This window comes from Miscanthus floridulus, chromosome 6 (assembly GCF_019320115.1).
Source record: "Miscanthus floridulus cultivar M001 chromosome 6, ASM1932011v1, whole genome shotgun sequence".
NCBI classification, from domain to species: Eukaryota; Viridiplantae; Streptophyta; class Magnoliopsida; order Poales; family Poaceae; genus Miscanthus; species Miscanthus floridulus.
The window spans coordinates 3,480,869-3,552,957 of record NC_089585.1 but is presented as its reverse complement, the minus strand read 5'-3'; the positions used below and the strand labels follow the sequence as shown (position 1 = coordinate 3,552,957).

Below are 72,089 nucleotides of genomic sequence, written 5' to 3'. Positions count from 1 at the left end.
CCACTATTCGAGATCAAGTTATTGCTGCTCAGAAGGAAAACAAGGGTATAGCCCATATCAAGGAAAGAGTTAAGAATGGAAAAGCGGAATGCTTTAGCATTGATGATGAAGATGTGTTGTGGTTCAAGGATCGCCTGGTGGTACCAAAAGTTCCTGAGTTACGGTAGTCAATTCTAGATGAGGCACATGCTACTAGGTTATCTATCCATCTAGGAAGCAACAAGATGTACCATGACTTGAAGCAAAGATTCTGGTGGACTAAAATGAAAATAGAGATTGCTAGATATATAGCAAAGTGTGATACTTGTCAAAAGGTGAAAGCTATATATTTGAGGTCTGCTGGTGAATTACAACCATTACCTATTCCATCTTGGAAGTGGGAGGATATAAGTATGGACTTTATTGTTGGTCTACCCAAGACATTAAAGGGATTTGACTCAGTATGGGTTATTGTAGATTGACTCACTAAGTCAGCACATTTTCTTTCAGTCAAGACAATATATCCTACGATCCAATATGCCAAGATGTATTTAGCAAGAATCATGAGTCTCCATGGAATACCCAAAACTATTGTGTCAGATAGGGGTACACAGTTTGTCTCTAACTTTTGGAAACAATTGCATTCTTCATTGGGTACCAAACTACTGTATAGTACGGCTTATCATCCACAGACTGATGGACAAACTGAAAGAGTCAATCAGGTGCTTGAAGATATGTTAAGGTGTTGTGTCCTTAACTATTCCACTAAGTGGGATGAATGCTTACCTTTGGCCGAGTTCTCATACAACAATAGTTATCAGGAAAGCATTAGAATGGCTCCATTTGAAGCACTCTATGGTCATAGATGCAGAACATCGTTGAGTTGGTCTGAGCCTGGAGAAAGAAGATTCTTTAGAGTTGACCTTGTGAAAGAAACAGAAGACAAGGTTAGGCAAATACAGAATAATTTGAAGATAGCTCAGTCCCACCAAAAGAGTTATGCGGATAGAATATGGAGACCATTGGTATTTAACAAAGGGGATTTTGTATATCTGAAAGTATCACCAATGAAGGGAGTTACCCGTTTTGGTGTTAAAGGAAAATTGGCACCCCGATACATTGGACCGATCAAATTTTGGAGAGGTATGGAAAAGTGGCATATTGCTTGAAGTTACCTGAACATCTCGCAGCTATGCATGATGTGTTCCATATTTCTCAATTGAAGAAGTGTCTCCAAGTGCCAGAACAGAATGTTGAAGTTGAAGGAGTAGAACTAGAACCGGATTTAACTTATTCCGAATATCCTATCCGAGTGTTAGATCAGAAAGATCATGTTACTCGAAGACGGACAATCAAGTTCTACAAAATACAATGGAATCAACATTCAGAAGAGGAAGCTACTTGGAAATCAGAAGATTACTTGTTAGAAAAGTTTCTAGAATTTCTAGCGTCAATATAGAATAGAGTAATGTTAGTTGAGCTCGGTAGTACAAGTTGTGTTTTGTAAAAGGAACCTCAGCTGTTTTATGGACATATTTTGTATGTGTTCTCGCGACACATTTCCTTTTCCATTACTTACCCTATGGCTTTGAATCTCGGGGCGAGATTTCTTTTAGGGGGAAGGATTGTAACACCTCGGGTGTTTAAAATATTAAAATCTGACATGTCATCATATGCATTGCAAAGCATTTGGCATTTGGTGAAAACTTTGAGATGCATACACTAATATAAGTTTATATTTATGTGGTATGTGTTGCATTGTATTGTTTGACTCAAGTTCAAAGTTTGTTGGATTTTGAATTTTTCGAGAAAACCCCGCTTTTCAGCATTTAAATCCTACCCTGAAAATCTATTTTAGAATCTAAGCATATTTTGGGGTTGAGCCCAAAAGCAAAAGTGTAGAGCTTGGCAAGTTATACAAAGTTTGTTTTTGGAGTTTTTCAAGTTGTTTAGAAAAATTTGGAGTAATTCAAAAAGGCGTAATTAGTTAAATATCCCCTATTTGAATTTAAAAGATCATTTCAAAATCTAGACAGAATTAGGGGTTAGTTATAAAAGCAAAGTTGTAGAACTCTTATTTTTGAACAACTTTTGTTTTTGGAGATTTTTGAGTTGTTATGAAAATTTGAGAGTAATTTGTGAAATTTGGCGAATGGAAAATCTGTAATTTCTGTGAACAGTGTCCACCGCCGAAGCTACATTGTCGGCGTTTCCTTCTTCGGCGTTCCAGGCGCGGTCGTGGCCGTTTTGGTGTCGCACTAGTGCGGTGAAGGCCACAGCGCAGCTTCCTCGAGCTTCTTGGCCGCCTTTATAGCCTGAGCCGCCGTCGTCTTTGCCTTTTCTTCTTGCTCTGTTTTTCCCGTCGCCTTGCTCATCTCCGGCGAGCCCGCGCCATCGTTGTTGTGCTCCACCGTTGCTGATAAGCTAGTTCCAACTCTGCCATATCCTTATGCATCTAGCCGACCCACTAATTTGGCTAGTCTTGGTCGGGAACTCATGTTGCATCGTCTTCTTCCTCGTGGCCAGCAACTCCTCCGCCGAGCACGATTCACCGCGGCCAGAGCTCCATGGTGCATCTCCGTCCTTGGTTTTGGTTGATTTTGTTTCGTCTCAATGCTGTGGTGCTTAATCCTGTGTTGCTTGCTCATTTTGATCACTGCAGTCACCGGTTCTTCCTCACCGACGATCTTTGCTCCGCCGTGATCACCGTGATCGTCGTCACGCCTCTCCGTTGCTTCTCCGACCTCGCTCCTTGCTTCAACGCTTTCGGGGTGAGCCACTGGTGCTTCCTGGATCCCTTGTTTAAGCTCTACCGATCGCACACCACCGGCATAGCGCTGCCATGTCACCGCGTCCGCCATGGACGACGTCGAGCTAGTATAGGGCCATGATCAGTGCTGATAGGGACGTCAATCGATGCGCCTAGTCTTGGTGATCATTTTGGTACGTTGGCCGTGCCGTTGGACTCACCGTCGACGAGTTTACGTCGGTCAGCGCCGTTGCCGTCGTGGTCAAACACGCGAGGTTAGGGATGACAGGTGGGACCCGTTGTCAGTAACTCAGCGTTCAAATGGATTTTTCTATTTTCAGATTTAAATAAATAGTGTTTGTTTTTGTTATTTTTGTGTAGATTTATTTGGAGCTCCAAAAATTATGAAAATTTTTGTGTGACTTCTCTGTGATGTATAGTATTTAAAAAAATATGAAGTAATGTTTTTCAGTACTTTTGAATGTGATAAAAATTGCTCAATTTATTAATAAATGGATTTCCATGATTTTTCTAGGCTTATTTATTTGTCCAAAAATTATGAAATTTGTTTTGCCACTTACTTATCATGTAATGAACATATATTAAAATTTTGAGTTCAATTAGAATAAGTTGATTTATTTCATAATTTTGAATTAAATAATTAATTCATAAAAGCAAATAGTAACCTTTAATGATTTTGGTTTTGTTTGAAATTTTGGATTGAGTGATGACCTTGGGTCATTAGTTAATGATGATCCTTGGCAATTGATGTATGTGTTACGAAAAAGATTTAGTTGTTTAACTTGCAACTGTACCGTGAAGGAAAGTTGTATTAAAATTGTTAATTTTTGCATCCATTATCGAGCATCATTTTTCGTATTCCGCATCATGTTAAACATGGCATTGTTATTATGTATAGTGAATGAAGGTGAACACGTGGTAGTTAATCAAGTTGTTGAGGAGTTTAATCCGTCTGTTGAGGTCGGATCGAATACTTGTGAAACGTCGCAGGAACCAGACTTTTCCGTCAATGAAGGCAAGCCCCGGATGTATACAACCCTACCTTGTGTTTTATAAATTAATTTTGCTTTTGCTTTCCGTTACTACATTAAGTGATTAGGAGTTAAGTAAGAGCCTAATTGGTGCATCACCACCCTTGTTATTCCATATTTACCATATTACCAGTTTTAAACTCATATATGCCTAGTTTTGCTTAGCTATGCATAGAACGATGAAAGTCGGGTGACTACCTGCCACCTGCAAGTTTTAAATGGAACATTGGTTAATTATGTTAGCATGTGATATGGGAATGTGGAGTAATAAATCTAGACCGGGCGGACTCGGTGAGTGTGAGCCACCAGACATGGAGGTCTTGTGAGCGGGGTCTTTCCGCCTATGTCGATTAAGGCACGTCTGTTGTTGAATTGCATGAGGTGAGAATTTGTAGTACTAACCACATACTCCGGTAAGCCTTTGCTCGGCTATTCTATTATGAGAATGTCTACTCGCGCATTGGGAGTGGAGAGATGGCGGGAATAGCATGTACCCACGTGGCCATGGGCTAGAATGGTGGAGTACTGTATTCTCGGGTGGCGCGGACCTGTTCTTGTTTTAGAGGATCCAAGGGTAGGTTGGTATATGTAGGTCGGGGACCTGCATATGTCGTGTGGTCTGGAATCCCCGGCTGGGTTTTTAATCGGTTTGAATCATCGTTGCTCCTCGGTTATGGAGACTCAACTCACTGTTCATCATCGTAGTATTAATAACTGGAACTTGAATAAGGCTTGCGAAGGTGTTGGATATGAAGTTTCATGATCTCAGCACGGATCATGTCAGCTTTGTATATAATTCTTATGAAGTTTTCTATATAAAGAATTTTGTTAAAAGAGCTTTTATGCAAAAGAACTTTGATCATTATTAAAGCTATACCTTGAATCCCTGAGCCTGCATTCCTAAGTTATCAGTTAATATTTCGGTTAAGTCTTGTTGAGTACTTTTGTACTCAGGATTCGTTGACCCTTGTTGCAGGTGAGCCTCATGAGCAGATCTATTTTGGATCGTGCTGCATGACTATTGTTCGTTCTGACGATGAGAAGTAAATGTGTGATCCTTGGGCAGGATGTTTTATTTGTGTGTTATGTATATGTTAATTATGCCACTCCACTACTACTATAGTTTGTAATAATTATTGAACTTAGTTTGTAAGGTTTGAAACAACTAGTTTGTAAACTATGTTACCATAAGACTTCCGCTATTTTTACTCTGGTGTTGATATTTGAATAAATATTGTAATACTGCAATGACTCTGTAATGTGATCCCGCTCGGAAATTGTGGATGATTCGGGGTTCCCCGAGGACACCCGATAGACTTCTTAAGTTACCTGGAACATATGCATAGTTGTCAAGGGTCGTCGGACAGTGATAAGTGCATGTGGGTCCTATAATTTAGGAGGTTCTGCCATAGCTCATACCCCCACAACTTCAGGGCTAGTGCCGACGCGTGACCCATAATGGGGTGATGCCCCTCTAGCTGCTCCAGTGGGCGTGTCACAAGCCGGTGGTCATGGTGGCTCATGGGCCAATCAAGAACTGGCCAGGATGACTCCCCCTTTGGTCGATGTGAGAGGGCGTGGGTCACAACCCATGAGCAATCCTTGTCCGGTGGGCTCATTGCCCATGGGTCGGCACTTTAGGGCCCTGCCCCTTTCATCTAGGTATGTACCCATGTTTCTTTTGATCTCATAGTTTGAGTTTTTTGAGCGCGACTGACCTATACTTTTTTAATAGCGGCCAGATACTAACGGGATTGAGCATCGTCCCACCTCCCATGCAGGAGGAGTGGAGCCTAGCCTGCAATGAGTTGTGACGAGCAGCGGAGAAAGTAGGCTGGCAGCGGTGCGACCTTCCCCTCTAGGGGTTGTGCCCTCTTGGCTAGTCATGGGCTCAACGACAGCGGTTGCGGTGGTGATGGTAGCGATCCTAGTGGTGACGGCAGAGGCTGGGTCAGAGGTGATCCTCGTGATCCCTCCCGCACCGCCCGTGGCGGAAGAGAGGAGGAAGACCGAGCTCCCTGCCTCGTCCGATGGAGGGATGCACTGTTCGCCCTCTTGGTTGGAGCTAGAAGCGTCAAGAGGTGATGTGGCCAGGCCATAGGCAAAACATCCATCGGCGGGCCATGAGGTCGAGGTAGCGGAGCTGGCGGTGATCCGGTCGTCGCATGATGCTACGGTGGTTGGATCTTCCAACGGGTTGGAGTGACCCATGACCTGGTGTGGCCCTGCCTTGGCAACCTGAGGAAGGCTCAGTTCATCCTGTGCGATGGGGAGGAGGTGGCGCTCTGGCACTTCCTAGAGGAGAGCGACCTGTTGATGGAGTCCGATCTTGCCCAAATCAAGGTGAAGCTCTTAGGGGCCTTGGAGTGGGTTAAGCTCGCTCATCAGGCGGTCTTAGTTGACCTGCTACGCATCATTGAGGTAAGCCTTCTGTGCTTTTAGTGTTTGTCCTCAACTCCTTGGTTTGCTGCTGGTTGTGTTAGCATGCTTTCTTTCTTACTTTATAGGAGTTAGAGGCGAAGTCGCTTCGCAAGTCCTATTTCCTTCGGGAGGAGCACGGTTAGATGGAGCGGGAAGCCATGATGTCACGGTGGGTCAATGAGCTCGAGCACCAGCTAGAGTCCACCCGCTGTGAGTCCAAAGACTAGGTGGCCAAGGCGATGGGAGCATGGGTGGCGGAACTGCTCGTGGCAGAACGAGCGGCCGCTACTGAGCAGGGACTCGCAGCGGCAGCGGAACGAGCGACCACTACTGAGCGAGGACTCATGGCAATGAAGGTCTACCTGACAGAGACTGAGGCGGCACTCCAAAAGTCCCTAGGGGCCCTAGAGTCGGAGCGGAAGGACCGATCGAAGGTCGATCAGGAAGTGCTCGTGCACTAGGGGCAAGTGCTTGGGGAGGAGGAGTTGAACGCTCGATTGCTCGAGAAGGTCACCCGGTAGGAGGACGGACTCTCCATCCTCGAGAACATCCACCTCGGTATGTACCAGTTATGCCTTTGGTTGATGTCTTGGTTTTTTCTTTCCCTTGCTTCTAAACTTGTCGTGCTTTTTCCAGAACTGGGCAGAAGAATCGATTCTCTAGAGTGGGACCTAGAGACAGCCAAGGTGGTGATCGATTGGAGTGCGGAGGTGCTGGCCAAGTCCCTTGAAGAGTGATGTGCTCTCGAGGGGGAGCTTGACCAGATCCACAACATCACCTAGGTCATTATCTCGGAGGTGTCTGGGTCAGCACCGAGCACCAGCACGCCCGCCATCCAGCTGGCGGAGGTCCCGAATGAGGTTCGGGCGCTCATCTCCGATGAGATGTTCTATGGGATGTCGGGGGTGCTTACCTCAGTGGTGACACACCACCCAGACCTAGACTTTGCTGCCATCTACAGCGGGCACGTGGATGGCTGGAGCGAGGACGTCATCCATGCACTCAGGGAGAGCTTGATGCCATGCGAACAGATGGTGGACGAGCAAGTCTCCGCATAGTGGGTGATGGAGGCTCACCGTTTGAGCAGGGCTGAAGGCATGTGTCAAGAAGATGTCACCTTGCCCATGGATGGAGTGGTGGCCAGGTTGGAAGCGAGCGTCATCCCGCCTCTGATCGAACCAAACATTGCCTCGTCGGAGTGCGAGCAGCCCTTATCTTCGTTGGTCGTGCCGTCAGCCGATGTCGTCGGGCGACCACAGTAGAATTTAGAGTAGAAGTAGGTAGCAAATGTAAAAGTTAAGTTCATGGGATAGCCCCCATGTGAATAGTTTAAATTCATGAATACATCAATTTCGTTTTGTGATGGAATCACTTCATAAGGGGAAGCTTGTCCCATCTGTTCTTTGTTTTTACCCTAGCATAGCTCTATTTTTTATCCTTTCTTTTTTGCACCTACCCATTTGACCCGTAGGCTGCAACTTTAAGAACCTAGGCGTGTCCCGCGAGGCTCAGCTGCTCGTAACCATAGGTCATGGCAAGGTGTGATCAGTAGGGAGTTTTAAGGCAAAGTTACATAGGGTAATTAAAGGAATGGACTACCCTTTCGCTCAGGTTAAAAGTATTTACTATATGATAGTAAAAAAGAGAGGTGGTATCACACCCTCGTGGAGCCCCCGAGTGACATGGCCGAGAGTGTTCGGGCCGAGGTGCTTGTAGGAGCAAACGTTGAATGAAATAAAGCGGTAAGACTGAATTTTTAGGGAAAGAAACGACGTAACTATTCGATGTTCTAAGTGTTGGTGAGAATGTTGCCGTTGTCATCCTTCAGTCGGTAGGCACCTAATCGGATCACCTTATAGGGTCCTTCCCAAGGCGGAGAGAGTTTGTGTTTCTCCTTGGTTGATTGGGTTCTTCGGAGCATGAGGTCTCCAACCTCGAAGATCCTCCCTCTAATTTTTCTTTCGTGGTACCTGCGGAGAGTTTGCTGGTAGCGAGTGGAGCAAATGATGGCCGTCTCATGAGCCTCCTCGAGCAAGTCGACCGTGGCTTGCTAACCCTCCATGGCTTGGTCGCGGTCGAAGGCCTTCACTCTTGGGGCACCGTGGTCGAGGTCGGAGGGTAGCACTGTTTCAGCTCCATAAGCCAGGAAGAAGGGTGTGAACCCTATAGATTGGTTCGGGGTCATTCTCAGGCTCTAGAGGATTGCTGGGACCTCTACAACCCATCGCCCAGCGTACTTATTGAGTCAGCTGAAGATGCGTGGCTTGAGTCCTTGGAGGACCATGTCATTGGCATGCTTGACCTGATCGTTAGTACGTGGATGTCTGACCGAGGCCCAGTCGATCCTAATGCTGTATCCATCATAGAAGTCCAGGAACTTCTTCTCAGTGAAGTTGGTTCTGTGGTCAGTGATGATACAGTTAGGAACACTGAACTGGTTGATGATGTCAAGGAAGACCTTGACCGCCTCTTCTGAATGAATGTTGGTGATGGGCTTCGCCTCTATCTACTTGGTGAATTTGTCTACTGCTATGAGTAGGTGAGTGAAGCTGCCTAGACCCTAGGAAGTCCACCACCTCGAAGGTAAGGACCTCTGAGCGGAAGTTGGCTTGGTCGCCAAATGTGACGGGCAGGTCGATCTGCCCGAGTGGGTACGCCTACGTCCTTGAGATCATGCTGTGGAAGGGAGAGCTCACTGGACGGAGCTCCAACCGAGGGATGCACATGGCATCGAGGGTGTCGACATAGAGGATGTTGAGGCCACCGCCTCCATCCACGAGCACCTTGGTGAGGCGCTTCTTGCGGACAATGGGGTCAATGACGAGCGGGTAGCGACCCAGTCTGGCGACGTGGGAGGGATGGTCCCTCTAATCAAAAAGTGATTGGAGATTCTGATCAGCTAAGGAAGGAGGGGATGGCTGTTTCAGCGACGCATGCCTCTCTGTAGCGCACTTTGTGCTGGCGCTTGAAGTAGATGGCATCAGATCCCCCAAAGATCATGAGGCATTCCTTAGGATTGAGAAAACTATCCCCATCCTTGCCTGCCGTGCCTCCTTTCTTGGCCGCTGCCTCCTTGCCCTTTCCTTCTTTTGGTTCGCCGGCCTGTCATAGAAAGCGCTTGAGGAGTTTGCAGTCCTTGTAGAGGTGCTTGACGGGGTAGGCATGATTGGTGCATGGACTCTCCATGAGCTTGTCGAAGTGGTCGGGCAGGCCCTACTAGGGCTGCTTGCCTACGCGATCGGCTACGACAACCAACGCAGAGTTGACCGGTCGGCGCTGATCCTTCTTGTTCTTTTTGCCCCTCTACATGGAGGGGCCCTTATCTTAATGCTTGCGCTTGGCCTTGCCCTTGTCTCGGCCTCCATTAAAGACCACTCTGATCACCTCCTCGCTAGAGGCATGGTTTGTGGTGACACTGAGTAGGTCGTGGGTGGTCCAGGGCTTCAGATAGCCAAGCTTGTGAATCAAAGACTCACAAGTTGTTTCAGAGAGGAACGCACTGATGTCGTCTGCGTCAACGACATTAGGAAGGAAGTTGCATCATTTTGAGAATCTACAGATGTAATCCCGTAGAGACTTGTTGGGCTCCTACTGGCAGCTCTTGAGGTCCCAGGAATTCCTAGGATGGACATACGTCCCCTGGAAATTGCTGATGAAGATCCTCTTGAGGTCCGCCCAGTCGTGGAAGCTATCATGTGGGAGGAATTCGAGCTATGCTCGAACATGTTCCCCATGCAGATGGGGAGGTACTGAATGATAAAGTGGTCATCATCCACTCCCCCGTCTCGGTAGGCGAGTCAGAAGTCTTCGAGCCATATACCAAGATTTGTTTCCCCGGTGTATTTGGCGATGTTGGTGGACGGTCGGAAGCACTATGGGAACAACGCTCTCTGGATGCGATGGCCAAAGGCTCATGGTCCTGGGCTGTCCGAGCTAGGACTCCGGTCATCCAGTTGGCGACCATACCTAGGGTGCGTTTCCTTGCTCCCCTTGATGGTCCGACTGAGGCCCGTGCCGCCTGCTCTCACTGCCCCTCGATGGGCGTCATCATCACGCCGGGCTTGACACCGATTGTTGATGATGCTACGAGCGTCTTGGTTTGGCCTGAGCCGTTCATGCACAGGTGGTCATTGTGGAGCTGGCACTAGGTCAGGCCGTGGCACAGCTGCATCCTCCTATCTATGCCCATAGGTTGTAGTGGTGAGTAGATGGAGCGGTTCGACTGGTGTGGCCCTATTCCCCTGGTGGGGAGAGAGGCCACAAGTCAGTGTCGCGATGCAGAGCTCTCCACCTGCTGAATGACGATGGTTTCCACCAGCGCCCAGAGGTTCTAGTGGACCGCCTGCTCCTAGGGGTCGATAGGCTCTGGAAGGCCACGGAGAAGCATCGCCACAGCGGCGATGTTCTGCCTGGCCCGAGCAAACTGTGGGGGATCGTTCCCCCCGTCCATGATGTTGTGCTAGACCAAGCAGATGTGACCATAGGCATCGCTCGCTGGGTTACGCGCATGGGGCACAGCGTGCTGTGCCGAGCACGTCGACGCAGGTGGCAGCTGGCTCTACCGCCTTTGTCGTAGCTCCTCGCCGTGCTCCTACGCACACGCGAGGGCCTCCACACAAGGGTCCGGAGGGGTGTGAGTCTGTAGGGACTTTGCTACCACCGGTGGCTATCCCAGAGTGTCCACCATAGCACACTCCTGGGATAGAGGGTGGCTAGGTGCCACAACGTCACCGCTGCTAGAGCCATCGCTCTCAACCTCATCATCCATGAGGTCGTGGAAAGAGGCAGGAGCATAGCCCACCATCCCCATGAATTTAGATGTGAGAGGGAGCGGCATCAGTATCTTTCAGAGCCCCCATGCATATGTGTACGTGGGGAGGGGGACATGAGGCCATAGGGGAACCGGTTGCATGGCGGTTGCGGCGGTGACAACGGGGTCCCTCCGGAGAATCAGCGAAAGATAGTAAATAGCGAGTAAAGAACAATATGTATGTTACTCATAGTGGGGTTTGAGCCCAACGTAGGCTCGGAGCGAAGCATAGGTGCCTCTTCGTTGAGATCGCTGGGTGTCCCAGAGTCGACGGAGGGTGGTCCTCCGCGGACAGGCACTGGGACAAGTGCCTCCTTGCGAAGGCAAAGCACGCTGAGCTGGTCGGCGATGAAGTCTAGGCTTCCAAAGAGGAAGATCTAAGACGGCTTGAAGACGGGAGGAACCTACATCCCAACAGGTGGGAGCACGAGAAACTCTAGCGAGCCAAACCGAGTCGTATTGCTTTAGCCCGCCATGCCAAAGATGGCAGAAAGGTGGGCCATCCGATGACCAAAGCGGGAACATGTGGTGTCCTCCCCATGGACGGCGCCAACTGTCGGTGCGAAAAGTGACCAACTAGTATATATTTGTTGTTTACCGTACGTTGTGATTGGATGTGGCCTAGCACTCAATGACACAGGGTTTATACTGGTTCAGGCAACGTGCCCTACGTCCAGTTTGAGTCGGTCGGTGACTTTATTCCTGAGCCTAGGTGCTTGAAGTTTGCTGTGGGGTTACAAATGAATGGGAGTAAAATAGGGGGTATCAGAGGTTCGGTCAGACTCTGGACTGACGGACCAAGAGTGACTGGAGCTCCTACATGGGCTAAGTATTCGAACATGTGCTCTATGTAGCTTTAGAATGTCTAAAGCTAGCAGAGATTGAGCTGGAATGATTTGTCTGTTGTTCGTGATCGATCGTCCCTTGTTCGGAGAGGGCGCATCTCCTTTTATAGATGAAGGGAATGGCCTTACAAGTGAGTGAGTGAGAGAGAGTGTGTACTACCTAGTCTTGTTGCCCACGCCATCGGGTACAAGACGGTTTGTCGGCGCCTACAATACTGTTGATGCCCAAATGCATGTGGTTGGTTCTATCGTGTTCTTCTGGTATGGCAAATATTGGCGCCTATCATACTATAGGACAAATGTTGGCGCCCGCAACACTGTTCGTTGTTCTGACATGTCTGGAAGGTTATAAAGTATCCTTCTGACATGACTAGACAGTACTGTCCTACAAGTGTGCATGGTACGGTCCTTCGTATTACGGTTTGACTTGAGTGCCCTGTCTTACTTGCTCCGCCTGATTCTTTGGGTCCCTACCGAGCGGGCGTCCTCATTCGGTCGTTTCCCAGTTGGCTCCGACCACGCCGGTCGGAGAAGAGCTGTAAGCAGAGGTTCGGTGTACTCTCGGTCGGAGAAGCGGGTCAAAGTCGGAAGCGAGCGCCGTCCCCTCCTTGGCCAGGCCTTCCGGTTGGAGAGGCGGGTTAGAGTCGGAAGCGAGCGTCGTCCCCTCCTTGGCCAGGCCTTCCGGTCGGAGAGGCGGGTCGGAGTAGGAGGCAAGCGTCGTACCCTCCTTGGCTAGGCCTTCCGGTCGGAGACTGGATTGCTCTTTCGGTCTGTCGTTAGGTATCTAGGCCGGCCTAGGAGTTGCACGTCGTTCACAACATCGTCTGCTGGGCCGAGCTTTTTGCTGGGAAACAGGTCCATTAGGGACCCCGGGTTTATGAACCCGACATGACCAGAAGAGAGAAACCCTAAGTATGGTTAGTGTACAAGCCCGATAGGAGAACACATATGGGCTTTTGCCTGAGCTATGAGCTGGGCCAACATTTTTGAAGGCGGGCCTTATAGTGTGCCTGCCTCCAAAAATGGATTTATGGAGGTGGGCACCTTAAGACGATCGTCTCCGAAAATAAGTCATTTTTAGAGGCGGTTGCCTTAAGGTGCCCGCCTCTATAAATCTATTTTTGGAGTCGGGCATTTCCTGACCGCCTCTGTAAATAAAAATAACGCCTCCATTAATCGCCCAGCTTTTTCCATTGCGGTTGGATTTTTTGACCGCCTAGGTTAGTAAAAGGGTACCGTCTTGCAAAATTATTTGTGTAGTAGTGTGTTTTTCTGGTGTTTCAGACATATGTTGCAATTGTTTTAACTATTTCGAACGTATGTTGCAAATGTTGTATGTGGGTGTTGCAAAAGTAGATATGATATTGCACATGTTGTAATGGGATCCATCTGCCGCATCCGTCTGCTGCAGATGCTGGGGTGTCGTGCATGCATTTGCGAAGCATAGGGATGACACGGGAAGCGGAGGGGGGGGGGGGGGGGGGAGGTTTCTCCTCCTGTGCGTGAAGGAAGGCATGGGCGATTCCCTGTATTGCGGGTTCGATCGGACGGGTGAAACCAAATAACGTTACAGACTGTGTGGGAGCTGTATCCGGACACCCCTGGGCTCTGGACGTCCGAGCGCTACCGCCGCCCCCCCCCCCCCCAGAAAATACACGAACAAAACAAGACACCTCCCCATATCGGAAGGTCAAGTAAATATGTGGTCTGTTGTTGCCCGTGATCGATGCATATATAAGCACGTTTTTCCATCCATAAAGAGAAAGAGAAAGTTGCCATGCACTATCCTTGCAAGACCAAACGCAGCTGGTAACGGTGTGTGATAGTGGACATCATAATTGTCTCCTGTCTGTCTTTCTTTCGCTCTGTATGTAAGCATGAACACAATGGACTCCACTCAATGCTGACCTCTAGGCCCAGAATGCGAAGTTTGGTAACAAATCTCACCGATCCAATCCAGCCTTATTTCAGTATGGGCCCAAGAGCAGGCTGGCTCGGCCCATTTTTCTAGGCCAGCCGTTGTCAATGAATCCGTAGAATGAGAATGAGAAGACAAATACATTTAGGAAAATATTTACTTTTATGGATAACCAGGTCAAACTCGTGAATGAGTTGAATTAACGAGTCGCTAAGTCTCCATCGAAGGCACTTTAATTTTGGCCAAATTCTAGTGCTTGCAGACCTAGCTTGTTCTAATCTTGTGCGAATGGACAGGGAAGAGGTGCTAGCATTCTTCTTTTCAAAAGGAAAAAAGTGCACGTTCTTTGTCAGCTTGTCACCAATTATGAAATGCAGTTTCTGAACTCTGAAGAATGGGTGCGCTCTGCCGCGTAGGTAGCACTCAAGCCATTGCCATCCCATGTTCATTGGTAGCAGTACTGACACTCTTACAAGCAAAGTTGACTGAACTAGCCAATTGTCCACAGCCCTGGCTAGCTCCCATTGTATCAGCACTTGCCGAGAGATTTGCACGCACTACCTTGCAATATAATCTGCATTCGGCCGGTCGATTGCAAATGAACTGAAAGTCAACTCACTCAGAGGTCCACCGCCCGCACCGCACCTACTCGATCACCACTTGAGTGTACCAGTACATCAGTACCCAACCCAGAAGGGCACTTGTTCTTTTTGAAACGATCATCTTCTTTCTTCTAAAAAAAAAGGATAAAAGAGCAAGGGGGCGTTTAGTTGCCGCCTGAATCGGCGTCGCCTGAAATTCACCAGCACTGTAGTGCACTGTAGCTTTCGTTTGTATTTGGTAATAATTATCCAATCGTTGACTAATTAGGCTCAAAACATTCGTCTCGCAAAGTACAACCAAACTGTGCAATTAGTTTTTGATTTCGTCAACATTTAGTACTCCATGCATGTACCGCAAGTTTGATGCGACAGGGAATCTTCTTTTTGCATAGTGCCAAAGTTTGCATTTTGGGTAACTAAACAAGGCCCAAGTAGTAGCGCACTTTGTTCGTTCGTTCGGGTGCTGACTTAACTTGTCACATCCCGCCTCAGGAACTCGTTCGGTTAGCAGTGAATCCTGCACTGGATTCGTTCCTGTTCGGATTGGTTGTCAAATTTATATAAGGGTCTGTTCGGTTCCTGGGGTTCTGAGGTCAGGAACTGTTCCGGCCAGGATCACTTATCTAATTTATATACACTGCTCTCAACCAGAGTCTATTTCTAACGAACGAGCCCTAAGTTTTGAGCAGTTGGAATAATTCCAGGTGCATTTCTGATGAACCGAACGGGCCCTAAATGTCCTGAGTCCCCACACGAAAAGATTCCGGTCAAACTATATGGCAGCCACCCTGAATGAAATTTGCCAGGCCTGAAACCTACCTGGATGACTTTTGGTTGAAGTCCTGACGAGTTGCCTGGCACAAGCAAAGGTCTCGAGTCCCACGCGACGAAAATTGGTGCTTGCCTTCCGCTGTTTTTTTTTTTTTGCCTGGCATAATTACAGTTGATGCATTGTTTATTGGTAGTCCTTCCATATAAGAAAGAATGCAATTCTATATGTTTTAGTATATCAAGTTTGACTATAAATATTTATGATATAAAAAACATCATTAAATTAATTACAAAATATATTTTCATAATAAATTAAATTGGAACCATAACTATGAATACTATTCACTATAAACTTAATCAAATCAAATGTGAACTAGTTTATCTAGCACGCAACTAATAGTTGTATTCTTTTCTGAACAGAGGGAGTATGCTCTATTTAGTGAGCACATGTTGCTGGTCAATAACTTTGATCATTCATTCCTCTCTTGAAGTAAATGTAGTTATTTATTAAATATAGATCAATTTGTTTGATTTATAAATAACTTTCTATTTTATTTAACTAAGGAAAAATATTGATATAAAAAATTAATTTTTAGTAAAACTAAAAAACTATGTACTAATTATATACCACAAACATTAGAAACACACTAATATTATAAATATCTTCTCTTATTAATATTCTTAGGCACGTTCCAGCTAAATGTCGTGAGTCCCGGCACGAGAAGATTCCGGTCAACTTATATGGCAGCATGGAAATTTGGATGCCGTCCTGGATGAAATTTGCTATAGGCCTGAAACCTTTCTGGATGACGGTTGGTTGAAGTCCTGACAAGTTGCCTGGCATTGGCAAAGGTATAGGACCAGTTCGTTTTGCTGAAAAAATAAGTTGAAATATTGTTCTGGCTGATTTGTTGTGGGAGAAAAACATTGTTCCAGCTGAAAAAATAAGCTGAAAAGTATAGATTATAAGACAAGCGAACAGAGCCATAAAGTTTTGCATGGCATAATTACAGGTGATGCATTGTTTATTAGTATGCTCTATTTAATGAGAGAGATATTGCATTTTTATTTCTGCTTTCTATAGACCAATCTGCAACTCATAGAATATGGCTAGTCAATAACTTAGATTATTTTTTTCCTCTCTTGAAGTAAATATAGCTATTTATTAAATATATATAGATAAAGTCGTTTGATTTATAAATAGTTTCTATTTTATTCAACTAAGGAAAAATATTGATATAAAAAAATATTTTTTTAGTAAAACTACAGAAAATATATGCTAATTATATACCACGAACATTAGAAACACACTAAATATTATGAATATCTTCTCTTACTAATATTCTCAGACACAGGCGTCAAACAAAATGGGTTTTCTTCGTGCTTGCCACCAAGCAAAATCATCAACAACCATCTACTCTCGGGCATCACTTTTTACCAGACAAGTTCTCCAAGCTTTCAACCCCCTACGTCCTTTACCATTGCCATTGCCAACACAGCCCCTGAGCCCTTTCGACTAGGATTAATTGGTTCAACTTAACATGATTTTTGTTTTTTTCACGCTGCAGATGCAACTACTCCACGGCTTGACATGTGAAAGGCGGTAGCGCACAGGCCGGAAGCCGCGGACATGCATGGCACCCGGTCGCCCGTATACGTACGACGAGAATGGCACGTGTGGAGAGAATGATGCTGCAATTGTGAAACATGCATCGATCATATTGGTTCGTCCATGCCAGTGCATGCATGTCAGATGTCACCCGGCCCCGGGTCAGGTGCAACGTACTGGACTGTACGCCAGTGAATTTGGCCACTGCCAGGCAGCAATTCCGTCGCCAACCAAAATTTGGCATGCAATTTGCACGCACCACTTTCCTCGTACCGTCGTGCTGTGTGGACTACACGTATACGTACGTACGGTACGTTCTGTGCATTAGCCTGATAAGCCATGGCTAAAAGTACTGTTAGCTGATTTATTATGAGAGAAAAATATTATTCGTTAACTGAAAAATACGGCTTATAAGTCAAACGAACGCTGCAAATGACATTATATTGGCGTGGGTCAATACAGGTGCAGGTGCAGGCACTGTTTCCAGTAGTGCCCATGCATGTCGTCGCGCTCTGCCTCGCCAGGAAGTCCAAGCAGGCTCCGGATCAAGGAAAAAAAAGGCCCAGATCGGCGGATCATCAGAGTTGAAGCTTGGGATCTCGATCGTCGTCGTTCGTCCGTTCCAGAGAAAGACGACGCGCGCGCTTTTGTTTTTCGCTTTCTGAAAGGAGGAAAAAAGAGAGAAGATTCGGTCGACGCACTTTGGAGAGTTGAAACTTCAATTTGTTCAGCAGAGGAGATAGAGGTGGCCGGTCTCTGCATGCGCCAGGCGGATAGATCGATGATGCTGCATATCAGCATACTGAACATTGTCTAGTTGTGTTTGTGCTATCCCGGCCCCTTTCGATAGCAACTGCATGCGCTGACTGAATGTGATCCATGATATGCAGCACGTACGGGAGAGAGAGCAGTGCAAGCAAGCAGCTGTCAGTGTAAAATATCTGCTGGACCTGTGTGGGCACTGGGCGGGCACACGGCTCACGGCATACCTCCCCACGAGAGATATTTCCGTTTAGATTAGATAGACTATACGCGCCCGGAGATTTTGTTGACTCCTATGTATATTATGTACTAAATAGCACGGCATGGCCGGATGGGGATGGGCATGTGATGGGAGTTAATGAGCTACGTACTACTTTCTACGCTCAAATCAAGAAATTTCATGTTTTCCGCTCAAAACCGATTAACTTCTATGGTGGATTTTGCAACCATCTCATCGCCTCTAGCTAGAATATTTTCAAAAAAATAACAAAAAGTAGAAATTGGGGTACAAAATTGCAAGCCCAAGTGACGTGAGTCGCAACTATATACCTTGGTTGTTTTGTGCAAAATATGCGCACGGACGTGTGTTGTCGAGGATTCAAAACCATGACCAAAGTATTTTTGTTTGAGCCCTTCTGATCTTACCACCACGCCACATATATATATAGTAACCTATGATTAGGGACCAAATGCTATTCTTTTTTATTGGGTTCTCAATCTTTTATTGGATATTCTGGGACCTAAACAATCTTAAATGAAAAAAAATTAAAAGTTTTATATCTAATCAACACTACAACTTTTATGTAGAGCATGTCTCCATCCGAGGTCACTTGAAAAATTTAAAATTTGAATTGAAAACTAAGATAACTTAAAATGTATATTTGCCCAACCTAAGCAATCTTAAATAAAAAATAATCAACTATAAAGTTTTAGATCTTGTAGAGATCTGTGGTTTTGATATAAAAGATTGTCGGTGATACTAACCGCCTCTAGTAGAAATAATTTTTTAGAAGGTGGTTTGTTGGCTGGTCCCCTCTATTATCATTATAGGCGTGGTTGGAATTATAATCATGTTTTGAAAAGAAAAAAGAATCATTTCTCAAAACCGTTTCCGTAGTAGTGCGAAAGTCTTTGAGTGAGGCTTTAGTTTGGATATTTGAGAAGCGGATATGTATGGACTGAAATTTACAATCTTCACAAAGTGTCACACTCCACGTATTATCCATCCATGTCTAAGATGATTAAAATATTTAAACTTTTAATAATAAATAAAACATACTCATCTTTGGGCCAACTTCCTCCGTTTTTTACATGTCGTATTAGGTTTGTCCTAAGTCAAACATTTCTAACTTTGAACATCAATTTCAAAAATCCACATAGTTTCACAACATGTGAACAACATATTATGAAAGTATTTCTTATATTGAACCTAAAAACATAAATTATGTTGTTAGCCTACACAAAATTTTTGAAATTGCTATTCAAAGTTAAGAATATTTGGCTTAGGACAAACCTAATACGACATTTAAAAAAACAGAGTAGTAAGCTTCAGTTTCTTCTTCCAATGAGTAACATCAGTACTGTTGCTGTCACATTTAGACTGTGATTGAATCCGTGTTAATTATCTAGTACAGTGGCTTAAAAGCCAAAAGTGCAAGGAGACCACACATTGAATGGTTCTCCATCGAATTGCCATGAATCGTGTCAACTCGACGTGGACATCTCCTCTCAAGCCCGGCACCTGCACCAGAAGTCACGCTACATTCTTGGTCTTGCCATGTTTATCCCATTCGTGATTGGCCATTTCAGTGTAGAAAATTGGGTGTGCGATGTTTCTACTTGTACACAATGCCCGCTTTTCACCGCAACCGTTTGTTCGTTTTGTTCTGATAGATAGATAACCTGTGATGTTGCCATGTGTGACAATTATTGGTGCTAAGCTAGCAGCTAGCTCTTCTCTATCGGTGTGTTCAAACTAAAGGCTGGTGAACGCAGTAAGAATCTCCTCTTTAATAGGTGGTCTTACACATGGGGCTCTAACATTTTTGCCTCGGCCAAAGTTTATAAATTGTTGATAGGGCATCCAGAAACCCACCCTGCCTTCAAATGGCTATGGAAAAGCCAATGTCAGCCAAAGCATAAAATCTTCTTTTCCCTTTCTAGCTTTGTTTTATTTCCTATTGTACTTCTTTAACTTGCTTCGCCTTTTCTTTCAATAAATACTGTAGGGGCTCTGGCCCCTCTAGAATCTTCAAAAAAAAAAAAAAATCTCCTCTTTAAAGGTGTGCTTGAACTAAAGGCTTATTTAGATATGCATTCGTGAATGCAATAATTCTTATGTGTTGAACAATTTGGACAAGAAAAATGATCGAATTTCAAAGGAGTTCAAATGAACATTGAAGATTGGAAAGTGATCTTTACCAAGAAATCTCGTTGCTCTCTCACAGGGCCGAAGTCAAGATTTTACACAGCTTTTAACTCATGGGTCCAAAATCTATTGTAAATTGTTGATTGCAATTATTTTCTTACTTTCCTTCTTTGTTTCTTGAACTACTCTATATTTGAACGACACTTTTAATTTTTAATTATAACTGTAGGAGCCAATGCCCTTTCAGATTGCTAAAAAAAATGGCCATATGGATGGAGAACATCAACAACACTAGAACTGGAAGAGAGCCGTGACTGAGAGCCCTTAGAACCTAGCACGACACAATTAGACATGCTCTACCAATGAGATAATAGTCCATCGCACGGGCCTCCCAAACTCCCAAAGGGAGGCCTGCTACACAAAAAAAATGAGAAAAAAAAAATCCCTTTTCTTTTGACATCCTCATACATGTTTTTTTTCAAGAGGTTGGAAGTTGGAACTCATAGTAGATTAATAATTTCCCAAAATTCCTATGAAATAAGGCATTCTCAATTTTGTAGGAATTATAAAGGTTGACTCTTTTTTCAAAGTGCTTAAATTCTTTTTGTCTTACAATTTGTAATGGAGAGAGTAGGATTCAACGGCTATGAAATTATTTGTTTTTTCCAAAAAAAAATTTACAAAGGAGCTGAGGCCTTATCTGGAGGGAAAATGAGCTTCTTGACAGATGTTGGACCGATGATTGATGCGTTTGTTGGGACATGCCCAAGGCAGAATCTAAGCACGTTGACTTAGTGCATTTTTTCAAAAGGTGTTAGCGGTGCCTACTCCTTAAAAAAAATGAAAAGTCAAATAATTTTAGATTTATCAAAAAAAGGCTATATAAAAATATTAATATAATACTAAATTCATAAATGTATATTATTATGGGAAATTAGTTACTCCCACGTATATATCTCTAGATTTATGGCGTATATGGCCTGACGAAGTGTGTGTAGACGGAGTATATCATCGTACTAGACCATCTAGGATACTCTATGTGTGTCAAGTATGCAAAGTATACTTAGAGTATATGGTCATACTTATTTTATATGCTACTATAATAGTATTAGTATTAAATAATATATTAAAATATATGGACTCTTGTGAAAAAATTTCACGTAGTAAAGATATGGAGTATCTTAATATGAGTATATATTAACAAACTCATACTGATAAATAATGAGTATGTACACATACGCAATGTGATTTATTGAAGATGAGAGTAACTACTTCCGGGAGTAGCTATTGGGGGAGTCATAGATATTGATAATATTTTCTGTAAAGTTAGTAAAATTTAAGGAAATTTGGCTGATCAATTCAAACCCAAAATCACATCCTTTTGGGAAGGAAGGTACTGGTAGTACTTAGCACTCCATGCGTATGTACGTACGTAGCAGTAGGAAATTGAAGAAGCATCAGCTGTTGCCATTACCGGTGAACTCATCGATCATCCGTAGCAATGCACGCACGCAACACGATGGACGTCGATGCAAGGCAAGCAACCGAAGAGAAGAAGAAAACTCAAGGAAAGAGACGAGGAGTTGTTTTGGCGCCACATGGAAATGGAAAACTCAGAAGGATCGGATCAGGTGGTACCGTTTCATTTTCCGCCGGATGGGAACTCAAAATAGAACCCACGTGAAAACGTCGACAAGCTTGAACTTGTTTTTCGCAACATTCCACACCACATCAGGATCAGCCAGAAAGCGCCATGAACAAATCGATAATACATAACCAAAAATTTCAAGTTTAATTAGCATATAGATAAAAGTGTCTCATCTGAAATTAAACTCCGGTCCACATGTATGCGTGTGGCATGGCATGTGGAGATGAGCTCTCTTTCTGAAATTGAAACTGAAAACGGCAACTGCAACTGGAACTGGAACTGAGATTACAAAGTAATCAATATAATAGTACGCACGCATGGTTAGTAGTACGCTACTAGTTCTTGGCAGAAGAGGTGGCGGAGATGGAACATGGGCGGGCGAGGCCTGGAGGGTGGAGCAGGAGGTAGCTAGCTAGTGGCCGACGCCGGGGCTGGGCACGGAGCCGAGCATCCGGCTGCGGGGAGCTGATGCCTCCTCAATGGTGGTGGTCGGCGGCGGTGGCGGCAGCAGCAGAAGCGCGAGCGGGGGCGGCCTTTCTTGCACCGACGGCGCTGACGCAGGTGTGGATCCGGAGCCGCTACTACTCGTCGTCGTCGTCGCCGTCGGGGCGCGCGCCTCCTCCTGCTGCTGGCGGCCATCGGTCGGCGTCGTCCTGGCCGCTTGCAGCTGCAGCAGAGACGAGGGCGGCGACGCCAGGAGGAGGAGCGCGGCGACGACGAAGGCCGCGGCCGTGCGGTGGAGCGACGACGACGACGGAGCCATGGCAAGGTGCGTATACACGTGCATGCGTGCCCTTCTTGGCTGGCTGGTGTGGCTCGATATCTTGAGCCCCGATGCGGCCTCCCTGCTGGTACGTATCTGTGTTTGGCTTGGCGTATATCAGTATATGTGATGTATGGAGCACTTGCGGGAACAGGGAGAGGGAGGAACGAAGAATGTGAGCGACGTTAGGTTGCAGCATAGAAATACTTTTATAGGGTGTGCTGTGCAGGCATTTCCGGGGAGACAAGACTCTCAAGAGCGCGCGATCGAGGCCACTACGTACGTAGCAGTAGAGCATTGCTCTGCTCAGTGCTCATTGTCATTGGGCCGAATCTAAGTGTACGTGCATGCGTGCGTGCGCAGTGCAAGAGGACAGCCTCGACGTCGTACGGCGCCACGTGGAAGGATTAGAGCAGGACACCGCTGGGCGATGGCAGCAGTCCAGTAGGTTAATTAGTTAGTAGGTCAAACAACACGTACGTGCTAGCTAGCAGATCGAGCTAGCTAATAACCAATTAACCATATGCATGCCACTACACGACACTACTCCTATGTTGTAATAAGCAGGTTAATGTAATAATGTTGCCGGCGGCGATCGAGGACGACTCAGGCATGGCATCGCTCTGTAAAAACAGCGGGAACGAGGTGCCCCGTTAGGGGTCTCGGTTACATGTAATATATGACGGGAATTGCCCCCATCATGGCGTGTACATGGATCATATGTTGTTACAACAGATTGGAGATCATATCTATCATATCAACTAACTTGAGCTACAAGCTAGGAGATCTACAACAGAAAATATCTACCGTGTACAGCAAGATCCTTATCATTTTACATCCCTCCGCAATCTCAGCCACTAACACTTGTGAGGTTGAGATTATTTCTAAACTGCCGAAGCTTAACCACAGGAAGTGCTTTGGTGAATCCATCTGCAACTTGATCACCAGAATTGATAAACCTTATATCTAACAATTTTTGTGCTACTCTCTCCCGAACAAAATAAAAATCGATCTCAATATGTTTGGTTCTTGCATGGAATATGGGATTTGCCGAGAGATATTTAGCACCCAAGTTATCACACCAAAGCCGAGCCATAGAAGGATGAGGAACTCGTAATCCAGCCAATAGCTTCTGGATCCACATCATCTCTGAAGTGGCATTCGCTAATGCCTTGTACTCAGCTTCAGTGCTTGATCTTGACACCGTTGGTTGCTTCCTGGCTGTCCAAGAGATGAGATTATCCCCTAGAAACACTACGAAGCCTCCTGTTGATCTCCTGTCGTCAACACATCCTGCCCAATCTGCATCTGAGAACGCACTAACGACCATAGATTTAGATGGCCCAATTTTCAACCCAAGACAAACTGTTCCCTTTACATACCTCAGGATCTGTTTAACAGCGCTCCAATGGACAGAAGTTGGTGCATGTAAAAATTGACATACCTTATTCACAGCAAAGCTGAGATCAGGCCTAGTCAATGTTAAATATTGTAAGGCACCAACCAAGCTTCTATACCGTGTAGAATCTTCCGGCCCAAGCTTGACACCATCTAAGACACTTAGCTTCTCTGTGCTTGACAAAGGTGTTTCTATGGGTTTACACTTGTCCATGCCAGACCGAGCAAGAACATCAGAGGCATACCTTTCTTGAGAGAGCACAAGACCTCCTTGCTTCCTTTTAACTTCAATACCCAAGAAATAATGCAGATCACCCAAATCCTTTAGGGCAAATTCTTGTTGCAAATCTCATAGCAATGCATTGGTTGCATCTTGGGAAGAGCTGGCCACGATGATGTCATCCACATAAACCAGGACAAACAAACTGTGACCTCCTTTGGTGTAGTAGAAGAGAGAGGTGTCGGATTTAGATGGAGTAAAACCCAACATCTGCAATTTTCCTGAGAGCCGGGCATGCCACGCCCGAGGTGCCTGCTTCAACCCGTAGAGAGCTTTGTCTAGCTTACAAACATAATTGGGATGCTTCTTATCAACATACCCTGGCGGCTGTCTCATGTAAACTTCTTCCTCCAAAACCCCATGAAGAAACGCATTTTGAACATCTAGTTGGCGAAGAGACCAACCTCTTGAAACTACAACAGACAAGACCAACCTTATAGTCACTGCCTTGACTACAGGACTAAACGTGTCCTCGTAGTCAATACCGTATCGTTGCTTGAAGCCTTTTGCAACCAAACACGCCTTGTATCGGTCAATAGACCCATCTGCCCTTTTCTTGATTTTGTAAACCCATTTGCAATCGATGACATTTCTCCCTTGAGACGGTGGAACCAGGTGCCATGTATTGTTTCGTTGAAGGGCATGGTACTCGACATCCATAGCTGAAACCCAATTCTTGTCTTGCAATGCTTCACGGGACGTGACTGGCTCACTTGTATCAATGGTAGAGGTCATACACCATCTTACAGTGACGTCGGTGTAGGTCTTGGGCTTGGTCACCCCAGCTTGAAGCCGAGTGCCATGTACATGCTGAGGTTGAGACACCGTTGCCACATGACTGGGCGTAGAGGATGCAGCCGCAGCGGATGTAGCCGGAGCCACAAGTGATCCAATCAGAGGATCCATCTCGGGCGGAGTAGCAGACAGGGCACCCCCGCTTGGATCACCATGTGCCGGCACACCCTGCACACCTGAGAGCGGTTCGGCGTTAGTCGATGTAGAAGATCCACCGAAAACCGGAGACAGCGCCCTGCCCACACGGGCACCCAACAGCTGCGACTATCGAGGCGCCTGATCTGAGGCTGATGCGGCGACGTTCGCAGGAGGAGCAATATCGGCCCCCGTGCTGCCACCGCCGGGGGAGCACATGAAATATGAACCATCGCCATGGCCATTTGTCGCGCCGCTTTCACCAAAATTTTGCCCGTTTTCCACCGAATTTGATCCTGCACTTGATGAAAGGTTAGACGGCATGGTAGAACTCGACACCAAGTCATGTACTGATACGTTCCCGAGAGATGGATTTAGAAGTATATCGGGTAATAGATCAAGCTCGGCTCTCAACTGCGCACCCGCATTTGGATGCATAGAGGCAAAAGGAAACACAGTTTCGTCAAAAACAACATCCTGTGAGATACATACTCGTCCTTGCGACGAATCTAGGCATTTGTACCCCTTATGTTTATCACTGTAACCAAGAAAAACACATGGTTTAGATCTAAATTGGAGTTTCTTCTCATTATAGGGATGCAGATTCGGCCAGCAGGCACAACCGAAAGTACGAAGGAAACTGTAATCAGGTTGTTGATCAAACAGGCGAACAAAAGGTGTGTCATTGTCTATGACTTTGGAGGGCAACCAATTGATTAGGAAGACTATCGTAAGGAATGCCTCGTCCCAGAACTTCAGAGGCATGGATGAATGAGCTAGAAGAGAGAGTCCAACCTCAACTATATGCCTACGTTTTCTCTCGGCAGCTCCGTTTTGCTGATGTGCGTGTGGCCATGGGACCAGATGAGTGATGCCAACACGTTTGAAGAATGAGTTGAGAGCTTGATACTCCCCACCCTAATCAGTTTGAATAGCCTTGATTTTTCGATTAAATCTACGCTCAACAAGGTGTTGGAAATCTTAGAAACATTGAAAAACCTCCGATTTATGACGCAAGGGATATAACCAAACAAACTTACTATGATCATCAATGAAGCTCACATAATAATTGTGACGGCCAACCGAAGTTAGCGCAGGACCCCAAACGTCTGAGAAAACAAGATCAAGAGGGCTAGCTGACTTGCTAGTCGATCTTGGATACGGTAACTGATGGCTTTTGCCAAGTTGACAGCCATTACATACATGTTTATTGGACTCTTTTGAAAAGGAAATATTGTGGCGGCTAAGCACCTGCCTAACTACTGGTGTAGAAGCATGACCTAGCCTATTGTGCCATACGGACTCAGACGACTTGGTGATGCTATAGGCTTCTTTATTCTCTGATGATGACTGGCTACGAAAGGGGAGCAAAGGGTACAGGCCTCGTTCACATCTGCCTTGATGAAGAATTTTCTTCGTCGCCTGTTCCTTGATTAAAAAAATGAGTGGGATGAAATTCAATGAAGGCATTATTGTCATGTGTAAGACGATGAACTGAAACTAGATTTTTTTAGCCTTTGGTACATGAAGAATATTGCGTAAATGAATGGAGCTAGATGGGGAACGCAAAGTACGATGACCGATGTGAGTAATTTCCATACCATTCCCGTTGGCGGCGTGCACTTGATCACCACCATTGTAGCGCTCCCTGGTTGTAAGCTTCTCTAGCTCAGATGTGATGTGATCGGTGGCTCCACTGTCCACGTACCAGTTGGTGTCAACACCATAGGAAGTGGTTGCCGATGATGCCGACTTATGTGGAGGTCCCTGATACCTGTCATCATAGCGCTTGTAGCACCTGGCCGCGCCATGGCCCTCCTTGCCACAAACCTGGCAAATGACGCCAGCTTGAAAATTGGAGGAGCGGCCACCATTGCGGCCCCCTTTGCCTCCACGATTGAAGCCACCACGGCTTCCTCCACCACCGCGATTTCCACCGCGGAAGTTGTTGCCGTTGCCGCGACCTCCCTTGGCCGCCATGTTGGCTGATGACTGATAGCCACCACTGCCATTCTTCATCTCCATCCTGGACTCGAAGCTTGTAAGTTGGGTAAGAAGTTCTCCAACCGAGATTGGTTCGACGCGTGCTGCCACCGCCGAGACAACCGCATCATACTCACGGTCTAGACCCGAAAGAATGTAGGAGATTAGCTCTTCGTCTTCAAGCTTGCGACCAGCGGCAGCCATTTCATCCGCATAGCCTTTCATCTTGATGAAGAACTCACTGATTGATGACATCCCTTTGGACGCATTGGCCAAAGCCATCCGCGTGCTGATGATGCGTGCACAGGATTGAGATGCAAACATTGCTTCGATTGCATCCCACGCTTGCTTGGCGGTGACCACCGTAGTGGGAACTTGCGCCGAGATCTCCTTTGACGGAGACGTCAGGAGAAAACTCAGGACCGTCTGGTCCTTAGCTACCCACGACTCATAGTCAGGGTTAGGCTTCATGTCTCCCTTCTCGTCCTCCGACTTGGCCTCCAGGAACGGTGACGGTGGGTTGGAGTTGGGGCCGATGAAGGAGAAGAGCTACGCTCCCTTGAGCGCTGACAAGACTTGCAGCTTCCACATCGGGAAGTTCTTCCGATCCAAGCCGAAGGATGGGACCGACGACGCACCAGACGAAGATGAGGGAAGGTGGAACGCCATGGAGTTTCCCGTGTGGGGTTTGATGGCTCTGGTACCATGTAAAAACAGCGGGAACGAGTTGCCCTGTTAGGGGTCTCAGTTACATGTTATATATGACGGGAATTGCCCCCATCATGGCGTGTACATGGATCATAGGTTGTTACAATAGATTGGAGATCATATCTATCATATCAACTAACTTAAGCTACAAGCTAGAAGATCTACAACAGAAAATATCTACCGTGTACAGCAAGATCCTTATCATTTTACACGCTCAGCAGTTCTCGATCGATCCATGGACCATGGCCATGCATGGCGCGGCAGGAGGCCGGGGCTGAGAAGTCGTGCAGGTCAGGTCATCGGACCGCCGCCAGAGGCTGGACGCTGGAGCGAGCTCACGTACGTCTGAATGCAAGTTGGGAAGTTGCAGGAGCAGTTAGGCCCCGTTCAGTTGCCAATTTTTTTTTTTTTTTATAGTATCCATCACATCGAATCTTGCGGCACATGCATGGATTACTAAATATAGACGAAAAAAAACTAATTGCACAGTTGGATGAGAAATCGTGAAACGAAACTTTTAAACCTAATTAGTCCATAATTAAATATTAATTACTAAATACAAACGAAAGTGCTATAGTAGCCAAAATCCAATTTTTTTTTTTTTTATCTAAACGGGGCCTTAGCTGGCCGCCGTGCTGAATCGGTCAAGGCTGCTGAGGCTGAGATCGATCGAGGATTTTGTGGCTGACCCATCGACTCACTCAAAATTACGACCTGCGTGCACGCTCTTGAGCAATTCGTAATCAAGGTTGTTTGTGTTAACTAAACTGCGAATGAAGAGCATGCATGTTGCCAACTTAGTACTCTACTAGTAGCTTGTTGTGGAAGTCACAGCTATCACCTTTTGCGTTGCTGGAAGGAGAGCCAAGCCACCTGATTTACCGTGTCTCGCGTACTCTCGGTCTCTCCCCACATGACTACTATATGTCCTAACCTACACACACATATATCTATCTATTCACTACGAAAAACACGTGATTTGTCGAGTGCAAAAATCTTTGTCGAGTGTTAAATTTCAGGCACTCAGCAAAGACCTGCTTTGTCGAGCGCCGCACTCAGCAAAATATGACACTCGACAAAGAGGCCTTTGTCGAGTGCCTGACATTCGGCAAAGAACTGCACTCGGCAAAGGCTGTCTCCGTGGCACTCGGCAAAGGCAGACACTCGGCAAAGATTGGTAGGGCTTAACGGCATCCAGCGGCGTCCTCTTTGCCGAGTGCCCCCCGTTTGGCACTCGGCAAAGAATTTACTTTGCCGAGTGCTAACCCTAGGTACTTGGCAAAATAATTTTTTTTGTTTTTTGCCATCAATTTTTTTTTTGAAGCTTTAGTACACTACCACAAACAACATGTTTAAATTTAGGACATTTTCATTGTCTTTTAGCATATTTCTATAGTTTATTTTGTTTTGTTGAATTTTTCCAGAAAATGTAAGTTTGAACTGCACGTGCATCGAATAATGGATTACATTCGTTCAAAAAAAATGTTATTCTTGTTTCTTAGTGTAAATTTAGGCTAAATCCAGGAACTGTCTTGAAATTTCGATCAACATGCTCACGGGGCAACGCCGCCAACCTGCGTGGGAGTGGTTTTTTTAATTGTATAAAATGCGAACGAATTCCGAAAAGAAAAAAGTCTACTTAACCCCCCTCACCTTTCATACTTGGTCTACTTCACCCCCAATTATGAAACCGACTGTTTTACCCCCCTGAACTTTCTAAAATCATCTATTTTACCCCATGGGCGGTTTTCAGCGGCGGTTGATACAGTAACAGCAGGGTCTGATACATTAACAGTGGTTTGCTACAGTTCTGGTGGTTTTGAATTTCCTTTTTTTATTTATTTTTGGTGAATTTTTGAAAAAATCATAAAATAAAAAATCTAATTTTGTTGGACTCTACGTGAGTAGATCTACATAGTGAATATATAATATGGTATGCTTTGATACAAATTTTTTACTGTAGCCATAGATTAATTAGAAAATCTAATTTTGTCTGTAATTAATTGGAATAATTCATAGCTGCAGCTTCTATGTTCCAATTGTGGTGAAATTTTTATGGTACGCTAATTATTGTATGCTTGAACTATAGTAAAAATTTCGTACTCATTGGACTATGTATAACTTAGTTATAGATAAATTCTAATTAATTATAGACAAAATTGGATTTCTCAATTAATCTAAAGCTACAAAAAAATTGTACTAAAGCATACCGTATTATATATTCACTGTGTAGATTTACTCATGTGGAGTCCAATAAAATTAGATTTTTTATTTTATGATTTTTCTATGATTTTCAAAAATTCACCGAAGATAAATAAAAAAAAAAGAAAATTCAAAACCACTGGCAATGTAGCAAACCCACTATACTGTAGTAGACTGTTGTTACTGTAGCTGAAAACCGCCCAGGGGTAAAATAGACGGTTTTAGAAAGTTCAGCGGTAAAACAGACGGTTTCATAGTTGGGGGTGAAGTAGACCAAGTATGAAAGGTGAGGGGGTTAAGTAGACTTTTTCCATTCCAAAAATCATGAAACTTGTCGAGTTGTCGCCGTATCATATGCGTATGCTGTGGAAAAAATTTGAAAAAGTTTTGAGCACATTATCACTTACGATGCTCATAAACCAGGACATCTCCACATGTGGACGAAGACGACCAGGCGGTGGGCCTGCACATAGGAGGGGGTGGCACTTCCTCGGACTCGTCGGACCACGGGGAGGCGGCAATAGCGACACCAGGGGGTTCCACTAGCACTGCCTCTGGCTCTACCTCGTCGGGAGTTTACTTGCGCGGGCCCTCGTAGCTCCCGGCGCGGCCGATCCCACTTCACCGACGTCCGGTGATTCGACCCAGCGGCGACAAGTAAGTATTATTTCACTACTATTTCATATGATATGTTGAAAATCGAACTGCATCTCCACAATTCTTCTTAATGACTCTTGCAGCAACTGGGAAGTTGTGTCCGGAACGGGCCGACACATCAATGGCACCCTGGGCCTTCTTATTCGGCAGCACTACCCTGGCATGGTCACCTACGCCTCGGTGACTTCGTCGCCCTGGACGTGGGACCACTTCTACTCCGTCGAGGACAGCGAGTTTAGCACCGTTGCGGCGCGGATCAAGGCTGAGTTCTGGGTGAGTCTTCATCGCACTAAATTGGTCAATACTACGCATTCATTGGTCGTTCTTGAAATAATGAAACGATACATGATGTCTGTATGCAGGACTTCTTCAGGTGCGACGAAGGGTTTGAGGACCGGGCGGCGCAAGTGTAGGACAAGGTCTGTAGGTCCTGACTCTCGGACCTGTACTACGAGACGCGGCTCCAGTGCATCATCAACTACAGCGCCGACGTCCTTGGTCAGGTGGTGAGGAAGGCCGATGCCAAGACCAGGACGCTCACCAAGGAGCAGTACCTCTTGGTAAGTACGAAACATTAATACTGACTCCTTCCATGAAGAATAGGTAGGCTTCATTTCATCTTCTGACATATCAATAACTTGATGGCATGCAGCAATGTCCTGATTGGTGCGTCAGGCACCGCCTCTACTGGGAGGCCATTGTGGACAGATGGCTCTTGAAGGAGTGGGCGGAGAAGCACAACATCCGTCGGGACTGCCGCCTGCAGATGGGTGGGGCACCACACCACCAAGGCAACCGGAGCCTCAGCGCGTACGCCCAGATATGGGTAATATTCTTTGTGTTTTCATCTTTATTTATTTATTCTAACGCTCAATTCTCATTACTTGTAATCATCTTTGTGTTTTTCTCGCAGTCCCAGGCGCACCAAGGCCAGGAATACAACGAGTTCATGACGTACGCCCTGGCACACAAGGGCAAGGCGACGACCCCGGAAGTCACCTACAACCTGGCGGACAGGCCCGAGGCGTACACCAGCGCGAGCGTCCACAACAAGCTTAGCGAGTACACCTCAGCGGCCCACGAGCGCCATGGGGAGGACTTCAATCCGGCCACCCAGCCTCGGGACATAGACCTCCTGATGAGGCTAGGAGGAGGAAAGCAGCACGGTCGGTACTGGATGGCGGACAGCACAGTCGACTCCGCCTCTGTTCCCAACCTCGCTGAGATTCGAGCAAGGAGCACGAGCTCCTCCCTCCCCATACACTCTCGACAGTAGAGCTCACAGCAGCAGATGGCGGAACTCCAGGTTAGTACTGTTTTATTCGTCGTTCATTACTTTTACACATCTCCTTGCCTTTGCATTGTTTAAACATTGCGGGTGGAATATTGCAGGCCGACTTGCGGAGGTTGGAGGCCCAGCAGGCGGCCTAGGCGGAGGCCCATCGGCTAGAGATGGAGGCTGTACAAGCCCAGAGGGCGGCCGAGACATAGAGGTTGCAGGACATGTTCAGCTTCATGGCGAGCCTTCAGACCTTGCCAGGTGTGGCCGTGCCCTAGTCGCTGCTCGCTCCAGTTGTGGCTCCTCCTCCTTCTGTAGGGACTCCGGTGAGTATATATGGTTGTTTATTCCTTTAGCTTGTGCGGTCCTCCTGTAGATACTCATGAATTCGCTTCTCCTTTGTGCAACAACAGTCGGCGGGTTTGAATCCGACTCCTCAAGGTGGCCCTTCTCCATAGGCCGGGTGGACAACTGGCCCTCCTCAAGGTGGCAGTTCACACTTCGGGTGGGGAGGTTGGCAGTAGGTATCGTTTATTTGTTTCTTTTCATGTTGCATGGACTTGTGTTAGACTTAGCCTTATGTTGGACTACTATAAGAGACATATATATATTGTGATGGATATTGTCATGGATGATGCGAATGTATGATGGATTATGGACAGTAGATTTGTATGTGATGTATTATGGATGGTGGATGTGTATGTGATGGGTTATGGATGTGTATGTGATGGAATATGGATGTGTATGTGATATATCATGTGCTGTGTGTTGATATATATATGTGATTTCTTTGTTTACGTTGATGAAAAGCAAAAAACAAAAAATAGCATTTTCCCCCTCTTTGCAATACACCCTTTTTTGAAACTCTTCCCTGCTTTCCTATGAAACAACTAAAACACCTAAAAGCTTACTACTTCTACCTAGTTGCTTACCCGTGAGCTGAGCCTATCTTGACTGACTTATCACACAACCACATGCTTATTCCTATTCAAACACATATACCGGTAAACCTATTTCTTGCATTACTTAGTAGCTAGCTTTGGTAGCCCTGATCTATGTCTAAAAAAACAGATGCCTATTCTTGGTCACGACCAGCTAAAGATCATTGGCCATAATGTGCTTTTTTTTCGAGCGCCACACTCGGGCACTCGGCAAAGAGGGCTTTGCTGAGTGCCGTGACCATGGCACTCGGCAAAGCTGGGAAGCAGAGACCCAATTTCCCAGCTTTGCTGAGTGCCAGAGCCATGGCACTCGGCAAATAATTTTTCTTTTTTAAAAAAAATTCTTTACCGAGTGCCATACTCTTGCACTCGGTAAAGAATTTTTAAAAAAAAGGAAAATTCTTTGCCGAGTGCCGCTGAGGTGGCACTCGGCAAAGAGGCCGTCAGATTTGACGTCGTTTTTTTTACCGAGTGCTGACGTGACACTCGACAAAGGCTTTACCGAGTGCCCGATATGTGGCACTCGGCAAAGAAACCTTTACCGACGGGTTCTTTGCCGATTGCTCTTTGCCGACTGCGGCACTCGACAAAGCCTTTACCGAGTGTATTTCGGGCTTTGCCGAGTGCCGCAGGCACTCGGCAAATTGCCGGTTTCCAGTAGTGATTTGTCCTGAAATCACTACTTATTATATATATATATATTCTGGATCGTGCTGCGACGATACTACTAGTACGTAGTGCATGTGAAAAATGTACTCCTACCACACTTCTCAACAATGAACAAAGCGTTCAACTGACGGCGAGTGTTGATGCACACATTTTAATGCCCTCATACATCCATGTACGTGAAACGGCAGAATACCTGCCAAATTGTGAGTGTTATGCTCACAACCCAAGCTCGCTCTTACGGTATGTAGTAGTACGGGCTTTGCCGAGTGCCGCAGGCACTCGGCAAATTGCCGGTTTCCAGTAGTGATTTGTCCTGAAATCACTACTTATTTTATATATATATAATCTGGATCGTGCTGCGACGTACTAGTTACTCGGCAAATTGCCGGTTTCCAGTAGTGATTTGTCCTGAAATCACTACTTATTTTATATATATATAATCTGGATCGTGCTGCGACGATACTACTAGTACGTAGTGCATGTGAAAAATGTACTCCTACCACACTTCTCAACAATGAACAAAGCGTTCAACTGACGGCGAGTGTTGATGCACACATTTTAATGCCCTCATACATCCATGTACGTGAAACGGCAGAATACCTGCCAAATTGTGAGTGTTATGCTCACAACCCAAGCTCGCTCTTACGGTATGTAGTAGTACGGGCTTTGCCGAGTGCCGCAGGCACTCGGCAAATTGCCGGTTTCCAGTAGTGATTTGTCCTGAAATCACTACTTATTTTATATATATATAATCTGGATCGTGCTGCGACGATACTACTAGTACGTAGTGCATGTGAAAAATGTACTCCTACCACACTTCTCAACAATGAACAAAGCGTTCAACTGACGGCGAGTGTTGATGCACACATTTTAATGCCCTCATACATCCATGTACGTGAAACGGCAGAATACCTGCCAAATTGTGAGTGTTATGCTCACAACCCAAGCTCGCTCTTACGGTATGTAGTAGTACACTACTGCTCCAAGGTAAACTTGCTGTCCCGGTTTCCGGCCATGCATTTCATCTGAGTGGCAAAGTGCGTGGTAACCCAAAATATCCTCATGTACGACTTGCCACGGCCGGTTCTTCTTCTGCCGACGGTACGGTGACTGGCCACTATCCCGGGACAGAAAAGGCTCCCTTTCGGAATGTTCCTGCCGGCAGAAGTAGTAGCGATCGGGCTGGACCACGACTTGCCGTATCCAACACGTACGTACGTGTGACTGGTTTCCCCCGTCAGTTTTCTTCTAGCTCTCGATCGAGCCTGAACCTGGAAGGGCAATGGTCTCTGTCTCGTTTGGGAACGTCGAATTTGGCAGCGCGGCAGCGACGAGAAAGACCAACGCTAGCTGCTGATTGGGCAGGGACGAAGAACGAGCTAGCGATTCTTCCACCAACGTCGCCTTCAGCTCCGCTCATGGCGGCGATGGCACAAACGCCAAGCGCAGCCCACGCGCGCGCCTCCCGTCTGAGGTCACATGGCGCATATTATCCTTCGCCGCCCCGCCCGTCGTCGTCTTGCTTGCGACGTTGCGCGTACGTCTCGCAGCGCTGCCCCTGCATACGGAGGCTTATCGTGATCTGGACATCTGGTCGCTGACGTGTGGCCACGCACGCCTGGCGTATGTGGGCCCACATGTCAGTCAGCGAGTCACGGTCAGTTAGGGTGTTTAAGGGACCCAAACTCCATTTTCGCTCGTTTCCAATCTAGCTAGCGAACCATCCAACCAAATAGACACTCCACCACGCGTTGTTTCTTCTCATGTAAAGCTTCCGCTGTTCTCTGTATCTCACTTGCCTCTTTTTGTTATCAGGAGCAGAGGCTGTCAAGCCGTTCCAGTCGGACGCGTGCAAATGCTCGTACGTCGCCAGTGCGTCCATCTTTTTCGTTTTTTATTATTATTTTCTACTCTTTCCATTACCTTTTTTATTTTTTATACATTAATCTCTATCTATTTTACATGATCACATATGTATTCATCATATACTAGTTGTAGACGTATAATATAAAACAATGCACCATATTTTCTCTCTCTTCTTTCACTTTTTACGATGTTTTTTTTTCAAAAGTAGATTTCAGGAAAGCATATGCTGCTGCTGTTAGTGCACCGCTGTATGTCACCGTGCCGCTGTGTGTCACTACACGCGTCTGCTGGTGGTGGTGCTACATGCATATGGGCGTTTGAAAAGGAGCAGGCTCAGAGTGGTCCCGCGCATGTGTGGGCCCACATGGCCTCTAGAGCGGGATGGGTGCATCAGGTGTGGGTTCGGGAGCATCATCCGATGTTAGCACCTCGGATCGGACATCTCGACGCTAGTCCATTTTGGATGAACATAGTACCTCTTTGAAACCTACAGTTCGATGTGGACGTCTGGCCTCGTGCAGTTGCAGTGCCTTAACTTTTGGACGATGCAGCGTGCTCAATTTCTTGTCATCAGTATCTCTCCTTGTCTGGTTCCACGAGAAAGGGGACTTAGATCTCGTTTAAATTCAAGGTGTAAAGTTTTGGGGTGTCATATGAGGATGTTGTATGGGGTGTTCAGATACTAATAAAAAAATAAATTATAGAATCCATCAGTAATCCACGAGACGAATTTATTAAACCTAATTAATCCGTCAGTAGCACATGCGTCACTGTAGCACCGTATTGTCAAATCATAAACTAATTAGGCTTAAAAGATTCGTCTCGTAAATTAGTCGTAAACTGTGCAATTAGTTATTTTTAGTCTATACTCCCTCCCTCCTATAAAGAAGGTCGTTATGGGATGCGTGCAGGTCAAACTTTCTCGACTTTGACCAGATTTATAAAAAAATACGTGCAACATTCATATCTCCAAATAAGTTTATTATGAAAGTATGATACTAATTATGTATTATAAATATTAATATTTTTTTATATATAATTGGTCAAATAAAAGAAAGTTGACTTCTCGAAAAACGAAAATAACTTCTATTCTAAAACAGAGGAAGTATTTAATATTTAATGCATATATCATACATACGATGGAACATAGAGTAAACTTTAACAGGAGGAATTAAACAAGACCTCGTTCCGCGCTGCAGCTCTGCCGACGGCGCCTACCTATTACTGTGCAAGTACGACATGAAAAGCTTCCATTCGCAATGTTGTTAGAGGTAGCCATCAGATCGTTGCAGTCGGCGCTTAATAATAGTGTGGTGGTGATTTCCTATGTCTCCCATTTGTTTGTTCTGAACCTGTGCTCCAGTAGTCCGGTAGCAGTAGCAGCCAGCGAAGGACACTGTCGTCGCCCAGCTGGCAATCGTCCCGTTCGGTTACGGCTTTATCTGGCCTATAAGCTATAACCGAAAGAACGGTTGATTAGTTTAGTGTGAGAAAAAAATACTGTTCGTTAGCTGATAACTATAGTTTATAAGCCAAATACGACCAAGCGAACAGGCTGAATGTCACCTTCAACTTTGAGCTTCTTTTCTGAGGTTTATTAGAGTCGCAACCTTGAGCGCAACTAACAGGTTCATTAGAGTTAAAATAACTATTGACACAAGAAATAGCAGGAAGAAACTGTAACAATATTATAGCTTGGAGTATGCAAACAACAAAAAAATCTATATGAAATAATCTGGTCATCAACAGGGTCACCATTGCCTAGCTCATCAATCGTCACATAAGTGTTCGACGAGGGTTTGAGGGTTTTTTCGGCTGATAAGTCGACTGGTGCTATTTTATTATGAGAGAAAACACTGTACCACGATTGATAAGTCGGGAGGCGGTGGACGGTAAATCAAAGCTTTTTCATTTGTATGTATCGTACGATGTACACCTCAATCAAGAACGTAGCAAACTAGCAATCAAGCAGGCACTGTACACCCACTGCCACGTAGAGCCCATGTATCAGGGTTTTGATAATTACAGTACGTAGTAATTTTTCCCTTCTCCGAATACGGTTTCTCTAGTGGTGACAGTTCCCCATCCCGGGCCGGCGGGCCCCGAAACTTCAATCAAAGAACCCTAACTAAACCCATGGCGCTCTCCGCCGGTCGCCGGCTCTCCACCACCGCGTCCGCCTCCTCCGCAGCCGCCGCGGCGCCGCCGAAGCTCTCCTCGCTGTTCCGCAACCCGAAGCCTCGACCGCGGCCGGACCCCGGCGTCGAGGCGCCGCGGCGGGGGCCGAGGCCCAGGCCGAGGCAGCCGTGGGAGGAGGAGGCGAGGGCGCTGCTGCGGCGGCTCCACGAGGTGGGCTACCTCCCGGGGCCCGACCTCTCTTCGGCGCCGCACGCTGTCTCCCCCGACGCCGTCAAGACCGCCGCCGAGCGGTTCGGGCACGCCCACCAGCCCGTCGCCAAGTGAGCGTCACCGCCGCCCCTCTTGTTGCTCCTACGCTTATTGTTTCAGGCCTTGTTTGGATGTTATCGTATTCGCCTCAATCATTGGCACTGAGTGTATCGTTTTACACGCGTAGATTTGAAATCATTGGCACTGAATGTATCTCACGAGCTCTACCTAGTGTTTCTTCTAGTATTCCAAGCCAAGACTTGTTGGTTATGAATCAGTGATGAGGATGAGATGAGATTTTAAATTTTCACACCGCATTCCAGCAATCAATTGGGGTCATGTTGTCATGGAATGTACGAAGTGGATTAGTTGCTAGTGTCGAATTGTTGCTCAGTGTTAGCACGTAGCAGATGCTTTAAATCGCAAGCAACTAGACTGTCCATTGTGCTTAAAATAACCTAATCGAAGGAGAAATTTGCTCATATTTTGTTTTCAGATACTTCCTAAATGCTTTAAAGTAAACCCTTGCAGTTTGTCTCTTGGAGGACATTAGTGTTTCAATGGTATTCTTTCACAATTTGGTTAGGTCCAGACCAGATGCAAGTAACTGGGATCGGAAAGTTAACTTTTCCTGTTCATGTGGATTGTGAAACCGGGGAGAATTTCTCGAAATGTGCTGTTGATTTGGTCAGCAATGTTAGAATAGCACATTCACCGTGTTGGTTAATTCCACCGCCTTGGGAACTAGCTGCGCTTATGTTTTACATGCATAGCTTCGGATTCATTAGCACTGGGTGTATCTCTCATGAGTTCTTGTTTTTCTTCTAGTGTGTTGGTTATGGATTGATGATGGGGATGAGATGAGCTTTTTAAAATTTCTACACCACATTTAACAATCAGTGGGGCTATGTTGTCATGGAATGCGCGGAGTGGATTAGTTGTAAGTGTTGACTTGTTGCTCTGGATACATCTCTGTAAGCATTAGCTGATGCTTCATATTGCAAGCAACTAGATTAAGCATATAATCCAATGTAATTAAATAGCCAAATCAAATGTGAAATTTGCTCATATGTTGTTTTCAAATACTTCCTACATGCTTCTAGGTAAAGCCCTTGCAATCTGTTTCCTGGAGGACATTCATGTTTCTTCTTTTCAATAACTGATTACACTTCTTAGTTCAATCCATCTGTCTCAAGCTTTATGATATTTGTATTTCACGTGATAAATTGTTGAGCAAATTATTTGCAGTGCAAATTATTTGCAATGCATCAATATTATATAAACCACCTCATTGAATTTACCTTCCTCTGGATCCTGCCAATTAATGAGTGTTGGGGTAAAACAGATCTTGGTAAATGGTAAGACCCTACCTTCGAGTTGAATCCTTGCACAAGTATTTAAATTCTGCAATATTACTACTCAAGTTTCTGTAGTTATCAGGGTATGATAGTTGTTTTGCTTTGTATGAACTTACTAATTTCTATTAGTTAAAGTGAAAAGGAAAGCAAGTTGCAGAGCAATTGCTTGTCAGTTGTCACTAAATCTGTCTGGTGTTGAACATGTGCATCCTGGAGGACATTTGTGTTTCATCTTCATAAAACATATCACATTTGTTTGTTCCATCCATGTGGTTTGAGCTTTAATATATTTGTATTTGACGGGATAAATTGTTAAAAAAACTATTTGCAATCATCAATACTATACAAAACTGCCTTATTAAATTTTCCGTCTTTTGGATGATGCCAAGTCATGATTCTGGGGATAACAGATCTTGGTAATGGATAATGCCCACCTTCAGTTTGAATCCTTGGATAAGTATTAAAAATCCTGCAATATTACTGGTCTGGATTTTGTAGTTAACATGGTATGTAAGTGTTTCTTATGTATGAACTTAACAATCTCTATTAGCTAAAGTGAAAGACAAAGGAAGTCACACAACTATTGTGTCACGAAATCTGTCTTCTATTGAACATTTGTATCCTGGAAGATGTTCATGTTTCTTCTTCATAAAACTGATTATTACACTTCTTAGTTCCATGTGGTTGAAGCTTTAATACATTTGTATTGTACAGGATGATTATTATGCAAATTATTTACAATACACCAGTATTATATAAACTGCTTCATTGAATCTATGATCCTTTGGATACTGCCAAGTCATGATTCTTGGGGCAAAACAGATCTTGGCAAGTAATAAATCCCCATCTTAGATTTGAAAAGTTGCATAAGGATTGAAATTCTGCAATGTGACTGGGCAGGTTTTTGTAGCTGGGTATGGGTTCGTATGATCATAGTATTTTCAATCAGCTAAAGTGAAAAAGAAAGGAAATCTCAAAACTATTGCTTGTCACTAAATATGTCTGCTATTGAATATTTTCTCTATTGCTGGCAGATGGCTTTTGGGACTTAAAGGCTTTGTTGTTGTTGTTGTTGTTGTTGCTGGCAGATGGCTGTCTGGGAGTGATTTGAAGAAGGTTGCCTTGTTTGGGTGTCCCACTGTTGAGCGAAGAACGGTTTTCGCATCAAAAAGATTAAGAGCCTTCTTCAACATCCAGGAAGACAAAGTAAGTTTACATAGTTGCTTGGTGGGGTCGTTGGCATAAGTCTTAACACATCAATATTCGGAGAGAAAAACAAAATGTGCTCTTAATATAGGCTCAATGCTAACTTTTTAATCTTGTCCCCTTTCAGATATGCAGCTCTTGTAAACTGAGAAGTTCGTGCAAGTTTGTGAACCAGGAAGTGCCTAGGCATAATAAAGTGATTCTATCAGATACGATGAGAGTTGTTTCTTTGTTTGTACTGGATGCTTGCGCGCAGCAACTCCAGGTTACTGCTGAGTTAAAAGTCAGCATCTGCAAGCTGCTAAAGGACACCATAAATCTTAGCAGTTAATTGCTGAACATCCAGAGCAAAGTCTGCAGTTTTCTTGCCCTTCTAGTTCTAACAGAGTGCTGTCAGCATTTATTTGGAGGAAACAGCCGAGGCCCATGTTGGATGCTGATATCGCAATCGCTCCCTGTCAAGGTTAGACTATGTAGAGACTTAAGATGCATATCGCTCTGTAGCTTCTTTTCTTATGGATATATACTGTAGTACTGATATTGTTTCCTGCTTCCATTTCATTCAATGTTCATGAATTCAGGTTCAATCAAACAAATAAGAGACATATACAGCATTTTAAATTCGTTCTTTTACTTATTACATGTCACTAAACTGTCCTTTTTGGTTTGCTTTGGCAGCGCTATGAAGCGATGAGGTCTAACATCAGTCAGTTGGCATCTGGCCTCTGGGGTTCTGAGGAGTGAACACTGAGGACACAGCTAATAACATCCAGCTATCTTGGATAAGCATCAGGTCTCATGTTTGCTTGATGTCCCGACAACCTCGTTATATCTGCATTGAATTGCCTAACGATGTATAGGAACTGTGGACGTTGATGGCGACCTCAAGTTGGAACAATCTGATGACATAATTAGTTCATTCCCCTTAGGAGATGATGATCAGCGCGTTTGTCAAGTTCCTTGTCTCTCAAGCATCACATGTTTGACAACAATTATATATCGACGATTATAATTCTTGTTTATGGTTACTTTGATAACTCGTTTTTTAAGGTTACTTGCTGTTGGAAGCCATCGTGCCAATTTCAGTGTTTGGGTGACTTTACACGACGTATTAGAAAAAAAAAGGACACTGTATCCTAGTATGTGATGTGACTCGTTCTTCATTTTCTTGTATACAGTATAATTATTATACTATCAGGAGTACGTAAGTCTTAGGACCCATTTGGAACACACAATACTTTTGCAGAAGTCACGCAAGACTTTTTTTAGGAATCATTTGATTTTGCATACTGAAAACTTTTTCGCATTCCAAAGTGGGGCCTTAAAGTTGCCGTGCTGTTGGTATTTTTCAGTATCTGATTGATGTCTGCTTGCGGTCCACGGCGTAGAGATCGTATCTCAACTCTCAAGAACCTCCAACATGTATGTCATATGCGTCTTATTCGCTTATATAGAACTACTTTTTAGTTATGGAATAGTATTTTTTTTCTTACCACATTTTAACGTAAGCAAGTATAAGCTAAATTTCAGCATCAACAAACAAAACAAGGTGATGATGTTTCCTCGTGTTAGTACTCTTTTGGTGTCAGTAATCGAATCGAAGTGAGTGATTGATTGGCACGCGCCAGTGCAGAGGCATATCCCCCCGATGAAGCCTGTAGGGTTAAGAGCGCTATTCGCTTGATCTTGCTTGACTTAAATAAGCTATATAAGCCGTATTTTTTTTAAGTCAATGAACGGTATTTTTCTCTTACCTTAAATCAGCTAATAATACTTTCAGTCATGGCTTATTAACCAAACAAGCCCAAACTAACATGATAAAGGTCCAGTGTTTCACCAATCAGCAATCACCACGGCGGGCGGGGCCCCACCCAGGTCGTCCAGACTCCGGCATCTGTCTGATCTCCACGTGACGTTGTTGACCGGCCTGCAGATACCATAGCCGCTCGAACTTATTCAGAACTACTTTTCAGTCATGTAACAATATTTTTTCCTCATAATATTTTAGCATAAAGCATCAGTATAAGTCAAATTTCAACATCAGGGGTTAATAGAAATTTAGCAGGAGTGTTCTGTCACGATCTGTATTAGTTACCTTGACGTTTATTTGTTGTTTGTTTATACTGCCTGTATCTGTAATAAAAACTACGAGTAGTACAGTACTAGTGAAAACACTTTTGCTTAGCCGGCAGGCAATGCCGTGTGGCTGAGCTGATTAAATTGTTTTTATACGAGTATTTGGGAGCACCGCCGTCGGCGTGCTCCAGCAGCTCCAATTGGCATGGAGCCCCCAGCCCCGTGTGGTGTCGTGGTAGCAACTGGTCAATATACTAGGAGTAGTAGTTAGGCTGTGTTTAGTTCGTGAAATGAAAAATTTTAGATGTTACATCGGATGTTTTGAGAATATCAGAAGGGGTTTTCGGATACTAATAAAAAAACTAATTACATAGCTCGTCTGGAAACTGCGAGACAAATTTATTAAGCCCAATTAACCCATCATTAGCGCATGCTAGCTACTGTAGCACTTATGGCTAATCATGGACGAATTAGTCTTAAAACATTCGTCTCGCGATTTCCAACCAAACTGTGCAATTAGTTTTTTTTTCGTCTATATTTAATACTCCATGCGTGCCGCAAGATTCGATGGGATAGTTTGGGTTGAAAATTTTTGGGAACTAAGGGCCTGTTTAGTTCCACCCAAAATCCAAAAATTTTTGCGCAGTACCTGTCACATCGAATCTTGCGGCATATGCATGGAGTACTAAATGTAGACGAAAAAAAAACTAATTGCACAGTTGGGTGAGAAATCGCGAGACGAAACTTTCGAACATAATTAGTCCATAATTAAACATTAATTGCAAAATACAAACGAAAGTGCTACAGTACCCCAAACCCCAAATTTTTTTATCTAAACGGGCCTTAAACCAGACCTCAAACGAAACAATAGAAAGTTTGACGCCCTTACCCAGGCTAATGCACCGTCACTTTGAACCTTTTCTACCCTCTTTATTTATTCTTCTCCCCGCGTGGATGCTTTCCACACTAGTATCGAATTCATGCTTGGCCTGGCTGATTCAACCTGAAGAAAGAAGAGTGCACGACACCACACTGGTGTGCTTGCTTGGCGTGGATGCTGGATGAGTCGTTTTCAGACTGGTCAGTTTCTATCCCCAGGTGATGAGGGCGACGTAACGGGGTATCACTGACCGGCGACTGACTGACTGACAGAACTCATACCGGTAGTGGTACGGGGGTTCCATTCCGTGGCCCGTAACATGACTGACTGACAGATCGATCCCGGAGGTCCGTTCCCGGAGCTGGCGCCGTACGTGCAGTGCTCTGGGCTCTGGCTCTTGTGCTACGGTGGCATGCAGTGGCTGCACCAGCCCTGCCCGTCAGTGCGCTGCGCAGTCACTGTGGTGGACTCTGGTCGAGAGCCGCAGGCCGCGCAGTAGCGCCTGCGCCACGGCGCTGGCGGGGGACGCCAGTGACATGACCGGCGTGACACAAATACGGCGTCACATGATTCCACAACAATGGCCGGCCAGTGGCAGCACTGGCACTCTCTCTGGGGTCTCAGCTCTGAGCTCCCAGCAGTCTTACGCCTTGTTTAGGTTGCAAGTTTTTTCACCCTCTCTCCATCACATCAAATCTTTGACATATACATGAAGTATTAAATATAAATAAAAAAAATAACTAATTACACAGTTTGATTATAAATTACGAGACGAATCTTTTGAACCTAGTTAGACCATAATTGGACAATAATTATCAAATACAAACGAAAATACTACAGTGTCAAATACTGATTCATAACCCAATCTAAACAAGTCATTGGTAGGACAGGCCACAGGCAGGGCGAGACGCAGAGGATGAGGACGAGCCCGAGGACGACGTGGGGCCCTCAAGTTTCCGTGATCACGTGGTAGCAGCACACGCAGCACGTTGGCAGGCAGGCAGCAGTGCTCTGCCGCCGCGGCGACCGCCTGGCTCCATGCGCCAGCCTGAGCGGAACCGGAACCGATGGGACGGGGACGGCCCCCGCCGCTCACGTGCATGCTGCCGCTGCGCCTGCGCTGCGACCCCAGTGTCCCAGTCCCCCGGGCCCCGGCCCCGGCCCCGGCTCCGCACGCCCGTAATCGCGTTTGTCCCCTCCTGGCGTGGCGTCAGTCGTCACCCACCCACCCTGACCCCAGCGTAGCGCGAGTGGCCGAGTGGGTCCCGCCCACGCTGACGAGATTACACAGCAGCGCCGCGCTGTTCCGCGACAGGGGCACAGTGGGCGTGCGTGCGTACTAGGGCCCCGTCGCCCGTCGGCCCCTCATCAGAAAACCCCCACCGCAGCAATAAACTGGGCGTACCAAGACCACTCTAGCAGCACCGCCGGGTGCAAGACAGTACTGCTAGTTCAAAAAAATAAGTAGTATTATTGATATTTTTTTAGCAGCAAACACTTTTTTTTACATGTTGCATTAGGTGCACTTTGCTAAAGGCACACGTTCGTCCGAGCGTGATAGGTAGGCTGAATCGGACGGTTCCGGTACCGTTTTGATGTCTGACTTTATTCATGCAGCGTGTTTGGTTATTTTCCTCGTACCTTTCGCCTGTATTCTTTTATTCATCTGCCCTCCTCGATCCCGCACGACTTCGTCTTCTCAATTTCCACTTCCTTCTCCATACAGGATGGCTTGATTCAGGCATGGCGTAGGGACCCAAATGTCATACACTAAAAACTCTCATCCATTTATACAACCAAACAAGATCTCATCTCATACTGAACCAACAACAAAGACAACCAAACACGACTGAATGTACGATTTAAACATGCATCTCACCATCCTGTACCGACTCTCTGTCTTGTCTCGGCTCCACCTCACCGAAACAACCAATCACGCACTGACTGCCGGAGTCAAGCTCAGAGATTTCAGATTTTGTTTTCGATCTATTGGGATTATTATAAAAATACCACCACGACTGACCTTTATGACATTCCATGTTGGATGCGCGTCGAAGAAATCGCGTCCCGCGCCGCACAAGCCGTTCTAGACGCGAGACCCTGGTAGCCCCCCGTTCCCACACGCCCCAGACGCCCTCTGCCGTCGCTGCTCGTCGGGACCCGCCCGCCCACCCACGTGTCGACCGCCAGAGGGGCCTCGTCCTCGCGCTCCGTCCAGCCCCGCGCGCCTGCTTTGCTGTTCAGGCCTGCCGCCCTGCCCGCGCCTCCAGGGCCGTCCCGACATAAACCGAGGCCCTGTACGAACTTCTGAAGCGAGGCCTATTAAATTAGCAAATAGAATAATAAAATAATATATATGTTATAATATAGTACTTCCTCCATTCCAAATTGTAAGTCGTTTGACTTTTTTGACCCCAAATTTGACCACTCGTCTTATTCAAAAAATTTGTGCAAACATAGTCAAATTTAAGTCATTCTTGAAGAACTTTTATTAATAAAGCAAGCCACGACAAAAGAAATGATATTTTGAACAAATTTTTGAATAAGACGAGTGGTCAAACTTAGTGTCAAAAAAGTCAAACGACTTACAATTTGGGATGGAGGAAGTACATAGCAACATGATACATTAATAATCATACCTATTTAATCTTAATTGCATAAGCTTTACTTGAACAATGTTATTCTTTTCGTGTTTCTTGAAATGTAATTTTCGATGATAGACTCATAATAATTTTTTTTCAACATGTCACTCGTCCAAAACAACTTTAGTAACCATAATTATATCTGTTTAGACTGATTTATAGAAGACATGACCTAGATTTTGGAAACCAATTGATGCACAGGTATGAAAAAATGAAAGATTTAAACAATACTCAAATGCCGATAAACATACACATCTAACAACAAAATAGGCCAATTCACTAGTTCTGCTATTGATGATTTATTGGGAGATGCGCAACGAAGACAAATAATGGCGAAGGGAATCCGGCCTTGTCAATGGCTCAATGCACCAGGGAATTAGAGAGAGAAAACAAAGATTTAGGCCAACGAATTGTGGAACTCGGCTGCATCACTGAAAAATTGAGGCCCCTTGTAAAACAGAGGCCCTGTTCGGTCGCACCGGCCGCACTCCCACAGGGACGGCCCTGGCGCCTCCCCGCACGCCGAGACGAGATTATTATATTTCTTGGAGAAAAATAGGACGCTGGGTGACTGATGAGAGAGAGAGATGGCAAAGAAAAAGAGACGAAAAAACGTGATCCGTAAAAGCGAACGGTGGGCCCGCTAACGTGTCCCCCTCCTTCGTCCTTCCCCTCTCTCCCCGCGGTGGGCCAGCGCAGCTCAGTCGTACTACTCCCCCACGCCGTGCGGCCCCCTCCGGCCGCCATGTGGGCCCCGCATCCCACTGGCGCCCACGTGCAGCGCCGCTCGACGTGGACCGAGACACGCTTCGTGGCCTGCCGCTGTCTGCTACTGGTAGGGCCGTTTCCCCATTCTGCCCCCGGACCCCGCCGCGGGCATCGCTTCATGCGCACGCCGACCGCGCCACCGCACGGCCACGCGCGCTGGCACTGGCAGTGGTATGCGCGGAGATATGCCGGACGTCGAGGGGCGTTATCGTCTGCCTCTCCACGGGCCGGACCGGAGAGCCTTTCAAGGCTCACGCCACTGCTCCCCTCACCCCCAGTCCCACCCACCCACCCCCGTCTCCCTCGCTCGCCTCGCGCGGCGTGCCGCTTTTTCCGTGTGATCTCTTGTCGCCCCACGCTTCTCCCCCCCTCCCTCCCTTTCCTCGCTCGCTAGCTCCCTACCTCCTCCGCACCCAGACGAGCGCGAGCGGCGACCCCAGTCCGGCCGGTCTCCAGTCGCCTCCTCCCTCCGTGAGCAGAGCCGAGCCGAGCGCGGCTCGCGCGGGCGTCGCATGGCGAGTGGTGGCAGCGGGGGCGGCCTGGACGCGGCGGGCGCGGGGGGCCGGATGCCCACGTGGAGGGAACGCGAGAACAACAAGCGCCGGGAGCGCCGCCGCCGCGCGATCGCCGCCAAGATCTTCGCGGGCCTCCGCGCGCACGGCGGGTACAAGCTGCCCAAGCACTGCGACAACAACGAGGTGCTCAAGGCGCTCTGCAACGAGGCCGGATGGGTCGTCGAGCCCGACGGCACCACCTACCGCAAGGTAAAGCCGCCGCCGCTGCTCCTTTCCCCCCCGGTTCGCCGCGCCGGCAGATCTCGTCTCTCCCCGTCGTCCACGCAGTCCCCAAGCCACAGCACCCGCCGATTCGCGACCTTCCCTGTCGATCCCCCCACTCCATCGATCCCGAAGCGGGCGTGGAGCGCATCTCAGCGTGCGCCGTGGGTTGGGTGCCTGCTGTACGGTGGTGTGAACTGTGTGTAGCTAGCTAGCTGTTCGTTTTTTCTCCTCCATTTTTTTTGGGTGGGTGGGTGTGGGTGCTGCACGTGGACGATGAGCAAAAGGTACGGGATGCCAGTCTCGTCCGCGCACGGGTGGTGTGGGGTGGGTGGAGGAGTGATTGACGCGTTCGTGTAGAATCCCCTTCGCGTAGCTGCAAATTTTGCCGGAGATTCTACAGCGCTGCTGTTACAGCATTTAAATTACTAGCTCACAAGTCATGTCGCTACTCACTAGGTGGTTGTGTCGTGTGTGGACTGTCCTGAGGCATAATGTTGAGCATCTCTTACTTGCTTGGCACTCGTGTACTAATGCTCTTCCAGCTAAGGAGGCTGGAAAATATGATTTGCAGGGTGTGCCTTGCACAAGCTGTTGCACGTGTGATCGTTAACTATACTGTTTTGGGTACTACGTTATTATAGATAGTATTTGCCATTCTCAACTAATCATATCACGAGGCCGTATCGTATCGTGGATTATTTACTGCTGGCTGGTTTGGTGTGAGAGAAAAACACTGGTTCTCGGCTGGAAATTTACGATCGTTTACGAGCAAGCGAACAGGCTGATGTTGTTCTGACTTACAGATTAAGAGCTTTTTGGTTCCCATATCACGCAATGGACATAGGTGTTGATAACAGATTCATCGATTTCTGCTAGTAGTTCTAGGAGATTGGTTCTGTTATTAGTTAATCGAATGGTTTTACTGACATTACAACTAATCATGTCTTCCTTTTCTCCCACAGGGAAGCAAGCCCATGGAACGCATGGATCATATCGGTTGCTCTGTGTCACCAAGCCCATGTTCCTCATACCAAGTCAGCCCACGAGCATCATACAACGCAAGCCCTACTTCCTCGTCATTCCCTAGTGGCGCATCTTCCCCCTTCCTTCCTCCCAACGAAATGGTCAATGGTGGTATCGACGGCCATCCAATCCTACCATGGCTTAAGACATTCTCCAACGGTACTCCATCAAAGAAACACCCGCTTCTCCCACCACTGTTGATCCACGGTGGCTCAATCAGTGCTCCAGTAACCCCTCCTCTAAGCTCACCGTCTGCCCGGACACCTCGGATGAAGACAGACTGGGATGAAGCAACCGTCCAGCCTCCATGGCACGGTGCAAACAGCCCCACAATAGTGAACTCCACCCCGCCCAGCCCCGGGCGGTCCATTGCTCCTGACCCGGCATGGCTTGCCGGCATCCAAATCTCATCGACCAGCCCAAATTCCCCAACCTTCAGCCTCGTGTCCACCAATCCGTTCAGCGTCTTCAAAGAGTCTATCCCGGTCGGCAATTTGTCGTCGAGGATGTGCACGCCAGGGCAGAGCGGCACTTGCTCCCCTGCTATCCCGGGCATGCCCCGGCACTCAGACGTTCACATGATGGATGTGGTCTCCGACGAGTTTGCGTTCGGGAGCAGCACGAACGGCGCTCAGCAGGCTGCTGGGTTGGTCAGGGCATGGGAAGGCGAGCGGATCCATGAGGACTCGGGGTCAGACGACCTGGAGCTTACGCTGAAGCTCTAGGGCAGGTGGCGGGCGCTGATGCTGATGCTTAACACCGCTAACTCGAGGAATTGCTGCTGTTGTTTTTAGTATTCTTGTTATTGTTTAGTTCCTGATGGGGGCCGATCATGTGGCTCCGGGAGAGATTCACTTGTGATGATAATTGTGGTGTTATTTATGCTTGGTGAGAGCAGTAGAGGTGAAAGACTTGATAGGTTCGGGCAAAATTAACTCAAAATGTAGCCCGGAGCCGTATTCAGCTAGCTGACGGTCTCAAGTTGGCTGTGGCATAAGCTCCCTGTGCTGTTGTTGTGACAACTGTAAATTAATGTCAGAAAAATCATTCAGAAATGATCTGGGAAGGTTTTATTAGCCCAGCGGGGGCATTTGTGTTTCTGCCACTGCATGCCACGATTGTTGCACGCGAGCACGCACGCGCGCTGACCGCAGTCGGCAGTGCGCACGGGCACCACGCTCGCTATTTGACCACCGGAGCCCGGTCGCGTGGCACCGCGCGCTGCTTCTGCTTGCCGTGGTCAGCGGGCGACGGTGCTGGCGATGCGGGCCGCGACGACGACCCCAGAGATCGCGACAGACGGCGCCGCGTGCAGCGTGGTTGCCAGACCAGGACGCTGGGCGCTGCCGCCTGTCGTCCGGCGCCGGGGCGGTGACTCACAGGGGGTGCCCGGTCTGCCCCCTCTCCTGCCTGCCTGACTATTCCCGCTGGTGCGGTGCGGGGGTTCGCCGTCGGCCCGTCGCTGCCTGAAGTAACTGAACCGATGGTACCGGGTCAGCGACTGTGTGATGGCGGCTCTCCCCGCGGTCGGCAATCGCCCCCTGTCCTGACGCCATCCCCGTTTCTCCGGACTTGCTGCTCTCGTGCGGCCGGACCGGACGAGGGACGACGCGTTCAAGGCCACCACCAGTCCACCACACACGCTCGGTCGCTGCCGTTGCCGTCTCGAGGACCAAGTGGTGGCCTGTCGCGGGATCAGCTGCTGCTGGTAAAGGTAAACGATCGGATCACGCGCTGTCACACACCACACCGCACCACACCACGGATTTGCTGTGATTGTTTGACCCGATCAAATGCACGTCGTGATAGCTAGTAGCTCTAGCTGCCCTGGTCACCAACCGCTGGTCCGGAGGCACACAGAGAAGGAGAGTTGGTTGCCAAACTTGCGCGGGTATTCAGCCGGCCGTGTGCGAGTGAGCAAGCCTGCTTGCTCTTGGTTAGACAGGTGAGAGCGACGTGCACGCGTGGTGATGCTGGCCTAAACCCTTCTTTTTTTTTGTTATTGAAAAGAAAAGATTCTGGTCCAGACTTGCGGTGCACTACGAGCATCTCAGGGGATCCCGTACCCTTGCACGTTAGTTAGAGTGTGTTTGGTTTCCACCTCTAAACTTTAGTCGTTGTTCCTTCGTATGTTGGACACATGTATAAAGTATTAAATATAGACTAATTATAAAACTAATTGTACAGTTTACGACTAATTTGCGAGACGAATCTTTTAAGCCTAATTTATCCATGATTTGACAATGTGGTGCTACAGTAACATGTGCTAACGACGGATTAACTAGGCTTAATAAATTCGTCTCGTGAAGTACCGATGAATTCTGTAATTTGTTTTTTTATTAGTATCTGAACACCTCATGGAACACCCTCACGGGACACATCCTAAATTTTAGTCACTGGATCCAAACACCTCCTAAAGATGGCCAAAGCACAACACGTTATTCCAGTGACGACATATCAGAATCAGAAGGGATCTGTCAGTGATCTGAAGAGGCTAGGCTAGTGGCCCCGTTCGACTTGCTGAAACTTGGTTGAATTGTCTAAAAATACTGTTCTATCTGAATTGTTGTGAGAGAAAAGCACTATTCTGGCTGAAAAACAAGCTAACTAGTGCGGATTATAAGGTAAACCGAACACCCGCTAGTGACACTCTATACGACACCTCTGTATAACAGACAATGTAACACCCTAAAACTTTACGTCCTACATCTAAAACTTTACGCCCTAGATTTAAACATGGACCGAAACCTTCAGGCTGAATTGATGTTTGGCCTTGCGATGAGCTCAGTTAGCTGAGAAAAACGGTAGTACACTGCGCGAATCCTGCTCCGGTAAACAATTTGTGTATATCCCCTGTTAGTTCGGTTGGTATCTTTTTGGGCACACGATACAGGCAGACAGAGAGTTGGTGGTCAGTCCGAGAAGATTTCGTGCGTGTTCGCAGGCGTGCACCGCCATTCTCCGATTAAATACTAGCACTAGTTTACTAGTAGTAATACAATTATTATACAGGGCTAAGGATGCAGGCGAGGTAGGGGAGGAGATATCAGGTAGAGGGAGCGCCGCCGGGGCCATGGAAGAAGGGCAGGCAGGGTATCAGAGCTCGGAAGATGGAAGCCCTGCTGACAGTGGCAGTGGCAGCAACAGATGCAACGACGACATGGTCTCCGTGCAGTTCATGCAGAAGGTACGGCCGGCCACGAATTCATTCGACTAGCTGCCACGAGGTCTTAACCATTGCTCTTGCTCGTGATGCTCGTAACTGTACAGTCGAACATACGTGCTGGAATGTACTAGGCCAATGCAAAGATTACTGCTTTCAGTGTTCAGTACCATCACTCCATCAGTAATGTCATGCATTCGCTGTTGTTTGATACTCTGATTGATGCAAATTAACCCGCACTGCACTGCATGGACGCGTACGTGGAATAATGAACGAATGAATGAATTGATGAAATTAAAGCAGATTTTCGCGGAGGTGCTGGGGACCTACTTCATTATCTTCGCGGGCTGCGGCTCCGTGGTGGTGAACCTGAGCACCAACGGCACGGTGACGTTCCCTGGCATCTGCGCCGTGTGGGGCCTGGTCGTCATGGTGCTGGTCTACTCCGTCGGCCACATCTCCGGCGCGCACTTCAACCCCGCCGTCACCGTCGCCTTCGCCACGTGTGGACGTTTCCCCTGGAAGCAGGTCAGTCACAGTCAGAGGGGAGTCCTTATCGATCGCGGTTCTGAATGGAAGGAGCCATTGCACCAGTTTCAAACTGGAACAAACAAATCCGGCGTCCTTATGCTCTGCGTCTGTGTGCACGCATGCATAATGCAGGTCCCGTCGTACGCGGTGGCCCAGGTGCTGGGGTCCACGCTGGCCAGCCTGACGCTGCGCGTGGTGTTCGGCGGCGCCACGGCGCACGACCACTTCTTCGGGACGGCGCCGTCGGGGACCGACGCGCAGGCGGTGGTGCTCGAGTTCGTCATCTCTTTCTTCCTCATGTTCGTCGTCTCCGGCGTCGCTACCGACAACAGAGCGGTAACCGAGAATTAATCGTCACCGATCTGTTCCATGCATTCGATCGTCTAGCTAGGCAAGCTCGCTGGGCAGGGTGGGTGTGAACTGTGAAGCAGCTGACGCAGATCGGTGAACTCGCTGGGCTTGCCGTTGGCGCCACCGTCCTGCTCAACGTGCTCGTCGCCGGGTACGCACGCAGCCGCGATCAAGACTGCCTCCAAACTCGTCCATAATCGAAATTCTCAAAACTGAAGCTGAGTATTTTTTTTAATTTGGCCCACAGGCCCATCACAGGGGCATCGATGAACCCGGCGCGGACCTGGGCCCGGCGATCATGTCAGGCCGGTACAGTAGTAGCATCTGGGTGTACATGGTTGGGCCGGTGTGCGGGACGGTGACGGGCGCGTGGGCCTACAACCTGGTCCGCTTCACCGACAAGCCGCTGCGCGAGATCACCAAGAGCGGCTCATTCCTCAGGGCCGCGGGCCGCACCAGCTAACAGACACCTCGCTGGACGCTAGCTGGCTATTATTATGTTTCCAACGAGTCTGCTGCTGCTCAAGTACCCAACTAGCTACGAACTATGTGGTTGGTCTTTGTTGTACTCTTAATATTTTAACCCGCTTTCCAAATTTCTTGTGAGCGAAAAGGTATCCATAACTCATACATCTTGGTTAATTTGTTAGCTTAAATTGTAATGTGAGGGTAAACCTCGATTGATTAGATTTTTGGTGATGAAACGTCTTCTGGATGAAGTCCAAGGTTTAGCATGGGCACCCGTACTCTCCTAGATTTATTCAAGGAGTAAACAATGCTATTCATTTAGACCCCGTTCGCTGGTCTGAAATTTGACTGAAAACACTGTTCTGACTGAATTATCGTGAGAGAAAAACACTGCTTCGACTGAAAAAAGAAGTCGAATAAGCTGAATATGGGGTAAGCCCAACAGAGCCTTAATGGTAGGAGGCGATGCAGCTGTGATGACTTACTAATCTTGAGACCTAATACTCAATGCTTCGAAAATCATTGTTATAAAACATGTTGCCAGCGGTTAGGACCTTTCTCTCTCCGTCTCTTATGATCAACACAGTAGATAAAAAGTAGAGAACAAATAGACATAAGATAGGAAAACTATTCTTTATTACTCTAAATATTGATAATTACAATATAGAGCTCCCATGTATATATAGTCCTGCCAAGGTCTAAGAGTTTTGGTAAGAGCCCACGTACAAACAGACTAGGATTATGATTCCTCCTCCTTTCCTTGTAGGATAGGGCCCGTATGTTTTACAACACTTCCCCTTAGGTGATTACCACAATATGCACATGCCTCGTAAAAACTCAATCCGAAAACCCACTGGAAAAAACAGTTTTTGAAGAAAAGAGTACATCGCATTCGTTAATTGCATTGCACATGTTGTCTCATTAAAAACCTTATGTGAGAAACCTTCAAGTAAAAACTCACATAGGGAAAAATAGCACAACATCTAACCTTCTTGCTCATGTATTCTTTAAGATATTCTATTATTTATGAATAGATATTTATCTTCATGATAAATGCATAAACTTCAACATTAACTCACCCGGATGGTCAAGAACGTATTTTGGTCTCGCCCGACCCCGAGGGCACGAGCTCCGTCTTGTCGGACCCTGAAGATACGGGCTCCGTGTCGCCCGATCCCGAGGGCACGGGCTTTGTCTCGCCAGACCCCTCGGGCGTGGGCTCCGCCTCGCCCAACTCCGAGGGCATGGGCTCCGTGTCGCTCGACCCTGAGGACGCAGACTCCATCACGCCCTACCCCGAGGGAGTGGGCTCCATCTCGCTCGACCTCTAGGGCACAGACCTCACCTCGCCAAACCCCTCGAAGGGGGATTCCGCCTCGCCCGACGGGGGTCCGTACCACCTCCAACCACTACGGGTCTAAGAGTACGAACCCAGGGTCAAACTTCTTACATCAGAAAAAGAGTGGGCATGTCTTGACGTGACCCATGGCCACGATGGGACATACCTGAGGACTCACATCGCCAATAGTGTTGGGCTTGTAGGCGCTATGCTACCTAATCCCCGCACGACTTTTGTCAGAGATACCTGTTGACCATGCTACCCGTTGGGACAGAATGGGGTGCCACGACCGGCTGACGATGCCTGCGTGTGGTGCTAGTGGCGAACAGGGTCGCGACGTAGAGCCATCCCCATCATCACCCACGGGACCGGCGAGACCCGCATGAAGGAGATGAAGGACACTATGACTCCAGAGGCCTTCTTCTCTCTCGCTTTTCTACTCTCCCTCTTTCTCTCATGTAACATGCGCTGGTCCCTTCATCTATAAAAGGGAAGCAGGTCGCCCCATGAAGGGAAAAAGGGGAAAAAGGGCTCAAGGACTCAATGGCTCAACACTGAAAAGAACTGAGTTCAACTAGACTCAACTCCATTCGATCCTTCCATCAGAGACTTGGGACGTTCTCCCTCTCTCGCCCGTTTGTAACCCTTACTACAAACAAGTGCCAGTAACATGAGCAACGTCAAACTGGACGTAGGGACATTCCGCTAGAACCAGTATAAACCCTTGTATCCTTCGAGCACACCATCCGGGCCAGAGGCACAAACACAAATTTACTACTCGGCGGTTTAAAACACTGATAGTTGGCACGTCAGGTAGGGGCCTTTTGTGCATCTCGTCGTCCACAATAGGCCATGAATGGCTAGCCACGATGTGAGTTGGGTCCTAGGCATGCACGTGCACTTCAAGAGCCTAGATTTCTTTGTCACTATAGAGGGAGAGCTAGCACAGGCTCCCACCCCCGTCCAACTCTTCGCTCCATCGGCCTCGACGCAACCGTCAAGGCCTCGAGGAGCTACGGCTGCATGCCCTAGAGGACTATGCCCTAGGAGCGACTAGCTCCTCGGCTTCGATTATGGGAGGCTAGAGCGCTAGCTCGACGCCTTCCTAGGACCCTGACCATCCTGGGAGGACCTGAGCTGCATCACCTTGTCGTTCACCAATGTCATGATGTAGCTTGCCGGAGGGGAACCGCTCTCCCCAGAATACCTCATCTGGAGCGCCCCGACAGCGTTCCCGTTCAGTCTGCGCAACACCGCAAGGACCATTGGTCACCTCGTGGCGTAGCGAGTGCACCCGTCCCCACGGACGATGAATTCATGGGTATGAAGGACTATGTCACAGAATCTTTCCATGACCTTCTCGTGAGAGATTCATAGATGATCTATGACTCTGACTCCAGCAAGGGAAGCCATCACCCCTCATGAGAATGCTTCATGGCAGGCACCCCCGAGGGGTGCGTTGAAAGCATCCACGAGGGAGGGGTAACTCCTACGAATGACCCCAATGACGATGTCGAGGGAGATGTAGGGGCCCCACCTCGCCTGCGGGTAGAGCAGGTGAGGGCATGACACAAGGAGATTAAGGATGCATGGCTCTAGCTGGAGCAGGAGTGTGTGGAGCTTGAGCGCGAGATTGAGTGCCGCAGAGACGGTGGCCATGCGCATGCCATCGCCCATGATGTAAATCGGAGGATCATCGAGGACGACGGAGGCCTCCTGTACTTCGCTTAGGCAAGCCAGAACATAGCTGCCACAGTGGCCTTGCTCCAAGGACTCTTGGAGCCTACGACACCCGAAGACTATCAGGCCCATCGTGAGATCTGCATGCTACTCAAGCATGCGGCGATGCAGTAGGCGAAAAGTTCGCTGTCTCTGCGACGCGAGCTTGATGCTAGTCAGTGCGTGTCTTTGGGACGACATGGCTGGGATGTATCCATCCACCAGGCACCATGCGACGATGGGGAGCTTGCCATGGGTCCTGTGCATGAGCGTCTTGGCCCCAACCATGACGCACGTAACACCCTAGACACCCATAGGTGCGGATAGGGGGACAAGAGAGAGGAGGCTGGTTAGGGCTACCACCCTCGTCGCGTCAGACGCTACGACAGTGGCGAGGACCAGAGCCCAAGCCCTGATGTATTGGGGCCCCATGGTTTTGGCCAGCACATCCTCAACGTGGCTTTCCCACCATGGTATCGACCACCAATCAACATCTTTAAGTACTCCAGGGAAATGAACCCCGGTCTGTGCCTCTAGGATTACCGGCTTGCTTATCAAGCCGGCAGTGCAGATAGTGATTCCTTCATTATCCACAACCTCCCTTTGTTCCTAGCTGATTCGACACGAACATGGCTGGAGCACCTTCTGCCCAACTGGATTCAAAACTGGGCAGACTTGAAGGAGATCTTTGTGGGAAATTTCTAGGGCACCTACGCGCGCCCAAGGAAACCCTATGATTTGAAGAATTGTCGACAGAAGTCTGAGGAACTCTCCGCTAGTACATCTGATGCTTCTCCAGGCAATGCAACGAGTTGCATGATGTCACCGATGCTGATGTCATCAGAGCCTTCTTGTCTAGGACCTCTTGCGAGTGCCTAGTCCACAAGCTAGGACGCAAGGGCCCTCAGACCACCAAGCAATGCAACGAGTTGCACGATGTCGCCAATGCTGATGTCATCAGAGCCTTCCTATTCGAGACCTCTTGCGAGTGCCTGGTCCACAAGCTGGGACATAAGGGCCCTTGGACCACCAAGGAGGTCCTCGACATCGTGACCAGCCACACCTCAGGCGAGGAGGCGATCAGAGTGATTTTTGACCACTCCAAGGGCAAAGCACAACAGGACAAGGACACCAGCAAGGGCACCTCCATCCACCTAAACAAGAAGAAGAACAAGTAGCAACACGGGGCTCGCTCGTGGCCGCTGCCGAGCAGAAAGGCAGTCGAGCGCTCGGCGAGGGTGCTCCTAACCACTTCGAGAAGCTACTGGGGCCATGCCCAAACAATGCCTTCCGCGTCAAGCACCTGTACAGGGACTGCTCCCTCATGAAGCATTTCCTGTCCGGTGGCTCCAAAAAGGGGGACCAAAGGAAGAAGCCTGAGCCAGCGGTGGATGACACCGAGGGGAAGGATGGCAGCGGACGACACCATGTGCGAGGCCGGGCCTTCAACGTCGGGGACCTGGTGATCCGCCTTGTCTAGAGTAACAAGAACCACCACAAGCTCTCTCCACCGTGGGAGGGGCCGTACATCATCAAGGAGGTGCTCTGGCCGAGCACCTACATGCTCAAGTCCATCGATGGCAAAGTCTTTACCAATGCCTGGAACATCGAGCAGCTACATCGCTTTTACCCCTAGTCTATGCGCGTACTTATAAAAATTAAGAATGATATTTTTGAAATGCAAAAACGCTTTCTCTTATCGGTTTCGCTATCGTTTTCTCAATCTTTAGTGACGCCCGACCCCAGCAACGGTAAGGGATCGGGCCTCACTCGGGGCCTAATAAGAATATATCTACTCAGAAACATTCTTTGCACCTAACCCCTCCTTACATTAAGATCTAGAAGCAAGAGTCACGGAAACAAACGCTGAGTAAAACTATTTGGATCGCAAGAAACCTATGCCCAGCGGCTACGATGTTTTTGCTTACTAGCCTGATCAGACTTTTTTTGCCCACATCTCGAGCTTTACAACCTTAACATCAGAAGGGGCCAGATCACATCAACCTTTTTATACATAAAAAAGTGAATGGTCAAAAGTGTGTTTGGCCAAAACAAAATTAAAAACTTGTCTATTTATTACAAGTTCACTGCCTGGCTCATCCAACTGACTAACCCCTCGGGGGGATGACTTCATCCTCGATCTTTATAGCTATATCCTATGCTAGGAGGACCACCGTCTCCTCGATCTCCTCTAGCTCAACCTCGGAGTAACCGGGCGTGAAGCCCTGACTCATTGTCGCTAGATCGATGTTCTCTTTGTGAGAGCGAGCGATTGCAAATGACCGATGAACGCCAAAGCGAAGCGAGTTCCTCGTGGTCTCACGAGCCTGATCCATAATCCAGACAGCGTGGACCATGAGCGAGCTCATCTCTTGCTTCGGGGCTAGCTCAAGGTTGTCATAGACCAGCTGGATAGCAACACATAGGGTATCATGCTCATCGCTCTCCTTTAGGAGGGAGGCCTTCACCTCGCTGAGCTCCATCTCCAGGCCGCGGCTCTTCGTCACCTCCGCCCCAAGCTTGTCGTCGAGACCTATCAAAGTCACATATTGACCATGTCAAAAGACCTACCATGGATTTTAGGGAGAAAGACAACAAGGGAAATCAGAGGCTTACCATCCACGTCCGCCAGAAGCTTGCGCACCTCATCGCACTGTCGGGTCACCTCAGCCTCCAGGCGCTGGACCTCTTCCTAGCGTTGATCGACCTTTGTGGCGAGCCTAGCAGATACACCCTTGGCCACAACCTTTAGGTCCCTCTCCCCCTCAATCTCACACTCGAGGAGGTTGATCCACTGCTAGGCATCAACGCGCTCCTAATGAGCCATGTCAAGCTCCATGCGGAGCCCCTCTATGGCCTAGAGCAAATCATCCTGCTCCTTCCATAGCCGCTCAGACTCCGTAACTTCTGCACGCGTCCTCTAGATCAGTACTATGAGCTTCTCCTCAGCCTCATGGGCATCCTCGTGAGCATCCTTCTCCCTAACTCAGAGGTTGGCTTGCTCCCGAGCAGTGGGGGCAAGCTCATTCACCTCCTAACGAGTGGTGGCGAGCTGTGTGGCCAGCCCATCACTCCACCACATCTTTTCGGTGAGGCGGTCCCAAACATCCTTCTCGCGATGAAGGAATTGGGACTTCTCTCGACTACGAACCATAAAGTACTATAGAGAGGACAAGTCTTAGAGGCGCGGAAAGGGAAAATAAGAGTCGGAAACATGGCCATATCATACCTGGCCAATCAGGGCAACGACGTCGCGCAATGAACTTAGCGCGGTGGTTAGGGCATGAACCACGGTCTCTACCTCTGTGTGGACACTCTCCCATTCCCAGTCCTCTATGGCATCGTCAAGGGCCCAAAGCATCACCCCTAGGTCCCACCAGCCTACCCACCAGATCCGGGATCCTTCCCACACGTGCGTGTCGCCGCACCACCCAAACTAGAGACCAGGATGGCTCTACGCCAACCCCTCTTGCGGCAGCAACTCCTCCGGAGTGGCCCCTTCGGTGATAGAGGGGGCGGGTGATGTGGACGTGGAGGCCTGCCCCATAGCCACATCCGCTAAGGATGCTTAGGTGCGCCCTCTCCCATCCACCCCACCGTAGACATGGCCACCTGCATGGACAATGGCTCCGGTTGCGCTGTCTCTGCCTGTGATGTCATGGTCGCACTTGGCCATGCCACGTCTGCCATAGATGTCTTGAGTGTCCTTCTCCATCCACCCTACCACAGAGGTAGTAACCTATGTGAATGAGGGCTCTGGCTGCGCCGTTTCTACCTATGATGTCACAACCACCTGCGCGAATGATGGCCTCAGCTGCGCTGTTTCTGCCTATGATGTCGCGGCCACACTCGACCGCACCATATTTGCCATGGGTGCCTCAGACACTCCCTCCTCTATCTGCTCCCCCATGGATGTAGTCACCGGCTGCGCCCCTCCAGTCGATGCCGCGGCCGCCCCGGTGCCACTCCCGCTCACCTCCGGCGTAATGCCAACCAGCTCCTGGCACATCGGCCAGAGGGCAAGGTTCTTCTTTGGCACAAGCCTCAGGAGAGTCCCGCATCCTCCAATGATGCGACCAACAAGATGGTCAGTTTACGGCAAAAATTCATTAGAGCGAAGGAGCAAAGAAATTCTTAACTCACCTCGACGCCACCGGACGGTGACATTTTGAGGTTGGTCCACCCAACCCCAGCCGCACCTCAATGGCACATTGCCATTTTGAGCCTTCCCTTTGCTCGGAAGGCCTAGACAAAGCAGAGCGGTCAGATCCTGGTGACTCCAGGGTGCCCTAGATGTGCTAGATGGAGCAGAGTGGTCGAATTCCACCGGCTCCAGGGGCGCATCCTCCCCCTCCTGCCCTAGGGCATGCCACGAGAAGGGCCCTGCCTATAGCAAAGATGAGTCCTCGTCCCCACCTCCTAGCTCATCCCATTGGACGGGTGACCCAGAACCATCGCCTCCCTCTCCTTCTTCTTCTTCTTCTTCCTCCTCTAAACCTTGCCGCCACCTTCCTCGATCCAGCTTCACCCGCTCCTTCGCCCGCTGCTTTGCCTTCTCCTCATCCTTCTTCTTCTTTCTCTTCTCATCTGTGGCATGATTCGCCACCCTAACGGCCATGTGCTCTAGCAACAATGCGTGGTGGCCCAAAAGCCCAACCCCACTGGCAACTCGACGATGCCCGTGTCTAGCCGTATCGTGGGATGTCCTAGGATTAGGAACATGGTGTTGGACTCCTCCATCGCCTCCTTAATGCGTTGCACCACCTCGCTATAGCAAAGTGGCCCTTGGGCGAGCACTATCCTATCGAGCTACGCATCGGGCGTCATCCCATATAGCGGGAGGGAGTGCACCATCAGCGGCGCCACCCTCCTCACATGATATGCCCTGATGACATCGGCCCCATAGAGACCATGGTTCTTTAGGAGTGTGATGGCGTCTAGGTGGTCATAGAGCCTCTTCTTTTCCTTATCGGGGGGTCCCCACCCCCACACCGGTGGTGCCTCTTCGATTAGGCGTTCGATGAAGTCCGGCAAGGGGGCGGCAGTGTCATTCTTCATGTAGAACCAAAGCACGTGGCATCCCTTGTTGGACCTCAATAGTGGACATGTCATGTACTCGGTGGACCGATGGCCCCAAAGGTGGATGCCTGTGCATCCCATCGGCACCGATAGGTCCCCACTTCTCTCCCTTTTCTTATGCAGGGAGATGGAGAAGAAGTACCTCCATAGCTCAAAGTGGGGCTCAATACCTAGATACCCTTCACACAACACGATGAAGGCCATGATGTGCTTGATCCCATTAGGATTCAGGTGCTACAATTCAATCTAGTAGTGGTGCAGCAGTCCTTAGAGGAATGGGTGGGGAGGATTCATGAGTCCACTCTCGTGGAAGGGCATGAAGGACACGACATAGCCATCTAGACTGGTGCCTCCTCATGGCTGGACACGAGCCACTTCACCACCTCAGTTCCCCCATGAAGAAGACCATGCTTGACGAGGCCCTCCATGCGCACATGGGTGACATTGGAGCAATACCACGACTCCATGGGAAGCAACGTGGAGGAATGAGAACTTCACTGGTGGTGGAAGAGCGAGAGCAAGAGATCCGAGCGCTTGCGACAGAGAAGCAAAGAGGACGAGGCTACAGTTAGGCGTATCAAAGACAAAGGGAAAACCCCTAGTTATAGGGGAAGGTAGAGCGAGAGGCAAACCGTTAGCCTCGATCGACGCGCCTACCATGCCTTGTCACTGTGCCTCTCCGGCAGTTGTGTGCACGCCACCCTCGGCCACCCCTCAAAGGGTGCGCTGGGTGATGGTTCACCCATTGATGGGCCGAAAGCCACCATAGGTAAGGAGGGATATGGAGCTGAAAATGCTCCCATAGCCCATTAAGGCCTAGAAGTTCGAAGGTTGGCCCATCGATGGGTTCACAACCGCTCTAGGGCACCTTTAGAGTGAGGGGTTGATAAGGACATGAGCTCCATACATATGACCATGCTTGGAGATAGAGGCTGAGGAGATCAGTGAGGTTGTCCTAACCGAGAAGGAGGCCTGAAGCTCATCCAGTTCGAGTCACCAAGGTGGAGGCCCAAATCAAGTTCGAGCCCATCTCAGGTTCTAGGACCAGTCTATCATAAAACTGGTCACATAGGCGTGTCCAGACTCTGTTTTTGACAATCCACATATGGATGGAAAGCTAATTAGATAAGGAAGTCAATGCAAGTGGTCTCATGTCAAAAGCCCTTCGGAATCAATGGCAATCATTGAAACAAGTCAGCGTCCAGAATCTGCCAGGGTGCTACGACACCGTCTTTTGGCCCGTTGGTCCATGTATCGTCTTAGAGCCCATTAGGGGCGCGTCCAGGGGGTGACGTTCGAGGCTCTATAATTAGCAGCCGTTACTCTCCTTAGGGTTTGGGTTTTATTTAGTTCTTGATTTCCTTGTGAAACAGACATCGTTTTGATACAACTGTGCCGCCAAGGCTGCTTGCTGTGAACTAGGGCCCCAGTTCTTGATCTTGTTTACCTATGGCGATTAGTCCTTTCGAATTAAGACTTGAACTCCTTTTCATTATCATAAGCCTCATATTTATTTACAATTTTAGATTGTGTTCATCCTGTTCTTGCTTGTGTTCTCGATTCGCTTGCAGGAAAGCCTTCTCGGTGAGGTCAATTGCGTTTGCGTGGTTGATAACGAACGGAGCAGCGGTGTAATGGTTGCGAGGGTCCGAATCAGTCTTGGTTCAAAGCCGAGATCGTGAACGTTGAGTCTCCACCAATCGACGCTATCGTACCTATCAGAAGACCAGGCTTAGTCTACATCAAGTGGTATTAGAACCCTTGTTGCTCGTTAGGTATACTTTTATTTTCCCTTTTAGATTGCTACTATTTTTGCATTACCTATAGTCCACAAAAAGCCAAAAAAATTGTACACTATCACATATCTCTAGTCCTATAGCCCCGCTGTGCCGTCATAATTTTTTTAATTTCAGTTTGCTTTATTGAATGGTCGTCCCTTGCTGCGTCTTAATGTTCTTTGTGTTTTGATCTTGTTCTTGGTCTAGTGTCAAGTCTTGTTTCCTAGTTTGGCTTGCATCAGATTGATCTCTAATTTTTTTCCTACCAAAAACCATGCTTTGTTTGGTTGCCCTAGGGCCCCTGTGCGTGGTGACAGTTTCAGGATAGAATCCTTGTGGGTCTGTAGTACGCTAATGCAATTTTAGGATTGAATCCTTGTCTAGTGGTGCATGGTTAAAATAGTAGAACATCTAGACGTGTTGAGGCTAGTAAATCTTTTCCTTGTTTGCTCGTAGCTACAGAGAACTCCAATTCTTTTTGCTTTGTGTCAAAAGCCTGGAACCTATCTAACTACGTGAGTTGTCTTGTCTATATCTGGTTCACAAAGGAGCCATGTTGGAATTGGTTTGTGTTTGTGTTACTTTGGCTTGGCGCAATTTCCTTTGAGGCACAGTTATTAGCTATATGACATCCATCATATTTCGTGCCAAAGAAGTTTTGACAGCCCATTTTTTTGACAGACAAAAGAAAATTTGGGCTCTATGGTACTCTGGTGACATCGAGTTGTAACACCTCTTTTTTGCGGCACTTTCTGATAATATATATAAAACATAAAAAAACAAAAGAAAGGAAAAGGCAAAGAGGTGCAAGAAAAAGAAGAAGGAAAGAGCCACACCAAAAAAAGAGAAAAAATAAAAAGAAAGTGAAAAAAATTCAGAAGTGCTTGCATCCTTTTGAGTTGTTGTGCTAAGTTGTTTTGTTGCTTGCTTGAACTAGGTCCAGAACGAGTTTCGGCCAGCGACATAAACTAGCTTGGGACTACTTTTCAATCTTGCAATTTCTTAATTAAATTATTGCTATTCCTTGCTACCATATTGTGCCTATCCAAGCTCCACTTTCTTCTAACCAAGTACATGTTCGCCTTGCAACTATTACACTCAAGCTACAATGGTATCATAGTCATCGATCGATTGCACCGCCTGTTGCTTTGGTAAGAACACTTGTAAGACCGTGGTAAGACGCTTGAGAGTGTGTGACTTTACTCCTTGGCCACATCCTATAGTAGCTGATAGGAAAATACATACTTATGTGTTTTCTTGTTTGATTCTAACAATGACAGGTTGTTTATATCCACTGACTTATGATGGTATAGGTGCTGATGAGTACATGGAGTGGGAAATTGCCATAGATAACATATTTGCTACTCGCTTTATGTGTCCAAGGAGGAAGGTAAAAAATGCAGCTAGTGTTTTGCGACATTCTGCTTTATCTTGGTGGGAGTCTTTAGATCCTTCTGATAAACCACAAACTTAGAATGATATGAAACTCCTTATGTGAGAAACCTTTGTTAATCCACCTCCTGTTTTGACTTCATATGCTAAGGCGCATCATTTAGAGGAAGAGTCTGTTGTTATTCCTCTTGCTATAACTAACCTTCTGTAGGATAATGTACATAAGCGAGAGGATGACATGGAAGAAAATGAGGAGCTCACAACCTCATATGCAAATTCAGAACCGTCACTTCACAATGCACCTATTACTCCTACTAAGAACACAGGCAATGCCCATGGTGCTACACTCATGGAAGGTGATAATTGTTTTAATGTACTAAATTTTTCCACAAACCATGCTATCATAGAGCAATTGTTAGTGGAACCCTCTCTTGATTTATCTTTGTCCCATGATAATTCGCTTGATGTTCCTTGTGATAAAGATGAATTGGTTGATGATGCTTCAGTTTTACATGTTTTGGAACCAATCACTTGTGCTGAAAATAAACATGTTATTCATATTGCTACTAAAACTGATGAACTCAAACTGTTGTCTTCTTTACATTCTTTGGGTTACATTGAATTTGATGTTTTGTGTAACCTAGATTGTTTAGAGGAGAGCCTTTTTAAATATGCTGATTTGCCTTGGTTTTCTAAACACACATATTATGTTATTAGGAAATATAACAACAAAGGACAATATATGATGCATCGAGTATACGTTCATAGTAAGATGAATTCTCCTTTTGTTGTATAAGATTATGATCGTTTAGAGGGCAGCCATAATAATACAAACATTTTTTCATGTTCCTCAAAGAAACAAGTTTACTTCCAAGAAGGGGACCATTGTTGGTTGCTACCTATGTCTGCTAGACCATCTATTCCTACATTATCTTTGGTTACTTCTAATCTTTTGCAGGATAGTGTTGACATACATCGTGTGCATTTGGATCATGGAGTCTACATGCTTGAAATTTTTATACGAGATAACACACTAGAAACTTGGAAACATGGTCACATTCCTTCTCACAATTATTTTAGTTCTCTTTGTCTTCGCAACCCCGTTCTCCTTTGTGTGTTGTGCAGGATCAGTTTCAAGCACAATCGACGTTGAGGATGGCTTTTCATCAAGAAAGGAAGGATGATAAGGACATGAGCTCCATACATACGACCATGCTTGGAGATAGAGGCCGAGGAGATCAGTGAGGTTGTCCTAACCGAGATGGAGGCCCGAAGCTCATCCGGTTCAAGTCACCAAGGTAGAGGCCCAATTCAAGTTCGAGCCCATCTCGGGTTCTAGGACTAGTCCGTCATAAAACTGGTCACACGGGCACGTCCGGACTCCATTTTCGATGGTCCATATATGGATGGAAAGCTAATTAGATAAGGAAGCCAATGCAAGTGGTCTCACATCAAAATCCCTTCGGAATCAACAAGAATCATTGAAACAAGTCAGCGTCCAGAATTTAGCAGGGTGCTGCAACATCGTCTTTTGGTCCGTTGGGCCGTGTATCATCTTAGAGCCCATTAGGGGGTGCATCTAGGGGGTGACATATGGGGCTCTATAATTAGCAGCCATCGCTCTCCTTAGGGTTTGGGTTTTATTTAGTTCTTGATTTTCTTATGAAATAGACGTCGTTTTGCTGCAACTGTGCCGCCAAGGCTGCTTGCTGTGAACCAGGGCCCTAGTTCTTGATCTTGTTCGCCTGTGGCTATTAGTCCTTTCGAATTAAGACTTGAACTCCTTTTTGTTATCATAAGCCTCATATTTATTTGCAATTTCAGATTGTGTTCATCCCGTTCTTGCTTGTGTTCTCGATTCGCTTGCAGGAAAGCCTTCTCGTCAAGGTCAATCGCATTCGCATGGTTGATAACCAATAGAGAAGTGGTGTAATGGTTGCGAGGGTCCAAATTAGTCTTGGTTCGAAGCCTAGATCATGAACATCGAGTCTCCACCAATCGACGCTATCGTACCTATCGAAAGATCAGGCTTAGTCTACATCAGGGGTGGTTAAGGATGGGCCTGCTAGCGGCCAGCACCTAGGTGCACGAGCGCCATAGGCATCCCAACCCACGTTCGAGTCTTGGTCGGTGCACGGTCCATGGTTTTTCCTTGAAGAAAGGCAACGGGCCCTTGGAACTGGTCGTACAGACTCGAGAACTATATGGACTAGCCCTCAGGAATCTAGAGTCGATCACCAGTTGACCCATGCTAGACCCTCATGAATGAGAAGCCAGGGCCCCACTTAGACTAGCCCGTTAACAGCTCACCGAGTACCATGATTCATCCATCGAGGAAAACATGGCATGGCTCAACCCCTTTGTTTTATTGAAAAAACATTGGAGGGAGGACGACCACAAGATGAGCTGACCCCTCGACTAGACCCCTGCTACGTGTGGGGGCTTAGGGGAAGTTGGACTCACAAGGAGACCAAATACACGATCGCATGACAATAGTGGGTCGATCGGATCCTAGGGGGGATCAGAATCAAGAGAGATCTTTTCTAACCCCAAAGAGTCTGAATGTGACGAAGAGGAATCGTGGCCCTATTGAGACATCCCATGGCCTGCAAAGGGAGACTAAGGCCCTCAGAATCCTTCCACCTAAAAAGCCTTCGAAAGAGTATCCTACTCCTCCGTAGGCTCGGGACTACTATCGGGTATCGGTATTTGGGATACCTGACAGAGGGAGGCTGATGGCCACAAACACTAACTCACCCGAATGGTTAAGAGCATATTTTGGTCTCACCCAACCCTAGGGTATGAGCTCCATCTTGCCCGACCCCAAAGGTATGGGCTCTATGTTGCCTGATCCTGAGGGCACGAGCTCCGTCTCGCCAGATCCCTTGGACATAGGCTCCGTCTCGCCTGACCCTAAGGGCGTGGGCTCTATCTAGCAAGACACCTCGGGTGCGGTCTTCGCCTCGCTCGACCCTGAGGGTGTGGGCTCTGTGTCACCCGACCCTGAGGGCGCGGACTCCATCATGCCAGATCCCGAGGGTGCGAGCTCCATCTTGCTCGATCCCTCGGGCACAGACCTCGCCTTGCCAGACCCCTCGAGGAGGGACTCAACCTTGCCCGACGAGGTCCATACCACCTCCAACCACTATGGGTCTAAGTGTATGAACCTAGGGTCAAATTTCTAACATCAGAAAAAGAGTGGGCACATCTTGATGTGACCCACAGCCATGACGGGCCATATTTGAGGACTCACATCACCAATAGTGTTGGGCGTGCTGGCGCTATGCTACCTAATCCCCGCACAATTTCTGTCAGAGATACCTGTTGACCATGCTGCCCACCAAGATAGAATGGGGTGCCATGATTGGCTAACGACGCTCGCGTGTGGCACCAGTGGTGAACAGGGTCATGATGTGGAGCCATCCCCATCATCGTCCATAGGATCGGTATAACCCGCATGAAGGAGATGAAGGGCACCATGACTCCAGAGGCCTTCTTCTCCCTCACTTTTCTGCTCTTTCTCTTTCTCTCATGTAACCTGTGCCTTCCCATTCATCTATAAAAGGGGAAGTATGACACCCCATGAAGGGAAAAAGGGAAAAAAGGGCTCAGGGGCTCAACGTTGAAAGGAATTGAGTTTAACTAGACTCAACTCCATTCGATCCTTCCATCAGAGACTTAGGACCTTCTCCCTCTCTCGTCTGTTTGTAACTCCTACTATAAACAAGTGCCGGTAACATGAGTAGCCTCAAACTGGACGTAGGGATATTTCGCCTGAACCAGTATAAACCCTTATGTCCTCCGAGCACACCATCCGGGCTAGACGCGGAAACATAAATTTACTAGTCGGCGGTTCAAAACACCGACACTACTTGATCTTTGTAATTCTAGTGGTTTTAATTACCTTCAAGGTAGATTCAATCAAATTGCTGCCCCTCATAAAGCCATCCTTTGAACATCATTGTTCAAACCACACTTTTCATAAATGTGTGCTTTATAATAGTATGAAGTACCACATAATACTATATCTTTCAAAATATTGGCTCATAATTCTTCTATGAATTATAATATGAGTAAACAAGAGCAATATGCTTCATGCATAAATGACCATTTATTAGTTGTGCAAAACAAATAAAATTTATCCTTCGGGATAATAAATCCTTTCAGAGGATTATGGGGTAAATAGTTTATAATATTCAATATCTTCTAGATAGTGCATTAAACTTATACTAGAGTTTGAATACTTATAATTCTTTCTTAGTGAATTTTTTAAATTATATGTTCTACGAATCTTTAGGATTTTGATTATACCACTAAATAATAAATCAAGTCTTTGCATTTGGCATTTAGGGGATAATTCAATTGCCAAAGTCACCAGTATTATTATACCTTCTATGGTATTTAAAGGATATCAATACTTCATTGCTAGCTTTACAATATATACACTTTTTGAGTGTTTGTATGACACCTTTATGGTATATAGGATTCCTCATTTTCTTTCTCTTGAGTCTGCATTCACTTCAGAGATTAATGGTGTTTTTCAAGAATCAACTAGTAAATCCTTCATGGATTAAATCCTTATATGATGTTCTCATTTATAGTGAATAACATTTCTCTTTTATAGGATATATTCTCTACTACATGAGAGATTATTATGTGATATACACAATGAGATAGTGTTATTCAATACAAAGTCATTCGATGACTATTCCTTCTTAGACAAGCTCTTCTTGAGACTTCAATATTCATTCAGGAATATATTGTACCTTAGACTTCTTAAATACTTGGTATGTGAAAGGATCTAAACAATGCCTAGAGGGTGGGGTGAATAGGCATATCTAAAAATTTCTGCGTAATCTCAAAGTCAAATGTCAGTGACAGTCGGAAGTCCCAATAGTTTGGGCCAGAACTTCTAGCACCTGGAAGTTCCGACGCAAATAGCCAAGAGTTCCAGCACTTCCGAGAATTGCACTACAAGTGCTAAATTGAACTTTGAGTGAAAGATATCTTACAACCCCACTCCCTAGTGGTAAGGTGAAGTGTTGGGGTTGCTTCTTTGATGCCGGAAGGTCACCACTTCGTAGATCGAGTCCAAACCCTAAGAGGAGAGTTGGGAAGGAAGACAAACCAACTAGAACAAATATGATAGCACAAATCATGTAGCACCTAGTTGTAAAGACAAAATCAGATACACACTATATGTGAGTCTAGGAAGTCAAATCTCACATATAGCTACAAATAAGGGTAATATCAATAGACAACGCTTGAATACATAACGTATTAGTATAAGAAATATAACCTCAGAGTATAGGCAGTGGAAAGACGACTCTGATCTTCAAGCAAAGACTCCAAATCCATAGGGACGACTGACTAGTTGACCACAAGCCTAACTCCTCTAGACTAGCGATCTAGTACCCATCCAGGATTTTTCCAAATATGTGAAATATAAAGCAAGCATAAGTACATGTCGTACTCAGCAATATAACATGGGATACATGAGGCTCAAAGGGTTGACACTGGTTTACTACGATTAGCTTTTAATTAGGTCATCTTTTTAAGCAATTGAGTAGCAACGAATTTATCATAAGCCCATAAACCATAAACACATGATCAGGTAGATATGAATAATGAATAGCATAAATAATTAATCATTAGTGATCATCTCTATTCCATAAGGGTGCCAAGGCCGCTTGTGTCCATGAGCACAGTTGTTATAACAGTTTTACACTCGATAGAGGTTGTACACTTTCACTATGAGTCATGATTTACCCTTTTGCCCATGGTGATCAGCCCCTTAACCCACTACCAAGGAAGGTCAACAGGGTTCACTATGAAGCCTTTCAAAGGTTCATCTAACAAGTTAGGGCCGCTAAGGTTTCCCCATCAATAAGCATAAACTCCCCTCTAAAAAGTGACTAACAAAGTGCACCCTCTTGGCAGGCCAAGATCATACCTATCGAAGCCCCTCTTGCGCCATAAAGGTAACCACTAACAAGCTAGAAAAGGTCCTCATACTGAGCTAAAGCCAGAGCCATATAGCCCTCATAGTTGTACTGTAAGTCCCGGATGATCACTTACAGATAAGTCCTTAGGGAGAGGAATCTGAAGCATTTAGAAAGTAGCTAAATACTCCAGCCCCCTGTTTCCATGTTGCTAAAAAGTCATATTTTAATGTTTATTGCATATACAATTAGTCAAGTTACAAGATCATGGTTTTGGTTGTGCACTAGCAAAAACTACCCAATGCAATAACCCAAAGGTGTCAAGGTACAAGATATCAAATATCTAGGATATCCTTATTGGCAACAAGGTATACACATGCAATATGAATTAAGTGATTAAAGGTGAATGGGTAATAAGGATGGTCCCATGCTATACTTGCCTTAAACTCAGATCAGATCTTCTTCTAGTCCAAATCTTCCAAGAACTGCTTCTGGACTCACCACATATAGCTCACTGATTGGACTTGATCATAGAACACCACACAAGCATCCAAACAAACATGCATAACATACATACATAGCCATATTGGAACAATGCACCACCCAATAGAAAAAGGATTTGAAACAGATCTACATATTGCTACAAACACAGATACATGAAGCACGCTAATCGTTGCTACAGTTGAAAAGATACATCTAACGAAAGATTTTGCTTATAAAACAGAAAACAATAAGCTTTATTTATTTTATTATATAAAAGCATGTATATGATATTTTAGAGAAAATACTTCAGTTGAATTAAGTCAAACTTATATTTGGTTTTAAAAATTGAAGTGGAATTTGTTACATTTTATTTATAAATCCAGTGACATAATTATTATTCAAGTTGGGATTTAAGTCTCAAAATTCCAGAGATTTTGACATTAATACTAATGCGTAGGTCATGTCGTTATGAAACCAACGCAACTTAAACGGACTATTTCAGAGTTAAAATGATTAAGTTAAGATTTAAATAAGTTTTCCTTTAGTTAAATTATAGATTAAATCTACCCATGAATTTTAAGTATTGAAAACATGCCTAATAGTAGTGTAAACACATAGAAAATGTAAATACGATCCTAACGCAATTCGAACGGGTCGAATCGGACTTAAAATGCAAAAGTTACGCATGAAATAAGTTGCAATGACATTTCTGTAAATAACTCAAACTCATTTTTGAATTAAAATAATTAAAAAATATGAATTTACACGGCCACTGGATTGCGCGTTCTATTTCTGGAAACTATAGGGACCTAAACGAATAAAAATAGGACTAAATTATATTTATTTTGAACTGATTTATACTACGGGTTAATTCTCTGGGAACCGAGGGTTTTTTCTGCAAAAAGGGGCGCGGCTTGACCAAGGGCTGACTGCGGCTGCTGACTGGGCAGCCACGTGGCACGTGTGGGCTGGTGCGGTGCACCACGTGGCGGTGGACGCCCTAACATGGCGTCGTGGACCGAGTCTGTGGGTCCACGGTGGACCGATTACGCATCCAACCAGTGTGATCTAATCCTGACCGTCCAGAGGGATCCATCGGTGCCGGTGAGATCGGGTGATTCCCCACCGCTGCACAACACCTCCGGCGAGGGCGCCATGGCCGACGGTGAGGCAGCACCACGGCGGACATCGGGAGGGTGACTCAGGCCCTGTTTGGTTGAGCTGTGGCTGTGGAAAAAAGCTGCTGTGGGCTGTGAGCTGTGGGAAAGCTGCTGTGGGCTGTGAGCTGTAGAAAAGCTGAAAGCTGTTTAGTTAAACAAGTATAAAATATACCTTTTATCTTTATCTCTCTTGAAACAACTATGGAATAGCTTTTTATTCCATCAATTTTGAAAAGCAGAAAGCCAAAAGCCAAAAGCAGGGTCAAACCAGCTTTCAAAAATGTACTATGAAAAAGCAGCTGCTTCTAAAAAAACAGCCTCCAAAAACAACCCCTTTGGTTGGGCTTTTGGCTT

At 46.8% G+C, this 72,089-nt stretch overlaps 2 protein-coding genes, 1 non-coding gene and 1 pseudogene across 3 annotated transcripts; 3 read left to right on the top strand and 1 right to left on the bottom strand.

Moving 5' to 3' along the window:
• Nucleotides 1-26,935: 26,935 nt before the first annotated feature.
• On the bottom strand, nt 26,936-27,074 carry LOC136462087 (small nucleolar RNA Z247). Its single transcript, XR_010760608.1, has one exon. It is a non-coding gene; the product is annotated as a small nucleolar RNA Z247 (small nucleolar RNA).
• A 10,188-nt stretch (nt 27,075-37,262) lies between these two features.
• Nucleotides 37,263-41,398, top strand: LOC136457435 (uncharacterized). The gene is made up of 4 exons (XM_066457461.1): nt 37,263-37,669; nt 40,045-40,162; nt 40,290-40,625; nt 40,841-41,398. Exons 1-3 carry the CDS (start codon nt 37,347-37,349, stop codon nt 40,491-40,493), a joined length of 645 nt encoding a protein of 214 aa, XP_066313558.1. The 5' UTR covers nt 37,263-37,346; the 3' UTR covers nt 40,494-40,625; nt 40,841-41,398.
• A 5,458-nt stretch (nt 41,399-46,856) lies between these two features.
• On the top strand, nt 46,857-49,385 carry LOC136457434 (protein BZR1 homolog 2-like). The gene is made up of 2 exons (XM_066457460.1): nt 46,857-47,292; nt 48,270-49,385. The coding sequence occupies exons 1-2, from the start codon at nt 47,041-47,043 to the stop codon at nt 49,053-49,055; spliced, it is 1,038 nt and encodes a 345-aa protein (XP_066313557.1). The 5' UTR covers nt 46,857-47,040; the 3' UTR covers nt 49,056-49,385.
• Nucleotides 49,386-49,592: 207 nt separating this feature from the next.
• LOC136460118 (aquaporin NIP1-3-like) lies at nt 49,593-53,158 on the top strand (annotated as a pseudogene).
• The last annotated feature ends 18,931 nt before the right edge of the window (nt 53,159-72,089 follow it).

What these genes read in the sequence shown, in the direction of transcription:
- LOC136457435 (XM_066457461.1), top strand. Translation starts at nt 37,347, where the DNA reads ATGGCGCTCTCCGCCGGTCGCCGGCTCTCCACCACCGCGTCCGCCTCC. An exon ending in GCCCACCAGCCCGTCGCCAA is followed by an intron (nt 37,670 to 40,044) that starts GTGAGCGTCACC and finishes TGTTGCTGGCAG; the next exon opens with ATGGCTGTCTGGGAGTGATT. An exon ending in TCAACATCCAGGAAGACAAA is followed by an intron (nt 40,163 to 40,289) that starts GTAAGTTTACAT and finishes GTCCCCTTTCAG; the next exon opens with ATATGCAGCTCTTGTAAACT.
- LOC136457434 (XM_066457460.1), top strand. Translation starts at nt 47,041, where the DNA reads ATGGCGAGTGGTGGCAGCGGGGGCGGCCTGGACGCGGCGGGCGCGGGG. An exon ending in ACGGCACCACCTACCGCAAG is followed by an intron (nt 47,293 to 48,269) that starts GTAAAGCCGCCG and finishes TTTCTCCCACAG; the next exon opens with GGAAGCAAGCCCATGGAACG.